Genomic DNA, 71,804 nt, shown 5'->3' with positions numbered 1-71,804 from the left:
AGAGCATTTTCCCTAACTTTCCATGCCAGGACAATAAATATTGCAGTCCGGGAGTATGACTACAACATGCAATCAAACCCGGCTCCTTTTTTTTTTTTTTTTTACATCGATCAGGACAAAAAGCAAAGGGGAAAAAAAGGATGATACAGTTGGTCCTCGACTTACAACCATTCATTTAGCAACCTTTCAATGTTCCAAATGGCACTGGAAAAAAAAAAGGGAGTTACAGCCAATCCTCCCATTGATGACTGTCATCGCATCTCTACTATTGTGCAATCAAATTCAGGTGCCTGGCAACTTGTATGTATTTATGCCTGTGGTAACATGGCTAGGATCAGGCGATCCCTCCCCATTTGCAACCTTCCCAGTCGCCTTCCAGCGAGCAAAATCAACGGAGAAGCTGGATTCACTTGACGACTATGTGATTCGCTTAACAACCACAGGGAAAAAAGAGGTCATAAAATCAAGCACGGTTTATTTAACAGCCACCTTGCTTAGCAATGGAAGGGCCAGAACCATTGCAGTCCTAAGCCGAGGACTACCTATAACAGTGATGCCTAACCTTTTTGCCATCACGTGCCAAAAGCAGGGGAAGAGCGGGGGGGGGGTGTCACGCGTGAGCGTGCCCACACCCATAATTATATATGCCACACACCCTGCACATGCGCGCACGACCAAGTCCATGCTCCCCCCACTTTTGGCACACAATGGTACAGTGGAAGTTGGCAAACGGGCTGTTTCCAGCCTCCGGAGGGCCTCCAGGGGTGATGGGGAACTCCGTTTTTGCCCTCCCCAGACTCCTAGAGAGGCTCTGGAGCCTGAGGAGAGCAAAAAACAGGCCTTCCAGTCCCACCGGAAGTTGGCAAACGGGCCGTTTCCAGCCTTTGGAGGGCCTCCTGGGGGCTGGGGAAGGCTATTTTCGCCCTCCCCAGGCTCCTAGGGAGGCTCTAGAGCCTGGGGAGAGCAAAAAACAGGCCTCCCCCCCCCCTCCTAGGCCCTCCGGAGGCAGGATACAGTCTGTTTCCTCCTGGGTCCAGAAGGCCCGAAAATCAGCTGAGCTCACGTGCCCACCGATATGGTTCCGTGTGCCACCTGTGGCATGCGTGCCATAGGTTCGCCATCACAGACCTATAATGTATGTTCATTAATGGCACATCTTTTATTCCATGCATTATGAAGATGCAACAGCAAGGAAAGGACTTGGCTGTTTCTGGGCATTACCATTTCCACGACGAGAGGAATACCCCCAAACAATGAAGCTCTTCTCTTTTTGGCAGCAAATTAGAAAACTTCCTCTTCACCATTGTCTTCAAAAATGGCTCTTTTCAGACTGTTATAAAATCCTTTTTTTTTTTTTAAAGCAGCTTGGAATATCCGCAAGAGTCTAGCAGCAGCCGAAGGAAAGTCCCTTCAGGTGTCCGGCTACGAGGATGCTATATGCATCCTTCTTAAGTTTCTTTTTCCTTGCAGCCTGAGAGCAGAAGTAGCAAAGTGCAAATGATACACAAAACAACCGACACCTACCTTTAAAGAAAACCCCTAAAAAGTCAGCGGGCCTGGTAGACAGAACAAGCCACATCATCACCCAATATGTAATTTATGGTTTCTGTCTTGGAATTTCGACCAGCCATTTATCCTTAAATGGCTGGTCTAACTTTAAGTTGGTTGGAAAAGTTAGCCTGGCCTAACTTTTCCCTTTTAACTTTTTAAATTGTAAATTTTAAATTTGTCTTAAGTATTGGAGGTGTTTTAATTTGTCCCGGGCCAAATTATTTGATGTGGTTTTATACTGCCTTTTAAATTTTGTTATCTATGTGTTTTATTTTTGGGCTGTTCACCGCCCTGAGTCCTTCGGGAGTAGGGCGGTATATAAATTTAATAAAATAAAATAAAATAAAATAAAATAAAATAAATAAATAAATAAATAAATAAATAAATAAATAAATAAATATCCTTGAACTAAAGGTGGTCCTCAACTTACGACCACAACTGAGTCCAAAATGTCTCAAAAAGTGAGACATTTGTCAATAGCAATAGCACTTAAGACTTATATACCGCTTTAAAGTGCTTTTACAGCCCTCTCTAAGCGGTTTAGAGAGTCAGCCGATTGCTCCCAACAATCTGGGTCCTCATTTTACCCACCTCGGAAGGATGGAAGGCTGAATCAACCTTGAGCCAGTCAGGATCGAACTGTTGGCAGTGGGCAGAGTCAGCCCGCAATATTGCATTCTAACCACGGCGTCACCAGGAAGGAGAATGAGAAGGGAATTAAGAGAAAGAAGAAAGAAGGAAGGAAGGGAGGGAGGGAAGGAGGGAGGGAGGGAAGGAGGGAGGGAGGGATGGAGAGACGGAGGGACGGAGGGACGGAGGGAGGGTGGGAGGAAGAGCAATAGCACTTAGACTTATATATCACTTCACAGTGCTTTTACAGCCCTCTCTAAGCAGTTTACAGAGTCAGCCTCTTGCCCCCAACAATCTGGGTCCTCATTTGACCCACCTCGGAAGGATGGAAGGCTGAGTCAACCTTGAGCCTAGTGAGATTTGAACGGCTAAATTGCAGGCAGCCGGCAGTCAGCAAAAGTAGCCTGCAGTACTGCACTCTAACCACTGCGCCACCGTGGCTCTTGTTAAGTGAGTTTTTGCCCCATTTTACGACCTTCCTTGCCACCATTGTTAAGTGAATCATTGCAGTTGATAAGCTAGTAAGACTTTTGTCAAGCGAATCTAGCTTCCCTGTGGATTTTGCTGGTCGGAAGGTCGCAAAAGGGGATTATGTGAGTTTGAGACACAGCAACGGTCATAAATAGGAACCAGTTGCCAAGCATCTGAAAATTTGATCGCATGATCCTGGAGATGCCGCAAAGGTCGTCCCTGTGAAAAACGGTCAGAAAAATCGAGGACTAGCTGTATTGAGATTATTTCCTATTGATGGCAAACTGGCCTGCTAAGATTGTACTGACCAATAGAGGGCAGCACATTCCTGTGTTGATGGTGGAGTGTTCCTCAATTCATTTCCTCTATTTGAAACAACTTGTTCTGTCTTATGACTACAACTGAGCCCAAAACATCCGTTGCTAAGCGAAATGGTTGCTAAATGAGTTTTGCCCCATCTTATGACACAGCGGTTAAACCACAAACTGACTTTTGACCCTGTAACCGTCATAAGTATGAAGAAGTTGCCAAGCAGCTAAATTTTGATCACCAGAACATGGGGAGGCTGCACCCGTCATAAGAGTGAAAAACGGTCATCAGTCACTTTTTCCGGTGCCGTTGTAACTTTGAACGGTCACTAAATGAATGGTTGTAAATTGAGGACCACCTGTGCAAGCGTTTCAGCACACATACTCCTTTGGTAATCTCCGCCACATTCACACCAGAGGTGGGTTTCAGCAGGTTCTGACCAATTCTGAAGAACCGGTAGCGGAAATTTTGAGTAGTTCAGAGAACCGGTAGTAAAAATTCTGACTGGCCCCGCCCCCATCTATTCTCTGCCTCCCGAGTCCCAGCTGATCAGGAGGAAATGGGGATTTTGCAGTAACCTCCCCTGGATTGGGGACGGAATGGAGATTTTACAGTATCCTTCTCCTGGAGTGGGGTGGGAATGGAGATTTTACAGTACCCTTCCTCTGTCATGCCCATCAAGCCACGCCCACCAAGCCACGCCCACCAAGCCACACCCACAGAACCGGTAGTAAAAAATTTTGAAACCCACCACTGATTCACACATGCCTAACACTTTGTGGCCTTCGCAAATGAATTTATTAAAAAAAATAAGATTGGCCTGTTGACTAACTAATTCTTCTGCATTAAAGTGCTCTTTTTAAAAAGTCTGACTCTTGACACAAACGTTGCGGGATTCTTACAATCTTAAGAGTCTGACTGGAAGCAATATAAAGGATGGAGCAGAAATAGCATAGCAATTTCCTTCCTTTCCTCTTTCGGAATGACATTCGAATAGTATCAGAATTAGAATAACAAGAGTTGGAAGGGGCCTTGGAGGTCTTCTAGTCCAACCCCCTGCTCAGGCAGGAATACCCTATACCAGTGATGGCGAACCTTTTCGTCACTGAGTGCCGAAAAGGGAGTGTGTGTCTGGGTCGGTATCTGGAAGAGGAGCTGCCCAGGGCACATGCGAGCGCCTGAAAATGAACTTCCGGTTTCTGGTGCTTGCATGCGCGCCAGCCAGCTAGTCCGGGTTTCTGGTACGCATGTGCTTGTGACAATCAGCTGGTCAGCGCACATGCTCACGCAAGAAAACAGAAGACCAGCTCTTCCCGTTTCCAGCACTGCCACATGCAAAAAGGCCAGCTAATTGTCGCGCGCGGATGCTGGGACTCCTTGACTTACAAACACTATTGGGACCACACTCTCTGTTGCTAAGCAAGACGGTCGTTAAATGACTTGAGCCTGATTTTATGACTTTTTTTTTTTTGCCATGGTTGATAAGGGAATCATTATGTCAACTCGCAAAGCAGCCCTGGCCTGCTCTCAATTTGCCATATGCAAGGGGGGGATGGGAAACCGACGAAACAGCACAGCAGCCAAAGACAGATGCACATTCCAGATTTATCTCTCTCAAGGTTGTCTCCCAGAGTTACCCACAGAGGACGGAGAGGAGTGGTCTCTACAACCCATGAAATTGCTCCGTTGGCAAATATGATTGATGACATACCCTGGGGGGAGGGGGGAAACAGGGTCACGATTGGGGCGTAAATTAGGTGGGGTCAGAGCTGGCTTCACTTGAGAATGTGCAGACATGAAGCTCCTAATAAATAACTGGATTTCTTTTGAAGCTTGGCTCGAGGCTCATGATTTATTTAGGGCATCCATCAGAACCCTGACACACTAAAGTTGTTAAGCGAATCATGCGGTCGTTAAATGAACCCAGCTTCCTCCATTGATTTTGCTTGTCGGAAGCCAGCTGTTAAGGTGACAAAGGGAGATTGTGTGACCCACATCCCACTGTCATAAATATTTGCCAGTTGCCAAGCAATTTGGACCCTGCGGAGGCTGTGAATCGTTGTAAATGTGAGGACCAAGTCGTAATTCAGCGCTATTGCAACTTCAAAAGGTCACTAAAGGAATGATTGTAAGTTGAGGACTACCTGTGTTTATTTAAAAAAAAATTAGACAAGAAAGAGAGAGCAGTTATGTAAGTGTCAGGTTTCGTTGCTATCTTAAATAAACTTCATTTTCAAACGCAAAGTCTCTAATGAATCTTTTTTTATTATTATTAATAGAGAACGACATTTCTGAACTCTTTTGCAGCCAAACTGGCCCCTCCTTCCAACACCCTTCCCTTCTGCTCTCCAACCCCAATGTCCCATTGGCCATCATGCAGATCCATCTCTTCGTCCCAGCACGTTCTTTCACAGGAATTTGCCCCCCTCCCTCCATCACCCAGGTAACACTATCAGCTGTCTGCAGAAAACTAGGTAAAAGTTCATCTCAGCAATAAATCAACGCTTCTTCTCTTTCATTCATTCCAATCATATCAGCGCTGGAAAAGAGCCTAATTTGGAACGCTGACAGTAAGCTTACGATGGTTAAGTGTTTATATTTACAGTAGTTTATCGCAAGAATTCAGACCTTTTAATTTCTATATTAACGTTTCCACAGAATTTGAAAAGGAGGAGTTTTTGCCTTTAACAACAGAGCGATTTCTTCCTTGTTTTCAGTTATCAGAGAACTGAAAAGGAAACTTTAGTGGGTTTTTTAAAAATTTTATTGATGCATTTTTCTTTAACATACATAAGTGCTTAGTGCAGTGTATTGTCTGGGTCAATTTACTTATAAATAATAATAATAGCAATAATAATACCTTTTACTTGTACATAGAGGTGTCCTTCCAACTTCTAATTTCTACTTCTATTGTCTAACCATTGGTAAAACAAATCCCATGTTAAAAATATTCTGTATCTACTTTATCCTTTATCTTTAATGTCAACCTATCCATTTCCGCACAGTCTAATATTTTTAAAAATATTACCAAGAGCCTTGGTAGCACAGTGGACTAATGCACTGTTATTAACATCTGCTGCTTGCAATTACTGCAAGTTCAAATCCCACCAGGCTCAAGGTTGACTCAGCCTTCCATCCTTTCAAAGGTAGGTAAAATGAGGACCCAGATTGTGGGGGCAATAAGCTGACTTTGTATAAATATACAAAAGTATGAAGGCTATTTCTTAATGCATTGTAAGCTGCCCTGAGTCTCCGGAGAAAGGCGGCATATAAATTAAAGCAAAAAAATAAAATTAAAATAAAATTAAAAAATTATATTTTCATCTGTAGGAATTTCCTCATTTTTCCAGTGTTGTGCAAATACAACTCTCGCTGCTGTCAAAACATGTAATATTAAATATATGTTTCCTTTGTCATATCTTTCTGGTAATATACCTAACAAAAATATTTCTGGCTTTAAATCTTTAAAGACTCGACAACTGTTATCTGAAATGGTATATAGAGTTTCCTGCTTGAGTGGAGGGTTGGACTAGAAGACCTCCAAGGTCCCTTCCAATTCTTCTATTCTATTCTATTCTATTCTATTCTATTCTATTCTATTCTATTCTATTCTATTCTATTCTATTCTATTCTATTCTATTCTTATTCTACTTAAAAACTATGGCAATAACAATCACAAAATGGAGCAAAACTCATTTAACCACTGTCTCGCTTAGTAACAAAAATTTGGGCCTCAGTTATGATCATACGCCGAGACAAAAATAGGACTATTTTTAACCACAATTTTTTTTTTTATTGATGTAACTCACACAGAAATACAAACTTTGTCATTCTCATGCACAACTCATATTCAGATTCCATCTTGCATGTTCACATTGCTTCCAGATTTCCAAAAGTCCAAACACTTTTTAACAATCATTTCAGGACGAATTAGACACAATCAGCATCACACAGCAGAAAAGCAAGAAGCTTCATATTTTGGGATCGATGGGGCACAGGTGCCTTGGATTTTCAAGGATCCTTCAAACTTCATTTCAAGGGGAACGTTGGCGTCCATTCCTGTAAGGGAAGAGAGAGAAGAGTACTATATAGTGATTTGCCATAAAAATTGAGCATCAACGAACTGGGTTGACAAATCCAGGTAGTCCTCGGCTTACGACCACAATCGAGCCCAACATTTCTGTTGCTAAGTGAGACAGTTGTTAATGAATTTTGTCTTTCTTGACACAGCTGTCAAGAATCAGTGTTGTTGCTAGGTGAATCCCAGTTAGTGACATAGTTGTTAAGTGAATCTGGCTTCCCCGTTGACTTTGCTTGTCAGACGGTCACAAAAGGGGACCACAGAATTAAAAAAATTACAGGTGATCTTTGATTTATGACCACAATTGAGCTCAACATTTCTGTCCCTAAATGAGACATTTATGAAGTGAGTTTTGACCCATGTTATGACCGTTCTTGCCACAGTTGTTAAGCGAATCGCTACAGTTAATAACATGGTTGTTAAGTGAATTTGGCTTCCCTGTTGACTTTGCTCAGCAGAAGGTCGCATGTCCCCAGGACAATGCAACCGTCATAAATATGAGTCAGTTGCCAAGTGTCTGAATTTGGATTACATATCCATGGGAATGCTGCAACGGTTGAAAAATGATCATAAGTCACTTTTTTTCAATGCTCTTGTAACATCGAATGGTCACTAAATGAATTGTTGTAAGCTGAGGACGTGGGAATTCTAGACCTGGGAATTCCAGAGCTATGGGCTAAAACGGTGAAGCTGAAAATATTTTCCAACATAAATCTTTTTTCCAGAAAAATAAAAAAATACTGCTTGGATGCCTCCAGCACCAGAAATCAAGCATCAATTTAAAGTGCTTTTTGATTTGACTTACACATTTTCCATCATGTTCAATAAATTGTTCACCCATTTGGCTTTGGGATCAACGCAGACTTTGTGCTTGTTCTTCAGTGTGATTCTGGAAAGCAAGCAAATTGGGAGAGGTGAGTTTTTCCCCAGAAAATAATAAACCTACCTGTGGAAGGGAATGAACTGGAGCTATACAAATTAAGAAGCTCATCCAGCATGTTAGCAACAAATCAGAGAAATCCCTGATTTAACTGCGGTGACAATTTTAACTTCAATCTGAAGGGAGCCAAACAAGAAAACCTACTAAAAACACATCTTTATCACTTTTATAATAGAAAAGGGGAAGTTTGATAAGGTGGCTATGATGTTGGATTTTAGCTATTTAAGCGCCCCAATCAAGATATCCAAAGGGATGAGTGTTTTAAAAAGTCACAATGTTTGCAATTGCACAATTGAAACTCTGATCCTTTTCAAATGCATTGCAACATACAGACACACCCAAAAAACCCCTTCAATTTAACTATGTTTAAAGCATCAACTTTTTGGACATCCCTCCCCAAAATGCCTCTGTCTGAACCCAACTTCAATGCCACGATCAGCTATGGCCTGCATTCCTAGACACATTTGTGGGTAACAATAGAATGGAATAGAATTCTTTATTGGCCAAGTGTGATTGGACACACAAGGAATTTGTCTTTGGTGCATAAGCTCTCTGTGTACATAAAAGCTATAAGTGATCAATCATGATCGTAGTCCAGTGGTGGGATTCAAATAATTTAACAACCGGTTCTCTACCCTAATGACCAGCTGGTAGGCGTGGCTTGGTGGTCATGTGACCGTGTGGGTGTGGCCAACTCAATGTCACTCACGTCGATGGGCGCTTTACCTTACTGTTACAATGTAATAAGGGTTAACCAGAGAGGCAGTTTCTATAAGCAGGGCAATAAAGATTAGGCTAGAAACACCACCAGAATGTTTCCTTCCTGCCTTCCTTACAGGATTAGCCCTGTAAAGTGGGAAAAAATAAGATTTCTTCCAAGAACCAGTTCTCCGAACTGCTTAGAAAGTTAACAACCGGTTCTCCCAAATAGGCGCGAACTGGCTGAATCCCACCACTGTCGTAGTCATCATAAAAATACCTTCATCATAAATCACAAGATACAACACTTGGTGCTAGTCATAGGATACTAAATAAGCAATCGAGATAACTCATACTAGGAAACTAAATAAAACGATATAAATCGTAAAGAGACAAGCAACAAAGTTATAGTCATAAGTAGAAAAGGAGATAGGTAACAGGAAAGATAAGAAGAATAATGCTAACTCAGCCTTACTAAATAGTTTGACAGTGTTCTCAAGGGGAACAATTACATTTTCTGATGGAATTTGACACAAAAGCCGCAGAACCTAGCAAGATGTCTGTTAGGAATATGACTATTACCTAACTTGTTGGGTTGGCAATATATAAACCATCAATAGTATGTTTGCATTATATTGTATTGTATTGTATAGCTTTAAGACTGCTGTATTGCATCAAACTGTGTATTGATTGGTTAGCTCTATTGCCCAATGTCCTTAAGAGGGAGCTAGAAACATGGCTTGTTCTCTTTGTTGTTCTCGCTCTCTGCTTTCTCTATCCGACTTACTGTCTTACTGTTTGCAACTCTAGAACTGTTTACTGTGTATGGTTAATACAACTGGTATGAAGACTTTGTTCATTGGACTGTGTAAACTATAATACGACTCAGTGTATCTGTGTGTTGACTGTGCTTGTTCATAACTACTCTCAACCGTTTTCATGTGCACACCCTTGCTACTCAAGGGTTATATAACAATGTCCAAGGTTTACCATCGCTGAGATACATCTAAGGGTCAGAGTGTCAGGTTTCGATGTCATCTCAAATAAATTGCACTCCCAAACAATTAATCTTTGCTGAAATATTCCATTTATTGAGTACGACAGATCTGGCCCCGACTTTGTCGTAGCCGATACTAACCCTCTGATCCCCAAACCCTTCCCTTTCCGTTCCCCAATTCTCATCTTCTCATTGGCCATCTTCCAACTCAGTCTCCCCAGCTTCTGACCTCAACCCACAGGAATGTCCCCCTCCCATCCCATCTCCTAGGGGATATTATCTACAGAGAAAATAAGTAGGTGAAAAGTCAAGCCTCATCTCCTCCTTTTTATGGCAACATCAGAATGCTGACACAGAGAATGAAGAAAATATCCAGGAACTAAACTCTGAGGGTAGACTACAAACATCTCAATTTTAAAATATTTCGCCAAGCAGTGACAAACCCAGAGGAATATTCTTGGCTGATCTCAAAAGCTACGCAAAAAAACCACACTTGGTTAAGTGGATGCATGTGACATTGTGGTCATTATTGTGTACATCGAAGTCAATCTTGACTCATGGCAACTTAAACTAAGTCCATGAACTACAACTAAGTCCATGAAGTCTTCAGGGCAACATTTTGGGGAAGTGGTTTGCCCTTGTCCTCTTTCCTCTTCCATGGGTTGGTTCAAGGCCATCCAGCTGGTTTGGTGTCTAAAGTGAGACCAGAACTCAGAGTCTTTCACTCTCAATAGAATAACAGAGTTGGAAGGGACCTTGGAGGTCTTCTAGTCCAACCCCCTGCTTAGGCAGGAAACCCTACACCACTTCAGACAAATGGTTAGCCAACATCTTCTTAAAAACTTCCAGTGTTGGAGCATTCACAACTTCTGGAGGCAAGTTGTTCCACTGATTAATTGTTCTCCCTGTCAGGAAATTTCTCCTTAGTTCTAGGTTGCTTCTCTCCTTGATTAGTTTCCACCCATTGCTTCTTGTCCTGCCCTCAGATGCTTCGGAGAATAGCTTGACGCCCTCTTCTTTGGGGCAGCCCCTGAGATATTGGAAGACTGCTATCATATCTCCCCTAGTCCTTCTTTTCATTAAGCTAGACATACCCAGTTCCTGCAACCGTTCTTAATATGTTTTAGCCTCCGGTCCCCTAATTGTCTTTGTTGCTCTTCTTTGCACTCTTTCTAGAGTCTCCACATCTTTTTTACATCGTGGCGACCAAAACTGGATGCAGTATTCCAAGTGTGGCCTTACCAAGGCATTATCAAGTGGTATTATTAACACTTTTTAAATCTGTTTTTAAATTATTGGGATGTTTTAAATTTGTCTCGGGCTAAATTGTTTAATCTGGTTTTATTTCTGCTTTTAAATTTTGTATTTATGTATTTTATTTTGTGCCTGTTCACTGCCCTGAGTCCTTCGGGAGTAGGACGGTATATAAATCTAATAAAAACAAAAAAAAAAAAAAACACAACTTCACGTGATCTTGATTCTATCCCTCTGTTTATGCAGCCTAGAACTGTATTGGCTTTTTTGGCAGCTGCTGCACACGGCTGGCTCATATTTAAATGGTTGTCCACTAGAACTCACAAGATCCCTCTCTGATCTGGTGTCTTTAATACTTTCTAAGATAATACCAGTCCTGCAGAACAGATTGTTGGGGGCCAATAGGCTGCCTCTGTTAGTAACATGGTTTTTAAGCGAATCGGTCTTCCCCGTTAACTTTGACAGGAGGTTGCAAGAGGAGGTCATGTGACCCTGGGATACCGCCGCTGTCATAAATATGAGTCAATGTCTGAATTTTGATCACATGAGCATGGCGATGCTGCAACAGTCATAAATGTTAACAATGGTCACACATCACTTTTTTTTAGTGCCGTCGTAACTTCCAATAGTCACTCAATGAAGGCAAATATATGTGTCCTAGGTAGGATACTATTGCAAGATACACTCTAAATGAACTGTAGTAAGCTGAAGACTTGCCTGCATCAATGAGATCAGTAAAATTTGTTTCATGCGCACTTTCCGCCGTGCTCTTAAGACCCTCCTATTCCAGCAAGCCGGCCTGGCCTAATTTTCTCCCCTGTTTTAAAATTCTTTTAAATCGAAATTTTAATTTGTTTTAAATTATTGGGATTTTTAATTGTCTTGGGCTAAATTATTTAATCTGGTTTTAATTATGTTTCTAACTTTTGTATCTATGTATTTTATTTTGTGCCTGTTCACCGCCCTGAGTCCTTCGGGAGTAGGGCGGTATATAAATTTAATAAAAAGAAAAAAAGAAAGAAAAAAAGAAAATCTCCTTTGAGTTCAACTTCTGGTGAAGCAATGGTTTCCTTGTTCCTTCTTTGAGGATATTTTCTTCTTAGTTCCCAGTCTGTCTACTGCCTGAGACTTCTTGCTGGGCTCCCTTCCAAGTAGTAATCGTATCTGACCGGGGTTAGCCTTTACAAGATCAACCAAGGTAAACTAAGGTCCATAGGCCTTCTACAGATGCTTCCATAAATTGCATGGGGCTTATTTTCGAATAAAGCTTGCAAAATTAGCTCCTCATCGTGGCAAAATTTCATCTGGTTCAACTGCATTTAGTTATCCCTCATTGGAAAGAGTCAGTATAGCAATAGCAATTTCACTTAGACTTATATGCCACTTCACACAGTGGTGGGTTTCAATTTTTTTTACTACCGGTTCTGTGGGTGTGGCTTGGTGGGCGTGGCATGGCTTGGTGGGCATGACAGGGGAAGGATACTGTAAAATCTCCATTCCCTCCCCAATCCAGGGGAAGGTTATTGCAAAATCCCCATTTCCTCCCAATCAGCTGGGACTTGGGAGGCAGAGAATAGATGGGGGTGGGGCCAGTTAGAATTTTTACTACCGGTTCTCCGAACTACTCAAAATTTCCACTACCGATTCTCCAGAACTGGTCAGAACTTGCTAAAACCCACCTCTGGCTTCACAGTGCTTTACAGCCTTCTCTAAGTGTTTACAGAGTCAACATATTGCCCCCAACAATCTGGGTCCTCATTTTAACCACCTCGGAAGGATGGAAGGCTGAGTCAACCTTGAGCCTGGTGAGATTCGAACTGCCAAATTGCAGGCAGCTGGCAGTCAGCAGAAGTAGACTGCAGTACTGCATTCTAACCACTGAGCCACCGTGGATCATGTATGACTTAAAACACCACTGCCTGGGGGATTCTGGGAGTTGATCCACATATCTTCAAATTGCCAAGGCTAAGAAACACTGATTTACATAGAAGATAGAGAAGGACTAGCTGTATACTAGAAGACAGGGAGCAAATGCCCAGAATAAAAATGTCAGAATCTAAATTTCGCATAAACCCAAATAAACTTACATGATTTCCATGTTTCTGCAGGCAACTCCAGGTGGAAAGAGCTCAACTCTTGCATATTTTGCGGGACGAATGAAGGTGCTCGTGACTCTGGCACATTTGCAGCTTAAATTCAGTGTGTCAAAGATAGCTGTGTAATTTCAGAAAAGATTATAGTTCGTTTTAGATGCAACACGAGAGTATTCAAAATGCTATTCAACGGTTTCATGGCACTTGCAGCTTGCAGTACCTTCTCTATAACATGGCTCAAAACCTAAACTTTGTTTTTTTTTTTAAAAAAAGAGCTGAGTGCATGCAGCTACATTTTCTGATTTCTAGCATCAAGTTCCTTCCAGAATGTTTCTAGAAGAATAGAATAGAATAGAATAGAATAGAATAGAATAGAATAGAATAGAATAGAATAGAATAGAATAGAATAGAATAGAATAGAAAATATGGAATGGAAGAGAAGAAAAGAGAAGAGAAGAGAAGAGAAGAGAAGAGAAGAGAAGAGAAGAGAGGAGAGGAGAGGAGAGGAGAGGAGAAGAGAAGAGAAGAGAAGAGAAGAGAAGAGAAGAGAAGAGAAGAGAAGAGAAGAGAAGAGAAGAGAAGAGAAGAGTTGGAAGGGACCTTGGAGGTCTTCTAGTCCAACCCCCTGCTTAGGCAGGAAACCCTACATCACTTCAGACAAATGGTTATCCAACATCTTCTTAAAAACTTCCAGTGTTGGAGCATTCACAACTTCTGGAGGCAAGTTGTTCCACTGATTCATTGTTCTAACAGTCAGGAAATTTTTCCTTAGTTCTAAATTGCTTCTCTCCTTGATTAGTTTCCACCCATTGCTTCTTCTCCTGCCCTCAGGTGCTTTGAGAATAGCTTGACTCCCTCTTCTTTGGGGCAGCCCCTGAGATATTGGAACACTTCTATCATGTCTCCCCTAGTCCTTCTTTTCATTAAACTAGACATATCCAGTTCCTGCAACCGTTCTTCATATGTTTTAGCCTCTAGTCTAGTCCCCTTATCATCTTTGTGGCTTTGTTGCTTCTAGTTTTGTTAAAACTAGAAAAAAAACCTGGTGTTTCATGACAGCTGACAATAGGATTACTGGAATGAACTTCCCTGAGATTTTTTGTTTTTTTAAAAAGTCCCAGTTTAGGGAGTTACTTTTAGTGATCATGCAGAGGAAGTCTGCTCACTTCAGTGTCCAGCTGAAGTTCACTGCCTTTCCTTCTTGTGCAAAAGGAAGGAGATTTAAACACATCCATTTCCCAGTTTTTGCCAGCAAGAAATAACGATGATCTCTTGGGCACATCTTAACTCCTCTGACCTATCCTACACAGGGTTTGTCAGGCTAAGAGGCTGTGCTGAGCTTCCAAAGGAAGAGAACAGATTAACTGAGATGGAAGGGACCTTGTAGGTCATCTAGTCCAACCCCTCCGGAGACCCTACACCATTTCTGACAGATGGCAGTCCAGTCTCTTCTTGAAAGCTTCCAGGGATGAAGCTCCCACAACTTCCGAAGGCAGCTTCTGTTCCATTGGTGGATTGCTCTCAACTGTCAGAAAATTTCTCCTTATTTCTAGGTTGAATCTCTCCTTGGTCAGTTTCCCTCCGTTATTCCTTGTCTAGCCTTCACGTGCTTTGGAAAAGAGGTTGACCCACTCCCTTAAATTTACAAATCAGTTTAAATGTCACTCATACCAAGCATTCCACATAGATTACCAAGGTGCCTATAAATTAATATGTAAAATTCTGAACTTATTTAAAATTCTAAAACCACCAATGCTGTTATCAGGATGGATTTATTTATTTTATTAAGCCCATGGCACAAACGCTAAAAAAGCACATCACCACTGCGTCCTCAATGAGCAAATATGACACTACACTATTTGCGCATTCAAAGGCAGACTATTTATGCAGTCGGTACATGATGGAGAGTGAAGCAAAAGAGGAGGAAGAGAACAGCTCAGGAGGATACTACTTACTTGCACCAGTGAGGTGGCAGGCAATAAGCAAAACAGAAAGTCCAAGGAAGACACGGATACTCATTCTGGTTGTAGAAGAAGAGTCACACTTCTGTCTCAAAGCTCACTCAGATGGATTTGTGGTGCCCAGCCACCTCCAATTTATTTCCTAGATCCCTCACTACACGTCACCAGCAAAGGGCTATTTTGGGAAAACATGCAAAATTGCATCACACTCCGTTTCCCACACATTTCCCTCAGAATTTGCAACGCTGAGGTTTGCAATTTGATAACCGAACCAATTGAATAGGAATTGAAGAAGCAGCACTGAAAGAATAAAGAAACTATTCTTTAATTCGAAAGGTAAATATAAAGTCTGTTAAATAAAATAAAAAACCCCCAACAATCCAGAATTGAAACTTAATATTTACCTACAGTATCACAAGTAGTCCTGAGTTTACAGTAGTGGCCACAATTGTGAAAACCATTTGGGAAAAGTGTATTTTCTAAAACTAGCTAATAACACCATTTTTGGGGGAGTAGTACCCTAAAATTATATATCAATGGAAAGATAATTTAATCAAGAATGTAATGCAATAACTTTTATGAAGGATTTACTATTAGAATAGCGGTTACAGTATAACAAAGAAAAGTGAAACACCTAGAAAAAACGAGATGTATAAAAATTATCACCATAGAAAAAACGAGATATACAAAAATTATCACCATGCCAGCTAATAGTTGGGTAACCTTTAGCATGAATTATGGCCTTACAACGTCTTCCCATGGAGTGAACCAAGTCTTTTAGTTCTGCAGCTGTTATCATGTGAAACCAAGATGGAATGATTGCTTCTATTAACTGGGTTTTATTGCTGGGTCGCTTCTGACTAACAAGTTTCTTTAGTTCTTTACTCCATAGATTTTCAATTGAGTTAAGGTCTGGGCTATTCCCACGCCATTCCAGCAGTGGAATAGGATTCTCTTGAAACTTCAAAAAAAAAAAAGTGGTGTTATTAGTCACCAAACCTCAAAAATACACTTTTCCCAAAAGGTTTCCACAATTTTGGCCACTACTGTACAACACTTCGTTTAGTGACCGTTTCAACATGATCAAAATTTGGACTCTTGGACGCTTTGTAGAGGTCATCCTCGACTTACAACCTTCCCTTTAGTGACCATTCGAAGTTTCAATGGGACTGAAAAAAAGAGACTGACGACTGTTCTTCACGCTTATGCAGTTGTTAAGTGAGTCACACAGTTGTTCAGTGAATCCAGCTTCCTCTTTGCTCATCAGAAGGTCGCAAAAGGGGATCACATGACCCCAGGACACTGCGACGGTCATAAATAGGAGTCAGTTGACAAGCATCTAAATTTTGATCACCTGACCAAAATGTTGCAATGGTCGTAAGTGTGAAAAATGGTCATAAGTCACTTTTTTCAGTGCCGTTGTAACTTTGGTCAGTAAATGAACTCTTGTATGTTGAGGATTTAGCTGTACAAAGCGGCAAAAACAGAATTACAGTGGGAACATGAAGGCTAAAAAATGTGAATGTGGGAAGCTCAGTGTAGTGAGCAAAGAAATAAATCAGCTACCCAGTTCCATCTTAGCTTTAGCAAAATGGACTGGAATTGGTCCCTTTTACTCAGAAGATCCCACCAGTTGTCTGAAGTGATGTAGGGTTTCCTGCCTAGGCAGGGGGTTGGACTAGAAGACCTCCAAGGTCCCTTCCAACTCTCTGTTATTCTGGTTGCTACTCAGAAAATAAAAATAGCCAAGAAGGCTTAAGCAAGGACAATGTTTGGATCAATGCAATCAGTGACTGACTTTGAGGACATCCCTTAAGGTGACGATTTAAATCATCAGATTATCCGAGTTTACACTTCAACCACCAAGGCAGAAGGAAGAGGAGGTGGACAGGTCAAATAGTCAAGTTCAATCTGAAATGGACAGTTCACGCTAAGGACACTGCAGTGCTCTGAGAACTGAAAATGAAAATAGTTTGTGATTTCAAGAGTAAGGAAGCTTATCTGTAAGACTAGGGGTGAAATCCAGCAGGTTCTGACAGATTCTGGAGAACCGGTAGCGGAAATTTTGAGTAGTTCGGAGAACCAGCAAATACCACCTCTGACTGGCCCCAGAGTGGGGAGGGAATGGAAATTTTGCAATATCCTTCCCCCAGGATTGGGGAGGGAATGGAGATTTTGCAATATCCTTCCCTGGAGTGGAGTGGGACTGGATATTTTGCAGTCTCCTTCCCCTGCCACGCCCACCAAGCCACACCATGCCTACCAAGCCATGCCCACAGAACCGGTAATAAAAAAAAATTGGATTTCACCACTGTGTAAGACCACGATTAATGATCAAAAGATGACCAGAAGGTTTGGAGGTACAATCACTTGATGAACGGATAAAGGGAACTGGGTTTCTTTAGCTTAATGAAGAAAAAGCTGGGGGGTGGGGGAGACATGATAATATCTTCCCAACTTGAAGGGGGGAGGGGCTGTCACAGGGAAGACGGTGTCCATTTATTCTCCAAACCACCTGAACCCAGGACTAGAAGCAATGGGTGGAATCTCGTCAGAGGGAAATCCAAATCCAAAATGAAATTCAACGGTGAAAAAAGGAAGGTTCTACATTTAGGCAAGAAAAACCAAATGCACAGGTGTAGTATAGGTGGTACCTTGCTCAATAGCAGTAACTGCGAGAGGGATCTTGGAGTCCTAGTGGACAACCATTTAGATATGAGCCAGCCATGTGCAGCAGCTGCCAAAAAAGCCAACACAGTTCTAGGAATGCATCAACAGAGGGATAGAATCAAGATCACATGAAGTGTTAATAATACCACTTTATAATGCCTTGGGAAGGCCACGCTTGGAATACTGCATTCAGTTTTGGTCACCATGAGGTAAAAAAGATGTGGAGACTCTAGAAAGAGTGCAGAGAAGAGCAACAAAGACAATTAGGAGACCGGCGAATAAAACATATGAAGAACAGTTGCAGGAACTGGGTGTGTCTAGTTTAATGAAAAAACAAGGACTATGGGAGACTTGATAGCAGTGTTCCAATATCTCAGGGGCTGCCACAAAGAAGAGGGAGTCAAGCTATTCTCCAAAGCACCTGAGGGCAGGACAAGAAACAACGGATGACAACTAATCAAGGAGAGAAGCAACTTGGAACTAAGGAGAAATTTCCTGACAGTTAGAACAGTGAATCAGTGGAACAACTTGCCTCCAGAAGTTGTGAATGCTCCAACATTGGAAGTTTTTAAGAAGATGTTGGGTAACCATTTGTCTGAAGTGGTGTGGGGTTTCCTGCCAAAGAAGGGGGTTGGACTAGAAGACCTCCAAGGACCCTTCCACCTCTGTTATTCTATTCTATTCTATTCAAACCCAGAACTGAGGAGAAATTTCCTGCCATTGAGAACAATTAGTCAACGGAGTTGTGGTGCTCCATCGCTGGAGGTATTTAAGAAAAGATTGGACAACCAACTGTCCCGGATTGGTATAAGAAGTCCTGCCTTGGGCAGGGCGTTGGACTAGAAGATCTCCAAGGTCCCTTCCAGCCCTGTGCTTCTATGAAGTTTCCTCCATTTTGAAATAACAGCACGAAGGAAAATCTTCTCACAAATCCCCACAGATTTGATTTGAATTGAGATGAAGTGGAAAGGCCCTTGTTGCCAGTAAGATCGGAAAACTGAGCAAGCATTTTTGCCTCTGTTTCCCCTTCTGTTGTTCTCTTTGCATAGGGGAGCCATTCTTATCCATCTGGCTTCAATAAGAGACGGCCATCGACTTCCTCTTTGGATAAAAGCTTGTGTAGGAAGGTCCCTCTTTTTCATAACCTCTAAATTGCCTCTAAAGAGTGCAATTCCTTTTCTGATAGGGGATTTACAGCCACTGCTGAAGGAAGAAAAGATCAGCAGAAATGCCTTAACAGTACAAATGCGATGAGGGTACAAAAAAAGGCAAATTTAAGTGTCGTAGGATGACCTCTGGGACTGGATCATCAGGCTTTGGAGAAAATAATGGAGAAATTGACGGAACTGGCAGACATGGCTAAATTAACTGTTTCCCTCAAAGAAAAAAATACATCCAATTTTGTTTCCACTTGGAAAACGATTCTAGGTTTTGCACGCGAGACAGGGGGAAAAAAATGAAATTCTGACTTTGGGATTGGCAGATTAGAAACTTTTGTTGCTGTCGAAATGGATAATATTTAAAGGTAAAGGTTCCCCTTGCACATATGTGCTAGTCATTCCTGACTCTAGGGGGCGGTGCTCATTGTCGTTTCAAAGCCGAAGAGCCACCACTGTCTGATGACAATTCCATGGTCATGTGGCCAGCATGACTAAACACCAAAGGGGCACGGAACGCTGTTACCTTCCCACCAAAAGTGGTCCCAATTTTTCTACTTGCATTTTTTTACGTGCTTTCAAACTGCTAGGTTGGCAGAAGCTGGGACAGGTCACGGGAACTCACCCCACTACGCGGCACTAGGGATTCAAACCGCCGAACTGCTGACATTTTGATCGACAAGCTCAGTGTCTTAGCCACTGAGCCAGCACGTCCCTTACAGCTAGTATTTAGGCAAAAGTAAAAAGTTGAGGCTGTAATTTTATGATCTTTATTCTACTGAGATGAAAGAGTTGTTGGGTGGCCTAGGGCAGGGGTCTCTGACCCCCCCCCAGGACCACAGCCCACTACCAGATTGTGGCCTGTTCGAAACTGGGCCGAGGGACAGATGGGCAACTGTGCGCAAAGCTCCTCTCACGTGAGCGGAGGGCACTTGTGCTTCTGTGCAAAGCTGCATTTGCATGAACAGAGTTTTGTGCGTGAGCAAATGCGCCCCCCCGCCTCGCGCGAGTGGAGCTTTGTGCACAAGTGCAAGTTCCTGCCGCTCGTATGAGTGGAGCTTGTTAGGATATGGTTTGAGCCTAACAAGTTGTCCAGGCAATACATGTGTTCTGTAACTTTAATATGAATATGTATTGTGTGACTTTAAAGTTTTCCTGCTGATTCATTGTAATGCTGAGTTGTGCTGTAATTAGTTGTGAACGTATTTAAGAAAGGTACTGTAACGTATTCAGTTGATGATAAGCTATCATTGTGTGAGGAGTTGCTACCATTGTGCTATCATTGGTTGGATGGATCTGCTACCATCGTGGTTTGTGAACCAGAGTGAGTTTGTTATTCTAACCAACTATTGTTTGTGTCGTAAGAAGATCTATGTATCACTGGACTGATTTAACTGGCAAAGACTTGGATTGATTTAAAGACTATGAGATTGTTTTTTCACTATAAAGTAAACTTTTGATAAACCAGTTTGCACATCTCTTATTCATGCTCTCAGCAACGTTTCTCTGTGCTCTACACTCTGCTGGTTGGAAACACAACAACAATATCCTTAACAGAGCTCATGTGCAAAGCTCCCTTCACATGGGATGCGCACGCATGCGCAGCTCACACAAATGGAACTGTGCGAACGTGTGCCTGCCACTCACATGTGTCCCCCCCCCACCTTGCGCCGGGCTGGGCCAGCAAGCTGGGAAAGTTGGGGACCGTTGGCCTACTCAAAAGATTGAGAGTTCGATCCTAGGTAGCGGTAGATGTTTCTCTCTCTGGGCACAAAGAGAAAATATTTGCTGTGAACTCCAAGTAGGTGTCATCCAGCCAGTAAATTTTCAGCTCCATCCAATCACTCTGACTCTACCCCAAATTAAAGGATTACTACAGGATCATAAAAAGAGAGTTTTATTCTATTGAGCTGAAAATAATTGAAAGCCAATACTTTTTTCTTCTTTTTTTTTCACTTCACATTTCTCTCTTTCTTTTTCCCCCACTTCCCCACTATTTTTATTTTCCGTTGTATTTTATACATCTAAATAAAATTAAACATTTGAGTGAGATTTGGAGAAAATACAGTTTATTGTCTCAATTACATTAAAAAAAAAATCACGTAGTGTCTTCAGAGTTGGTATGAGTTTAAGTGAAGCAGACATTTGTCAATATCCTGCAGGATAGGAAGATGTAAGTCCTTAAATCAACAACAACTTTCAGGTGCATTCATTAATTAAAATAATTAAGGGGCGCTGTGGCTCAGGGGTTAAGACGATGAGCTTGTCGATCGAAAGGTCGGCAGTTCAGCGGTTCGAATCCCTAGTAACGGGGTGAGCTCCCGTTACTTGTCCCAGCTTCTGCCAACCTAGTAGTTCGAAAGCATGTAAAAGCTGCAAGTAGAAAAAATAAGGACCACCTTTGGTGGGAAGGTAACAGCGTTCCGTGCGCCTTTGGTGTTGAGTCATGCTGGCCACATGACCACGGAGATGTCTTCGGACAGCGCTGGCTCTTCTGCTTTGAAACGGAGATGAGCACTGCCCCCTAGAGTTGGGAACGACTAGCACGTATGTGCGAGGGGAACCTTTACCTTTACCTTAATTAATCATCATTCCCTTCTGCATTTCCTAAAAGCACTTCCTGAAGACCCCACTTGACACTGCCTGTAGCCTTTTCAGTTTCTTCCATGTTATTGTTGCATCACATATGTCAGTTCTGGACAATTGTTATTATTGCACCACCACTTCGTCATCGGTTCTTTCCAGCTTTTCTTGTGCATTCAGAGAAAGGGGGAGGGGGTGGAACGTTTTAGATTTGATTCAGAAGAGGTGACTCAGGAGCAGGCGGGAAGGTGAATAGGACGGGAGTGCAGGCCAGCGACTCATTAAAGCAAGGGCATCAAACTTAGGGCCCTGGGGCCGGATCTGGCTCATGAGGTACTTAGATCTGGCCTGTGGGGCCACCCTGGAAACAGTGAAGGACCGGCCCACGGTGCTTCTGCCAGCGAAAATAGGCTCCCGAGCTCTGTTTTCGGCTGCCACAGCCTCCTGCAACCCTCTGCCAGAGAAAATGGAGGTCGGGAGGGCCGTTTTCACTGACAGAGGGTTGCAGGAGGCCATAGCAGCCGAAAACAGAGCTCGGGAGCCCATTTTCACTGACAGAGCGCTCGGGCTGCCACAGGCGCCCCTGACAGGAATAATGTCAAGATGGACACGCCCACCATGGACACGCCCACCCACCCCTGGAGGTCAAATACAATCCTGATGCGGCCCTCAATGAAATCGACTTTGACACCTTGCATTAAAGTAACTACATCGTTTTGCTTGGTGGTTTGTCTGCTGTGGGAAGGCTAATATAGCTCCTTCAATAAACCATGTATATGGTATAATACACACACACACACACACACACACATACAGAGAGAGAGAGAGAGAGGTAGTCTTCAACTTACAACCATTCGCTTAGTGACTGAAGTTACAACAGCACTGAACAAAGGGATTTATGGCCCATTTTCACACTTACGATCGTTGCAGCATCCCCATGGTCACATGATGAAAATTAAGATACTTGGCCACTGGCATGTACTTATGACAGTTGCACTGTCCCAGGATCACGTGTTCACCCTTTGTAACCTTCACAGCTGGCTTCCGTCAATGGGGGAAGCCAGATTCGCTTAATGACTGCATGATTCACTGACCAATCAAAGGGATTTGCTCAACAACGGTAGCCGAAAAGATCATAAAGTGAGGCACAACTCACTGAACAATTGCCTTGTGTAGCAATGGGAATTTTGGGGCCAGTTGTGGCTGTAAGTCGAGGACTACACGTGTGTGTGTGTAATAAACTCTTTTGCCTGCATCATGGAAAAATGTGTTAATGTCATACCAAAAACTTCAATATATTTTAGATTATGTCTTATTCAACAAAATGTTGTGTTTTACATTTATTTGATTGCATTGAATTGAGGAGTGTCCACAGAGTTAGGGTTATGATTAATGTCCCTCATTGCAGATAGATGATAGATAGATAGATAGATAGATAGAGAGATAGATAGATAGAGAGATAGATAGATGATAGATAGATAGATAGATAGATAGATAGGCAGGCAGGCAGGCAGGCAGGCAGGCAGGCAGGCAGGCAGACAGGCAGATATATATATATGATAGAGAGAGATGATAGAGAGAGATAGAGAGAGATGATATAGATAGACATTAGAGAGAGAGAGAGATAGACAGACAGACAGATATGATAGATATTGATAGAGAGAGATGATATAGATAGACATGAGAGAGAGAGAGAGAGACAGACAGACAGATATGATAGAGAGATGAAAGAGAGAGATAGAGATTGATTGATCGATCGATCGATCGATCGATAGATAGATAGAGTAGATATAGATAGACAGACAGACAGATATGATAGAGAGATGATAGAGATAGAGCCATGATAAAGATAGATATGAGATAGATAGACAGACAGATAGCAATAGCAATAACACTTAGACTTATATACCGTTTCATAGTGCTTTCCAGCCCTTTCTAAGCAGTTTACAGAGTCAGCTTATTGCCCCCAACAATCTGGGTCCTCATTTTACACACCTTGGAAGGATGGAAGGCTGACTCAACCTTGAGCCTGGTGAGATTCGATCTGCCAAACTGCTGGCAGCCGGTGATCAGCAAAAGTAGCCTGCAGTACTGCACTCTAACCACTGCGCCACCACAGTTAGATAGATAGATAGATAGATAGATAGATAGATAGATAGATAGATGATGGATGGATAGATAGATAGATAGATAGATAGATAGATAGATAGATAGATAGATAGATAAATTCTACAGGGCGTCTGTGGTTAGACTTCAGGAGGAAGTTGGCCAGAAAAGTTGGAACTGTATAAAAGTTGTGGTTTACAATGTATAAGTTGCCAATGAGATGGAACAGGAGTTTCCTCTTGCAAATTTTCCTCTAACATTGCTAAACGAACTTCTGTGAATGGTGCGGGGGTTGGGTGGGGGCTTGGGCTTGATTAATTCTCCCCCACTGTTGGGAAACTCAGCTTAATGGTGGCATTCTTTGGGAAGAGGGGGGAAAGGTTCAAAATGTTCCTCTTGCAGAATTTTGTGTCTGAATTTATCCTTTTGTTGTTTTCACCCTTTTCCAGGTTCTCAACCCTTGGAGCAGTGGTGGGTTTCAGCAGGTTCTGACCAGTTCTGGAGAACCGGTAGCGGAAATTTTGAATAGTTCGGAGAACCGGTAGTAAAAATTCTGACTGGGCCCGCCCCCATCTATTCTCTGCCTCCCAAGTTCCAGCTGATCGGGAGGAAATGGGGATTTTGCAGTAACCTTCCCCTGGAGTGAGGTGGGAATGGAGATTTTATAGTATCCTTCCCCTGCCATGCCCACCAAGCCACACCCACAAAACCTGTAGTAAGAAATGTTGAAACCCACCACTGCCTTGGAGGTCTCCCTTTTCACAATCACAAATTGTGACCCCAGGCCTTTGACAATCCCTACTCCTTCCGTACACACCTGAAGATCTGTATTTTCTCATCTAGTAGCATTAAGGCTTGTAGAATGATGTTCCTTTGTTATGCAACATTTCCAACATTTTGGGAACCAGTCACAGGTAGAGCCAGTTTAACAGAATAACAGAGTTGGAAGGAACCTTGGAGGTCTTCTAGTCCAACCCCCTGCTCAAGCAGGAAACCTTGTCCCATTTCAGACAAATGTTTGTCCAGTCTCCTCTTAAAAACTTCCAGTGTTGGAGCATTCACAACTTCTGAAGGAAAGTCATTCCACTGATTAATTGTTCTTGCTGTCAGGAAATTCCTCCTTAGTTTTAGGTTGCTTCTCTCCTCTTCTCAACAATTTCCATTTGTTGCTTCATGTTCGGCCTTCTGGCGCTTTGGAGAATAGGTTGACCCCGTGTTCTTTGCGGTAGCCCCCTAGATATTGGAAGACTGCTATCATGTCACCCCTAGTCTTCGTTTTCACTAACCTAGACATATTCAGTTCCTGCAACTGTTCTTTATATGTTTTAGCTTCCAGAGCCAAAAGACTGATTTTAACAGGTGGCACATGGAGCCATATCTGTGGGTGGGAACGCGAACGTTGTCCTAGCTCAGCTCCAGTGCACATACACGCACCGGCCAACAGATTTTCGGGCCTACCGGGCCCACTGGAAGTTGGGAAACGGGCTGTTTCCGGCCTCCGGAAGGCCTCCGGAGGGGTGGGAAAGGCCATTTTCACCTTCCCCAGTCTCCTAGAAAGCCTTTGGAGCCTGGGGAGAGCGAAAATTGGGACTTCCAGTCCCACCAGAAGTCGGAAAACGGACTGTTTCCGGCCTCCAGAGGGCCCTCGGAGGGATGGGGAAGGCCGTTTTCATCCTCCCCAGGCTCCAAGAAAGCCTCTGGAGCCTGGGGAGTGTGAAAAATGGGCCTACTGGGCCCACGATGCCATCGCGTGCCAAAAGCTGGGGGAGCGTGGGGGATCGTGCGCGCATGTGCGGGGGTGGGGTGCATTGAATTATGGGTGTGGGCACGCACGTGTGTGACCCCTCCCAGCTCCGCTCCGCTTTTGGCACATGACGGTAAAAAGGTTAGCCATCATTGGTCCAGTGGGTAAGGCACCAGGCTAGAAACTGGGAGTTCTAGTCCCACCTTAACTATGGAAGCCAACTGGGTGACTTTATGCCAATCATCAGAAGCCTGTAAATTCTAATTCTACTTTAGACATGAAAGCCAGCTAGGTGACTTTGGGCAAATCACCAGGAGACTGTGAGTTCTAGTCCTGCCTTAAGCACGAAAGCCAGCTGAGTGACTTGGAGCCAGTCCTTCTCTCTCAGCCCAATTTACCTCACAAGGTTCTTGTAGTGGGGGAAACAGGAAAAAGGAGGTCTGTTGCAGTGGTGGAATTCAAATTTTTTTTACTACCGGTTCTGTGGGCGTGGCTTGGTGGGCGTGGCAGGGGAAGGATACTGCAAAATCCCCATTCCCACCCCACTCTGGGGCCAGCCAGAGGTGGTATTTGCCAGCTCTCTGAACTACTCAAAATTTCCACTACCGGTTCTCCAGAACCTGTCAGAACCTGCTGAATTTCACCTCTGGTCTATTGAACATGCTCGCCTTCTTGAATGATTTGTAAAAATAATAAAAGCAGGATACAAATTAAATAAAATATCTTTAATGGGGTGACGGATATAGTGTATATGGATGGCTGTCCATGTTTTTAGAATAGAATAGAACTGGAAGGGACCTTGGAGGTCTTCTAGTCCAGCCCCCTGCTCAAACAGGTGAACCTATACCATTTCAGACAAGTGACTGTCCAGTCTCTTCTTAAAAACCTCCAGTGATGGAGCGTCTACAATTTCTGGTGGCAAGCTGTTCCACTGGTTAATTTTCCTCACTGTTAGAAAGTTTCTCCTTCATTCCAGGTTGCTTCTCTCCTTGATTAGCTTCCATCCATTGTTTCTTATCTTGCCTTCTGGTGCTTTGGAGAATAATTTGACCCCCTCTTCTTTGTGGCAGCCCCTCAAGTACTGGAATGCTGCTACCCCTAATTCTTCTTTTCTTTAGAATAGCCAAACCTAAAACCTGCAACCGTTCTTCATATGTTTTAATCTCCAGGCCTTTGATCATCTTAGTTGCTCTTCTCTGAACTTTTTCCAAAGTCTCAACATCTTGTTTGTAGTATGGTGACCAAAATATTAATTTTCAATAGCCACACAGCTTAAATCTGAGTCCTGATAGATTCGTAAATGACAAATTATTGCTTCTCACAAAGTTGGACTATCTGGTCCTTGGGGAAACATTCATGGACACTTCAAATCAAGATGCTGGATGGTTTTGGATGGCAAGGAGAATGCCTGGCAACCCACATCATCAGTTCTGATAGGTAGCATTAATTGGGGGACACAATAGTTTGATGGAATTATGGGCATGCTACTGGAAAATATAATAAAAGGTATAAAATATATCTGGTTTTACATATACTAACCACAACTAGAATTGTATTTGCACAGCAATGGAAAAATGATGAGATTCCATCAGAGGAGAAGGTAATTAAGAAAATATTAGAATGCGCAGAAATGGATAGATTAACGTTCGCTATTAAGGATAAAGAAGAAACTGAATATTTTTTGATATGGAACGTATTTTATCAATGGCTAGACAATAGAAAAAGAAGTTAGAAAGGAAGAGACATAAAGAGAGGAAATGTTAATGTGGAGATTGTTAAAGAAGATGATGTTAAGTATTATTGTTATTATATTATTATATTATCAATATTATTGTGATGAATACTACAACAAATATGTGGATTAGGACTGTTTAAAAATAACTGTAGCCAGATCACACACGGTTTGATGGAAATTGAATGTTATATAAATAAAATAAATACAACATGGAAAAAAAATAGTTTGATGGGATTAAATACAAACGGATGCTATAATAAATACAGGTAGTCCTCGTTTTACAACAGTTCAGTTACTGACCGGTCAATGTTACAACAGCACTGAAAAAAGTGACTTTTGACTGTTTTTCACACGACTGTTACAGCATCCCCATGGTCACATGATTAAAATTCAGCCGCTTTCGGCAACTGGCTCATATTTATGACAGTTGCAGTATCCCAGGGTCATGTGATCTGCCTTTGCGACCTTCAGAATCTGGCATCAGAGAAGCCAGATTCACATCACAACCAAGTTACTAACTTAACAAGTGCAAATGATTCACTTAACAACCATGGCAAGAAAGGTTGTAAAATGGGGCAAAACTCACTTAAAAATTTGTTTCGTTGAACAACATAAATTTTCGGCTCAGTTGTGGTCGCAAGTCGACCTGTACTGAGAGCCTGATAATTTCATTCTAAGGAGAAATGAGGAGAATAAATTATTGCAATAACAAAAAAGGCCATAACAAACTAGCATGTATTCTGAAGAAGTTTCCAACGCATTTCATGAGAATTCAAAAGGGGAAGAAGTTTTTCATAACAATAAATTTGGGAATAAAGTCGAAGTCTTTCCCCATATCGTGCTTGCTGAGCGTGGGTGGGGGAAATACCCCACTAAATGTTGTGGGTGTGCATTCTCAGTGTTACTTTTGTCTCGTGACTAGCCCATTGTTAAGGCAGCCAAAAGCCATTCCGATGTACAAGTGGTGTTTTCCCTCATCTTTTTTCTAAAGTGGCAGAACGGAGCCGTGGTGGCGCAGTGGTTAGAACGCAGTATTGCAGGCTGACTCTGCCGACTGCCAGCAGTTCGATCCTGAGCGGCTCAAGCAGTGGTGGGTTGCCCCCCGGTTTGGACTGGTTCTATAGAACCGGTAGTAAAACCGGCGGGGGGCTCTGCCCATCGACCCCAACGTCATCAGATTAAAAATTAAAGATAAAGAAGACTCGAAATATTACAGGAGATGGAATACATTTTATGAATGGATAGAGACAAGAGGTAGAAATGAGAGGGAGGTTTATGAATGTCAGTACACCAAAGATGCATAAAACTATGGATATAATATGGAGAAATTTGTAAATAAGCTAATGTAAGTAGAAACTTAGTTGAAGTTTTCTTTTATTTCCTTTCCTTTTTGGGGGGGGGGTTGTATTGTTGCAATTACGGTTAACATAGCACAGTTATTATTATAGTTATTAGGATGTATGTTAAGATTTACCATTGATCTCTCTCTGGCTTTGCTTTATTTGCATTGTTATCCTCACATGGCAGTGTCTTTTCAATAAAATAAAATTAAATAAATAAATAAAAAGATATAAAGCCTTGGTGGCGCAGCAGACTAAAGCACTGTTAAGTAACACCAGCTGCCTGCAATTACTGCAAGTTCAAATCTCACCAGGCTCAAGGTTGACTCAGCCTTCCATCCTTTCGAGGTAGGTAAAATGAGGACCTGGTTTGTGGGGGCAATAAGCTGACTTTGTATAAAAAAAGAACACCGCTGGGGGGGGGACGAAAGCCCTACTAAGCAGGTATATACAAAAGTATGAAGGCTATTGCTTAACGCATTGTAAGCCGCCCTGAGTCTCCGGAAAACGGCGGCATATAAATAGAATAAATACAATAAACAAACAAACAAACAAACATTAAAAGCATTAAAATTTTAAAAAACCACAGTTCTTAATCATTCCAGGACTTTTGAGGCAAGTTAGTCCAAATATTTTCAGGACTTCTATCCAAGAAACAAACAATTGTTAACTCTATATTTGCACTGCCTTCTACTGACCTTGCTGTAAAATATGGGAAATTCATAGTGCTTACAATAGCATTGCTACGATGTATGCATTGAAAATTGAGTGAAGCTCCTTCTAGCTAAAATTCAGTATTTCAGTTGTAAAAAAAAAAAAGGAAAGTCTGAATGAGATGGTTGCTTTTCAGCGCACTACCGAATCTCTGGAAATTTGCTTGAAAGGTATGTTACGGATAGTCCTCGACTTACAACAGGTCATTTAGTGACCGTTTAAAGTTACAACAGTCACTGAAAAAAGTGACTTAGGACCGTTTTTCAGAGTTATGACCTTTGCAGCATCCCCATGGTCACAATTTGGATGCTTGACAACTCAATTTGGACGCTTTGACTTGACTCAAAATTCAGACGTTTGCCAAACTGGTTCATATTTATGACGCTTGCAGTGTCCTCTTTTGCGACCTTTGGACAAGCAAAGTCAATGGGAAGCCAGATTCACTTAACAACCGGGTTGCTAACGTAACAACTGCAGTGATTCACTTAGCAACTGCGGCAAGAAATGTCGTAAAATGGGGCAAAGCTCACTTAACAAAGGTCTCACTTAACAACAGGAATTTTGGGGCTCAATTGTGGTCGTACGTTGAGGACTACCTGTACTTTATGGATGGATAATTCTACTATAATGATTGGAAGACTCCAATGAGAAAAATAGGCTTGCAAATGAAAAAAAAATTGCGGAAAAGAATATGAAAATAGCACATTTTTAGAGCAACTATATTAATCAGAAAACAGAAATAATGGATTTTGAAGCTGAGGATACAGGTGGTATTATTCACTTACAACCAGAATTGAGCCCAAAATTTCTGTTGCTAAGCGAGACCTTTCTTAAGTTTGCCCCATTTTACCACCTTTCTTGCCAGAGTTGTTAAGTGGATCATTGCAGTTGTTAAATTAGGAACGCGGTTGTTAAGTGAATCTGGCTTCCCCATTGACTTTGCTTGTCAGAAGGTCGCAAAAGGGGATCACCTAAACCCAGGACGCTGCAATCGTCATAAATATGAGTCAGTCACATGTGAATTTTGATCACGTCACCAGGGGGATGGCGCACCATTTTTTCACTGCTGTTGTAACTTTGAAGGGTCACTAAATGAACTGTTGTAAATTGAGGACTACCTGCATTTGAAATGCACTCATGCTTTATAAGGACACTGCCAGAACTGAAAAGTGCTAAAAAAAAATAAAAAATAGTATGAATTTAAAATGTCTCCCAAGACACAACTGCCATCATTTCTAGCCATTACAAGCTTGCTTTAGATCAGTGATGGCTAACTTTTCTGCCATCGTGTGCCAAAAGTGCTGGGAGCGCAGGGGGGGGGTCACGTGTGCCCGTGCCCACACCCATAATTCAATGCCCCGCACCCCGCCTGCCGCGCATGAACGCGTGGACTCCCGTGCTCTCACTTTTGGCACATGATGGCAAAAAGGTTACTGGTGGGCCCAGTAGGCCCGTTTTTCGCCCTCCCCAGGCTCCAGAGCCTTTCTAGGAGCCTGGGGAGGGCGAAAACAGCCTCCCCCACCCCCCCAGAGGCCGGAAACGGCCCATTTCCCAACTTCCGGTGGGACCAGAAGGCCCGAAAATCAGCTGGCCAGCGTGCGCATGCGCACTGGAGCGCAGCTACAGCAATGCTCACGTGCCCACAAATATGGTTCCATGTGCCACCTGTGGCACGCGTGCCATAGGTTCGCCGTCACAGCTCTAGAGGTTTCTGGTTGTTGTTATTTTTGATTGTTGCAGAAAAAAAAAATGACAGCACAGCTGTTTGGTGAAATTTGTAACTCGTGCATTTTCTTCATTCTAATTCATGTATATTCTTGAGACATGAATTCATTGCAAATGATCACTTCTATGTAAGAATCCCAAGTTCATTTCCTTAAAATGTAACAGAAACTGGCAAAAAAAGAGAAAGAGGAACTTGGTGGGAGAAAATGATCAGAAAGTTTCTGTGTAGTATCTGTTTAAAATATTTAGAAACGTGCATGAGATGTTGACACGTGTTTTTTTTAAATGTATATTATTTTGAGTGAGATTATTGAATTAGAATGTGGAATCTTGTATCAAGCTGATCGATTGATCATCCCAAAGGAGCTTTTTCAAGAGGCCACCGGACTTTCTTTGTGTTTGCTTGAAGACATTTCGCTTCTCATCCAAGAAGCTTCTTCAGTTCTGAATGAATGGTGGAGAATGGAAGGATTTATATTCCTTGCAGTCATCTGGTTGTTAGTACTCTCTCTGAGAGTCATTGAGGCCATTTGGAGGTTTATCTGTGCCTTCAGATTAAAAACGGACGTTTCCACATCTTTCTTCTCACTTCTAGAGGAGTTCGACACCCATTTGCACTATTCAGGTGCAAATGGGTGCAAATGGCTGTGGAACCATCTGGGTTGAAAGGACTGTGTTGTAAACGGGAGATAGGCAGGGGTGGGCTGCTGGGGGTTCGCAGGGGTTCGGGAGAACCTCTAGCTAAGATTCTGTGCAGTTCGGAGAACCCCCAAATCCCACTCCTGGCTGGCCCCGCCCACCCAACCTGCCCCTCCCCTCCCAGGAGTCCCCACGTGGCCCATTTTGGATGGAGGTAAGTGCAGGGCGCATGTGGAGGCTTGGGGATGGCAAAAAACGGGCCTACCAAAAGGGAAGGCCGCGAACAGGCCCATTTCCGGCCTCCAGAGGGCCTCCGGAGCCTGGGGAGGCCATTTTTGCCCTCCCAGAGGCTCAAGGAAAGCCTCCAAAGCCCGGGGAGGGCAAAAATGCCCCCCCCGCCATGGTGGAGGAGGCTGACTAGGCCACGCCCACCATAGCCACGCCCCCCCAGCAACCAGGCAGAGAACCCTGGCTGGCCAGATTCACTTAACAACGGTATAACTAATTTAACTGCAGTGATTTACTTAACAACTGAGGCATAAAAGTGGTAAAATGGTAAAATGGTCAGGGGTGAAATCTAAAATTTTTCCCTACTGGTTCTGTGAGTGTGGCTTGGTGGGGGGGTGTGCCCTGTGACTGAGTGGGCAATTGCCAACTCGATGTCACTCACAGCCATGCCTACAGTCACAAGACACCCCCCACCCACCAAGCTATGCCCACAGAACCTGGTAGGAAAACTTTTTAAATTTCTATTTTGCCGCCTGCTTGCCACCCGCTCTTCCTTCGCCTTGGGTCGGGGGACAGGGCCCAGGGATGCACCATTCACCGAGGCCCCGGAGCCACCGCCTGCTCACCGCCTATCTCAATTGGGTCGGGGAACGCATCATTCCCCGACAAAAGCCTTGCCCTGGAGCCGCCCGCTCTCCCTTCGCCACGCAGCATGTCCTTACCTTTGTCCCACAGCTGGGTGCCAGGGAAGGTGCCTGATCCACGCGCCGGCTGCACAAGCACACACCCAACCTGCAGCTGATGAATGAATGAAATAAATGGGGTGCGCTTGTGCAGACAGCGCATGGACCAGAGCGGCAGTGGTGGTGGTACATTCAAGAAGGAAAGCGGCTCTGGTAACTTTCAGGCATCGCCTTCCCTGGCAGCCAGCTGTGGGATAAAAGTAAGGACACACCATGTGGTGAAGGGAGAGTGGGTGGCGGCTCCGGGGCAAGGCTAGTGTCGGGGAATAGTGCATTACCTGACCCGGTTGAGGCAGGCAACGAGCAGGCGGCGGCTCCAGGGCTTCGGTGAATGGCGCGTCCCTGGGTCCCGGCCCCCAACCCAAGGCAAAGGGCGAGTGGGCAGCGAGTGGATGGCGGCTCCGGGGAAGGCCGGAGTCTCTTTCTGGGCACATCGCTTCTGCCTTTTGGGCCACTTCCTGAAGCTGACAGCTCCGCAGCCAGCCGCTTTGCTTTTTCTCTCTTTTTCCTCGTGGGAGGCTTGTGTGGTGGCACCAGCAGAAGTGCTACGGGGAAGTGGCCCAACAAGCAGAAGCACTGCACCCAGAAAGAGCCAAAAAAGGGCCTGGTGGCTCAGCAGACTAAAAGCACTGTGATTAACACCAGCTGTCTGCAATTACTGCAAGTTCGAATCTCCCCAGGCTCAAGGTTGACTCAGCCTTCCATCCTTTCTAAGGTAGGTGAAATGAGGACCCGGTTTGTGGGGGTAATAAGCTGACTTTGTATAAATATACAAAAGTATGAAGGCTATTGCTTAACGCATTGTAAGCTGCCCTGAGTCTCCGGAGAAGGGCGGCATATAAACCAAATTAAAAAAAAAAAAAAGAGAAGGGCAAGAGGGGCCAGTGGGCTGCAGAGGTGAAGGCAAGCTCTGGGGCGGCAGTGGCGCTCCGGGAGAGAGGACGGATGTCCCAGGGCTGCACATGCAGTGCCGCCACCACCGTTTCTCTTGGCCCCTGCGCATGCGCAGAGGCTCAAAAAACCAGGTTACTTCCTGGTTAAAACCAGGAAGCAATGACTTCTGGGCGGGTGGGCGGAGCCACCAGCTGCCATCGCTACCGGTTCTCCAAACTACCAGCCATCATCGCTACCGGATCGGCCGATCCGGTCTGAGCCGGGAGGATTTCACCCCTGAAAACGGGGCACAATTCACTTAAAAATCGTCTTGCTTGGCAATGGAAATTTTGGATCCAACTGTGGTTGTAAATCAAGGACTACCTGTATACAAAGATTGAGAACAAAGAACTAAAAATCTGTTATTGCAAATTCACAAGAGGAGGACATCTGAAAAGATTGCACCAATTCTGGAAAGAACATCCAGAATCAGAAATAAGAAAACACGATGGCCAGTTTTGCAGAGATGGCGAAGATTTCAGCATATCTAAAAGACTGTTTACAAGAGACTTATGAATGGGAATGGAAAAAGTGGATAGATTATGTTCAGAACAAATACCAAACTAGGAAGTATCAAATAGCTTTCATTTGAAAATGATATATTAAGATAGAAATATGTTAATGTAATGAAGATAAAAAAGAAAATTATAAGGGGGAGGGAGGGGTTCAAGTTTTATATAAGTTTTATACAAAGGGGTGTTTTTTTTTACTTGATATGAGTATACTGTGTGGAAGTCCAGGGGGAGGGGAGGGTTAGGGAGGGCTAGGGAGGTTGGGATGGCTGGGGTGGGTTGAGGGGGGGGGGAAAGGGGTGAAAATGTAATTGTAAAACTTTTGCAATAAAAAAAAAAAGAAATAAGAAAACAGAAGCTAGCAGATCCACATTGATTTATAATACAAAACGAAATGTTCACAGAAGAGAGTTGGAAGAGCTACAGAAGTTTACCCAAGGAGAATAAATTGAAACCTTAGCAAAAGTAGTTCAGATTGTAGAGGGGAACCACAGGGAGTTGACAGTAAAGGAAGCCAGCACAATTATTGAATTGTTTTAATTCTCAAACCAGGCACCCTCTTCTTGGCTTTTTTCTCAGAAAGAACAAATCAATTTAACTGGAAAAGAAGAGGAACTGAAACGAAGAATAATTCCGTTATCTAGTATTCCACAAAAACAACAGAATAAGGTGACCTGCCTTGGAGTTTGTTCCAAAGAAACAGCTAGCACAAAGTATTAAAAGATATTAATGCTGTAATATCAAATATCAGCACCAGCTTATTGCAAGAAACAAGCCAACTCACATATAGCATGTATTGCAGTTATATACCTAATTATTAAATACCTTGGATGCATGGGTGAAATGCTCCCGGTTCGGACCGGATCGCCCGATCCGGTAGCAATGGAGGCAGGTGTTTCAGAGAACTGGTAGCGAAAATCCCTGCCCCCCCCAATGCCCAGCTGAGCCGCACGATCATCAGAGGCTTTTTTTTTTACTTTTAAAGCATTTTTTCTACAACCTCTTCGGCTGAAAAAATGCTTTTAAAAGTTAAAAAGAAAAAGCCTCTGATGATTGCCTGGCTCAGCTGGGATCGTCAGAGGCTTTTAAAAGCATTTTTTCTACATTTTTTCTGTAAAAAAAAATGCTTTTAAAAGAAAAAAAAAGCCTCTGTCGATCAGGCAACTCAGCTGGGATCGTCAGAGGTTGGGATCGGCCGAAGAGGTTGTAGAAAAATGCTTTTAAAAGCCTCTGACGATCCCAGCTGAGTCGGGCGATCATCAGAGGCTTTTAAAAAAACTTTTAAAAGCATTTTTTCTACAACCTCTTCGGCTGAAAAAATGCTTTTAAAAGTAAAAAAAAAAAAAGTTGGCCACGCCCACCTAGTCACATTACCCCACCACTACCAAGCCACGCCCACAGAACCGGTAATAACAAATTTTACATTTCACCACTGCTTGGGTGCAAAATCATCCAACAAGGAAAAAACCCAAACAGTGCACCACCAAAATGGAATATTGGGCTGAAAATTATGTTCAGCATACTAAGATCAGATGCAAGCAAGCCACAGCAGATGAAATAAAATAAATTGGAGAAGAAGAAGGCCAAAGAATACCTTAGCGGGAAGTTATCACCTAGAAACAAGAAAGATCAATGAAGCACCGAAAATAATACAACAGCAAACATAGCCAAGAAGATCAAGAGATACAAAGCTCGAACTAAACTATAGGCAGACTCTCCAATTTCAATCGAATGAGAAATATTTCCACCAACCCATCAATGGAGAGACTGCAGTGAATCAGTCAGCACTTGACAATGAAGGAGTAATGTAGTTCTAGACCAGGGCAGAGGTGCTATTCAGCAGGTTCTGACCAGTTCTGCAGAACCGGAAGCGGAAATTTTGAGTAGTTCGGAGAACCGGAAGTAAAAATTCTGATTGGCCCCGCCCTCATCTATTCTCTGCCTCCCAAGTCCAAGCTGATCGGGAGGAAATGGGGATTTTGCAGTAACCGTCCCCTGGAGTGGGGAGGGAATGGAGACTTTACAGTATCCTTCCCCTGGAATGGAGATTTTACAGTATCCTTCCCCTGCCACGCCCACCAAGCCACACCAACAGAACCGGTAGTAAAATTTTTTGAATCCCACCACTGGACCAGGGGTATCAAACTCAATTTCATTGAGGGCCGCATCAGGGCTGCGGTTGACCTCAGGGGGCGGGGTGGGTGGGGGTGGCCAACTGGGTGGGGGTAACCAGATTGACACCACTCACTGGGCGTGGCCAACTCTCCAAACTGCTGGCATGTTTCCTCTTCGCATTGGGTAGAGCAGGCCAAAGTGACGCGGGCCAACGCCTTACCTTTTCCAGGACGGCCCCGCAGGCCAGATCCGATCACATTGTGGGCCGGATCCAGCCAGCTGGCCTTGCAATTGACACAGGGGTAAAATGCTCCCGGTTCGGACCGGCTCGGGCGAGTAGGTAGCGGAGATTGAGGCTGGTTTGCCGAACGGGGAGCAATGGCTGGCTGGCCACGCCCCTGAACTGATCCATGGCCCGCAGTCCTGCCATGCTTGCACAATCATCAGAGGTTTTTTATTTTTAAGCATTTTTTCTACAACTTTGGCCGAAAAAATGCTTTTAAAAGTAAAAACAAAAAAGCCTCTGATGATCGCGCAGCTCGTCAAAGGCATTTAAAAGAAAAAAATCCTTGTTTTCTTTTAAATGCTCTGACGATCCCAGCTGAGTTCCCTAATCGGCAGGGGCTTTTTAAAAAAGCCTCTGCCGATCAGGGAACTCAGCTGGGATCCTCAGTGCCTTTTGAAAACATTTTTTTACAACCTCTTAGCCGAAGAGGTTGTAGAAAAAATGGTTTTAAAAGTTAAAAAAAAATTGGCCATGCCCACCCAGTCACATTACCCCCCACCAAGCCATGCCCACAGAACTGGTAGTAACAAATTTTAGATTTCACCCCTGGTTTGACACCCCTGTTCCAGGAGTGGGTTCTACTTACCTTTACTACCAGTTCGCAATGGGGCCGCGTTCCTGATGACGTCTAAGTCAGTGGGCGGAGCCTCCCGCCAGTTTTACTACCGGTTCTTGCGAACCGGTCCGAACCGGGGCCAACCCACCACTGTCCTGTTCCAGACATTACTAAGGAACAACCAAATACAACAAGGTTAAAGGAGGAGGATAAGAATAAACAAGAAGCTGAAATGAAAAAATTAATAATAACAGCAGGAATGGTTAAGATCAAGGATTGGCCAGCACCAGCTGAAGATGAATGGCGTGGTTTTTGGTTGAAACATTTGACTGGTCTACACTCACTCGTTGCCACGCAATTTAACAACACATTGCAAGGAGGTGAAATTGAAGAGTAGCGAATGAAAGATTCAGCAAAACTAGGCAACTACAGGCCAATTCCCTGCTTACCACCAAATTTCAAATTGCTAACTGGTGTGGCAGCTGATGCAGTCCAATAGCAGCATCTAGTCAGAAACAAGCTCTTTCCTAAATAAAAGTGTCCAAACAGCAGTGGAACAAAGCTGTTTTTAACTGTGATAAATGGTGGGTTATCTTAGCCATAATAAATATCAGATGGCATTTATTAAGATCAGATTAAACATCCTCCCGCCACAGATGCGGAAGGGTAGATTTGAAGCATCCACTCCAAGCAGGATTCTGTCCTTACAGATTTATTTATTTGTTTCCATTTCTATACCGCCCTTCTCCAATAGGACTCAGGGCGGTGAACAGCCAGAGTACAAAACAGAACATACAAAATTTAAAAACAATTTAAAATGATTAAATATTTTTGGCCGTAATTTAAAACAACCCAATTTAAAATCAATTTAAAATTTAACTCAAGCCAGCCCAGCTAGTTGAAATAAATAAGTTTTCAGGGCCCGACGAAAAATCCGGAGGTCTGTTATTGTACGTATCTCTGGGGGAGGTTGTTCCAGAGGGTGGGCGCCGCCACAGAGAAGGCTCTCCCCCTGGGGGTCGCCAGCCGACATTGTCTGGCGGACGGCACCCTGAGGAGGCCCACTCTGTGCGAGCGTACTGGCTGGTGGGAGGCTATTGGTGGCAGAAGGCGGTCTCGTAAATACCCTGGCCCTAAGCCATGGAGCGCTTTAAAGGTGGTCACCAACACCTTGAAGTGCACCCGGAAGTCCACCGGGAGCCAGTGCAGCTCGCGCAGGAGAGGTGTCACATGGGAGCGCCCCATCGCCCCCATAATCCCCTGCGCGGCCGCATTCTGGACCAGCTGGAGCCTCTGGGTGCACCCCAGGGGGAGCCCCATGTAGGGAGAATTGGTGGAACACATTCTCTGTTTTACAATGTTTATCTTTTTCAACATCTGATCTAACCTATGTTAGAATTTGTACCAGGGAGATCTAATTTTGAACACTGAGAGCCTATGCACCAAGACAAATTCCTTGTGTGTCCAATCACACTTGGCCAATAAAAAAATCTATTCTATTTATTTATTTTATTTATTTATTTATTTTTAAATTTGTATACTGCCCTTCTCCCTGAGGACTCAGGGCGGTGAACAGCCAAAGTAAAAACATAAACTACAAACATTAAAATACAATTAAAAAGATATATATAAATTTGGCCCCATGATTAAAAACAATAACAAACAATGAAAAACATTTTTAAAAGTGTTAGGCCAGCCCGGTTGCTGGAAAAAGAAGGTTTTAAGGGCACAGCGGAAGGCACCAAGGTCATGGATTCTCCTTATCTCAGGGGGCAGCTGATTCCAGAGGGTAGGAGCCCCCACAGAGAAGGCCCTCCCCCTGGGGGTCACCAGCCTACATTGTTTGGCTGATGGCACCCCGAGGAGGCCCTCTCTGTGGGAGCGCACAGATCGATGGGAGGCTGTCAGTAGCAGCAGGCGGTCTCGAAGATAACTAGGTCCTATGCCATGGAGCGCTTTAAAGGTGGTAACCCGTGACTACCCGCGCGGCCGCATTCTGGACCAGTTGGAGCCTCCGGGTGCTCTTCAAGGGGAGCCCCATGTAGAGAGCGTTGCAGTAGTCCAGGTGAGAGGTGACGAGGGCTTCTATTCTATTCTATTCTATTCTATTCTATTCTATTCTATTCTATTCTATTCTATTCTATTCTATTCTATTCAACAGAATAGAATAGAATAACAGAGATGGAAGGGACCTTGTAGGTCATCTAGTCCAACCCCCCGCCCAAGGAGGAGACCTATACTATTTCTGACGGATGGCACTCCAGTCTCTTCTTGAAAGCTTCCAGTAATGAAGCTCCCACAACTTCCAAAGGCAAGTTCTGTTCTGTTGGTTGATTGTTCTCACTGTCAGAACATTTCTCCTTATTTCTAGATTGAATTTCTCCTTGATCAGTTTCCATCCATTATTCCTTGTCTGGCTTTCAGGTGCTTTGGAGAATAGGTTGACCCCCTCCTCTCTGTGACTAAGACCACTTTTGGTCTAGGGGTTAAGGAATGAGACTAGAAAGTGGGAGACCATGAGTTCTATTGGCCTTCCGAAAAGCGGTGAAGACCTGGTTTCTCCGGCAGGCCTGGGGCTGTTGATCTCGCTGTTGCGATCTTGTGAGATCCGGCCATGAATGGTGTGAATGGGTTTTAATGTTTTAATTTTTAAATGTTTTTATAATGGTTTTTTAAAATGCATTGTAAGCCGCCCTGAGTCTTCAGAGAAAGGCGGCATATAAATTGAACTAATAAATAAATAAATAAATAGTCTCACCTTAAGACATGAAAACCAGCTGGGTGACTTTGAGCTAGTCATTCTCTCTCAGCTCAACCCATCCTCACAGGGTTGTCGCTGTGGGGAATAGAGAAGGAGGAAAGTGTGTTGGATATGTTCAGCCCCTTGAAGTATTTTTCAAAATAATAAATTTACAAATAAATAAGCAAATAATTTAGAAAGAAAGAAAGAAAGAAAGAAAGAAAGAAGAAAGAAAGAAAGGAAAGAAGAAAGAAAGAAAGAAAGAGAAAAAAGAAAGAAAGAAAGAAAGAAAGGAAAGAAGAAAGAAAGAGGAAAAAAGAAAGAAAGGAAGGAAGGAAGGAAGGAAGGAAGGAAGGAAGGAAGGAAGGATGGATCAAGTCTCACATTGAAAAGATATACGTTAACCCTCTTCTAGAGTAATGGACCATGATGGCATTTTCAGAATAATGTCAGTGAATACTGAACAAACCCCCAAATGCCAGGTTGTTGGTAGACGTAGGCCTACTTTTAATGCACCAGCGGAAAACCAACAGCTACTGAGATTGTACACTGTACAAGGGACATAATTTAGGTCCTAGCTACATGTCCTGGCTTAAGAAGACAGCGCCATCTAGGGGTCTTCAGTGCAACTGGTGTTTAAGCCAGTTGGTTTAAGTCCCAAAGGTGCTTTTTCGAGAGACAAAACTGGACTTTCTTGTTTTATTTTGAAGACGTTTCACTTCTCATCCCAGAAGCTTCTTCAGCTCTGACTGGATGGTGTGGAATTCCAGTCAGAGGTGAAGAAGCTTCTGGGATGAGAAGCGAAACATCTTCAAAGAAACAAACAAACAAACAGAAAGTCCAGTTGCCTCTTGAAAAAGCAATTTTGGGTGATTTGGATGACTGAGAATTTCCAGAAAAGTTGGCTTAAGTTTTAAGGTTTAAGCCAGCCTTTCCACCAGGTGTACTTCAAATGTCTTTGGACCAACATTTGTCAACAGATCGAAATTAGCTGTACGTAGGGTAGTAGATTAGGATAGCACTTAAGTTGCCAGCTGCCTGCAATTATTGCAAGTTGAAATCTCACCAGGCTCAAGGTTGACTCAGCCTTCCATCCTTTCGAGGTAGGTAAAATGAGGACCCGGTTTGTGGGGGCAATAAGCTGACTTTGTATAAAAAAGAACATCGCTGGGGTGGGGGTGAAAGCCCTACTAGTATAGCAGTATATACAAAAGTATGAAGGCTATTGCTTAACGCTGTCAGACTTCGATGCTATCTCAAAATAAATGAATTTCCAAACTGCCAATCTTTAAGGAAATATTTTCTTTAATTGAGCACAGCCACCGGATCATGACTCGATGCGGACAAGACTGACCTTTTGCCCCCCAATCCCTCCCTTTCCAATCCCCAAATCTCTGCTTCTCATTGGCTATCTTCCAAGTCATTCTTCAGACTTCTTGTCTCGTCATTTCCCAGGAATGTCTCCCCCCCTCATTTCCACGACAACCCGATTTCAAAGGGATTTAGCAGGCAAAAGTTCAGAGCTTATCTCTCTCTCTCCTCTGCTCTCCATGCCAGCATCGAAGCCCTGACAAACGCATTGTAAGCTGCCCTGAGTCTCCAGAGAAGGGCGGCATATACATCTAATTAATAAATAAATAAATAAATAAATAAATAAATAAATAAATAAGCAGAGCGGAGTTTAATGGGGAAAAAAATCATTTTTTTTAATATGGACTATTTCGCTAGTTTGTTATACAGATAGCCCTCGTGTCAGCACTTCAACCTCCATTTACTCTAGTGCTGACATAAGAAGGAGAAGAGGGGGCAGCTGGCAAGAGGATGCTTGACTTCTCACCTACTTATTTTCCCTGAAGATAATATCCCCTAGGACAGTGGTCCCCAACCTTTTTATCGCCGCGGACCAATCAGCGTTTGATAATTTTACCGTGGCCCGCTGAGCGCGCGCAGGGATGAGAGCTTTGGGCCACACGTGCGTACCTGCGCGGGGCTCTCTTCCCTGGAGCCTTTGCGCACGGCCCAGGAGCTTTTGCGCACAGCCCAGGAGCTTTTGCGCACGGCCCAGGAGCCTTTGCGCTGCAGCGTTCATGTCCCCCGGCCGCTGTGCGGCCCGGTGCCAGGTACTCCACGGCCCGGCACCGGTCCGCGGACCGGGGGTTGGGGACCACTGCCCTAGGAGATGAGATGGGAGTGGGGGGACATTCCTGGGAGCTGAAATACTAGATATGGGGAGAGTGATTTGGAAGATGGCCAATGAGACGCAGAGAATTGGGGAATGGAAAGGGAAGGTTTGGGGTCAGGAAGTCAGTGTTGGCTACGCCACAATCGGAGACAGATTGTCATGCTTAATAAAATGAAAGATTTCATCGAAGACTATTTGTTTGGAAATGCAATTTATTTTATTTGAGATGACATCGAAACCTGACACCTCAATTTTAATAACCAGTTGTTTTGTGACTGTTCAAAGTTATAACAGACCTCCCCAGAGTTACTTACAACTCATTTTAGAAGTTCTGATAGGTGCACTCTTCCACCTTTCTCTAGTCCTTGCATAATCTTATAGCAAATGCGAGCCGGTTGCCAAATGCTAAAAATCACAATTTTTAGCATTTTTTTTTTTGCTGGCTTCTAGTGTTTACTTCTAGTTTCCAGCAAACAAAGCCCATTGGGGAAACTGGGGGTTGCTTAATGGACTGCGGCATTCATTTCAACACCACCACCACAAGATCATAATGTTGGGTGCGGTCAGGTGGTAATCTGTTTAACAACCGCCATGACTAAACTGCAATTCTGTCAATTAGTGTCACAGTGCTGAGGACTGAAATTATTTTGTACTCAAGTCACCCAGAGGTGACGCACTGGGGGTAATATATGAATGGTATATAAAATACAGCCAAGCTTGATTTTGGAGGTACACATGCAATTATTTACTGTATTTTTCGGAGTAAAAGAAGCACCTTCCCGCCCCCCACAAAAGGATGTGAAAATTTAGGTGTGTCTTATACACTGAATGTAGCCCTGTCCACCCACTGGCCCCCACCCTTTGGCCTCTGCCTCCCAGCAATTTACTTCCTTGCAGCAAGCAGCAAGAAACAGCTTGTTCCAGCTTCAGCAAAGTCTAATTAGCACAAATTGATTGTTGGATTGGCCTCCTGACTCTCAGCTGTTTTGCTCTCAGCTGCTTTGTGCAGGGCTCTGCCGCTTGCTGCAAGGAGGTAAATTGCTGGGAGCAGATTTTTTTCCCCCTTGTGCTAATCAAGCTATGCTGAAAACAAAAATGAAAGTAAAGCAGGCTGTTTGCTGCAAGGAGGCAAAATTGCTGGGAGGCAGAGGCAGATTTCTTTGGTGCGTCTTACTCTCTGAAAAATATGGTACATTTGTGTATGAATTGTTAACATTCCAACGTAAGCCAAAATGCCAGCATCACACCAGGCTAAGGTCATTTCATGACCACAGAGCCTGAGCTTTTCCAGAACTTCCTCAACAGGGAGTCCTCTACTCACAACCGTTCCATTTAGTGACCCTTCAAAGTTACAACTACTGAAAAGGCAATTTAAGAGTTTTTCACACTTGCAACCATTGCAGCATCTCTACAATCCCAAAGGTGCTTTTTTTCAGGAGGCAACTGGACTTTCTTAGGTTTGTGGGTTTTTTTTTTTAAAACGTTTTGCTTCTCATCCAAGAAGCTTCTTCAGCTCTGACTGGATTAGTGGGGAATGAAAGGATCCAGTCAGAGCTGAAGAAGCTTCTTGGATGAGAAGCAAAACGTCTTCAAAAAGAAAAAAAAAGTCCAGTTGCTTCCTGAAAAAAGCACCTTCGGGACAACCACGACCTGGATGACTGAGACTCTCTAGTCGTGCCTACAATCCTATGATCGAAATTCAGATGCTTGTCAAACGACTCGTGTTTATGACGGTGGCAGTGTCCTGGAGTCGTGTGATTTCCTTTTGCAACCTTCTGACAAGCAAACTCAATGGGGAAGCCAGCTTCATTTAACAACTGCGTTACTAACTTAATAACCACAGTGATTCACTTAATGACTCTGGCAAGAAAGGTGGGAAAATGGGGCAAAACTCACATAAGAACTGTCTCGCTTAACAACAGAAATGTTGGGCTCAATTCTGGTTGCGAGGACTACTTGCGTAGACATACGTTAGCCAAGTTAGGATATGGATTTGATTGGCTATCTGATCTGAAATTCAGCCTGTAATCACTCTCGTTCACTTTATTTTCCACCAGGTTATATTTTTTTTTAAAAAATGCATCTAGTCTGGTTATATGTCCTGCAGGATATCAATATCAAGGATGGTATTGAAAATCTCTCCAAGAAATCGAGGATAAGCTCATCACAATTTTCTTGTAATTTTTTTCTTCATTTCACAAAATCCCATCCTCGTTATAATTAAGGTTCCGTTAGTTAGAAGTTAACCACTTCTTTAAAAATATGTTCTGGTTTCTGATTTTGTCCTGTTATATATACCAAAATGACCACAGACTCAGATAGAGAAAAAAAAAGCATTTGGTTTTATTGAACAGAAGCAGAGAGATAATCTTGAGTTATTTTTTTGAGCAAAAATAGCTTTCAAAAAAACATTCTGACACAATCTGGTCGTACCAACCAACCCTCCCCACCCCGCCTTCCATATACATTATTTATATCATATACAAGGTATAATAAATTAATATCTACATGCAACATATAGAAAGGAACATACACTGTAAAAAATACAATATTTTTCAGCTTATTTTGTTTTTTAAGTTTTTTTTTTTACAGGTTTTAATTTACATTTTTTACACTTTTTTGTAAACTTTTTTTTCTTTATAAAAATCAGATCACACCACACGCTATCCAAAACATTCACCTCTGCCTACACGAGAAAAAAACACACAAAGCAAGGATCCTAACTTTATTGCCGCTTCGTTTCAACCACAGCATTGCCTTCACATTATTAATACAGACTAAATGACTTCTTTTGCTTACTTTGCATATATTTGAAGGAACTAAAGTAAAGCAACCATAAAGTCTGTGCTTTAAAGGGGCGGGGGGCGCAGGGGGAAGGAAAGGCAAGCAATTAAATGTAATGACAACCGTTTTTTATCAACTTCACATTTATCAAAACTTCTCCATTATCAACTGCCTTTCCACTAACCATTTTCACTTAAGCATGCAAAAGTTAATGATTATAAGATTTACTTAATAACAATGTAAAAGAAATAAGCTAATGGGAGGGACCGTGGACGTTACACTGAAATCCAGTACTTTCTAAATTTTAATAATATGTTTTTTTTAAAAAAAAAAAAACAGTAACACTAAGGTTTCCTAAAAACATTTCGTTTCCTAATTTGAGGATTTGAAAGCTCATCTTTAGAAATCTTAACACTAAATATGTTCAGCACTTCGATGTGGATTGGTTTTGCGTTTTTTTTAAAAAAACAAAGCAGCTTATTTATTTCTACCCCCCCAAAAAAAACAAAGAAAAAAAAAAACAGCATTTGTGATTAAAACAAGTCTCCTGAAACGGTAGTATTTCTCCAGGAATACTTTCTTTAAAAGAATACGTAACAAACAAACAAAAACACATTATTTAAAACCTTTTCAGAAAAGAAATTCATATACGTTCTCTGCAATTTCCTCGAATCGGTCACTGCCAAGATTCAACCTATTTTTCAGCAGAGGATTCCAGGCCATGGCAAGCCCTCTTGCGATCTGGGTGGCAAATCTGTGCTCCTGTGATCGTTTCTCACCGAACAAAGGTTTGAAATGGTTCATTTGATCCCTCGTGCCACATCAGACTTACCATCATACAAAGGTAAAAAAAAGCACAATATGCATTTTGAGTAACTCCATGAGATCTTGTACCAAAAGTACAAGGAATGCTAAGATCATTTCCCAACCGGAGCACGTTCCGGCGGGCGTTGATTTCGACCCCCAGAATTCTCAGCTGCAACAACTGTGGTTGAGGGGGAAGGGAGGGGGCGGGGGTCTGGCGATTCTGGGGGTGGAAGCCAGCCCTTGGAAGGCACCCTAGTTGGGAGAGGGCTGGTTCAGATACTTATTGCCTAAAAATACTACGATGCGTTTTAAGAGCTCAGACTAGCACACGGAATCGAAGGAAAGAGCCTGCCACTTTGATTTTGGTTTGAGGTCAAAAAAGAAGGTGCCCCCTCCGTCGCTCAGAGGGGAACTGCTGAGGCTTTCTTCTCCGCAGCTCATGTCTTCACAAGAGTCCTCACTGCGAAAGGAAACGATGAAGGTCATTAGCAATCGCAAAGAAAGGTAGAAAAAAAGAGTAACCGAGTGTGTGGTACAGACGGTCGTCGACTTAAGAGCAGTTCGCTTTCAGTTACAATGGCACTGAAAAAAAGTGACTTATGACCATTTTGGTCATAAGTCACGATGAGTCGCGGTGGTGCAGTGGTTAGAGTGGTTAGGCTACTTCTGCTGACTGCTGGCTGCCTGCAATTTGACAGTTCAAATCTCACCAGGCTCAAAGTTGACTCAGCCTTCCATCCTTCCGAGGTGGGTCAAATGAGGACCCAGATTGTTGGGGGCAAGAAGCTGACTCTGTAAACTGCTTAGAGAGGGCTGTAAAGCACTGTGAAGTGGTATATAAGTCTAAATGCTATTGCTATTTTTCACATTTATGACTGTTGCCCCATGGTCACATAATTAACACTGGGATGCTTGACAACTGACTCATATTTATGATAATTTGCAGGGTCCCAGGGGCCATGTGATCACATTTCGCGACCTGAAAAGTGAAGTCAAGGGGGAAACCAGATTCACTTAACAATCATGCTACTTGTTTAACAACTGAAGTGATTCACTGAACAACTGTGGCAAGAAAGGTCATAAGATGGGGCAAAACTCACTTAAGAAATGTCTCACTTAGCAATAGAAATGTTGGGCTCCATTGTGGCCGTAAATTGAGGACTACCGGCATTCATCACATATTAATCTCTTCGGAGTCAGCCAAGTTGCTCTACCTTCTCTTCCTTACCAAAATATTTTTATTAAATATGCTCAATTTTCTAGCAAACTCTGCACCTAACCATATTGGTTAGGAATTGGCTTTGCAAGCTTCAGGATTTTAAGCGCAAAAGTAAAAACAGTTCTGATAACCAACCTTACATAAAAATCACAGGTTAGTTTCCCTTAATATTTTACTTATTTATATTTCATATTTTTAACCACCCATCTCCCTCGGATATTCAGTGAGATGCTGGTAAATCTAAAATCTCAAGGAACATTCTTTCCCCTTTGGTGGGAGCATGATAAATGTTTCTTGAGTTGGATTTGTTACATGCATTTTATGGCCCAAAACTTAAAATTGTAAATGGGGAAAAAAAAAACCACTGAGTTTCTACATCTAGCTGCCAAATTAGTTATTGCTAAACAACGGAACTCTTCAGATAGTATCTTAGCAGATAAGGAGGTAATGTTTAGCTTTGTATGAAAAAGCCTTTGATAAAATCCACTGTATGACATAGTGAATTGCTGTTTTACAAGGAATTGTGAGAGTTCATTATATATAGGAGATAAGCATCCAGGCAACAGCTTGTATCAAAAATTAGGTGCACTTTAAAATGTACCAGCCCTAGTCATCTTTTGAAATTAGGTAGACAGACAGGCAGACAAGCAAGAGCGAAATCATGGAAGAAGATAATTGCCAATGATTTCCATGCTTTGCCTAGAAAACAACACGGGCATCTTCATGTTGTAATCATCTGCACAATGCAAGGGAGACTTAATGTAAGTTTTGAAATAGGATGCTTTGAAATACCAGGTAATGTAATTTAAAGGATGGCTGTCCACTCCATTAGACTCTAGGCAGCTGACAACATTCTACTGCTATTAAGAAAGGGCCGTGAGAATTCAGCAGTGCTGATAATTATCTTATCCCACTTCAGTCTCATTAGCTCAACTGTGTACTTAACTACTCATCTCATTATCACTGACAAAAAGGAATCTCAGAAAGATGACTTCACTGGATAACAAGAGAAATCAGCTCCCCCTCGGCCAATCTGCATACCATCTTATTTTAAAGTATTGGGGGGGGGAGAGGAGGGGGAAATGAAAGACAGCATGTTAATCAATGATCCACGGAAGAACTAATTGCTGTGGTCTTGGAAAAACCAACTCACAATTAGCTACTCCTTGCAAACATGGGATTTAGCTCAAAGTACATACGCAGCGTTAAACAATCTGAGAAGTTTGTTAGAAGGATGGAAAAGCCATTCTATTCCAATGGGAATAAAAAGCTTCTCAAAATAAAACTGTTTATTCTACTTTACTCTATTAGGCCCTCTCTAAATATACTGTAAACCCCATCTTCTCCAGCAAGGTAGATGTAATCAAACTCTTCTCAGAGGCATCAAATGGAGGAAGGTTGGTTTATTCTGACCAATAACTGTTACCAAAAATGCCCATTGCTTATTTTTCCAATTGAGGGCTTTCTAAATGTGATTTTGTGAGTTCTGACGCTGAGTCATGGGTCTCTCTGTCCATGCCACAGAAACACAGACATAACCATCAAAACTGAGAGGTGACAAATTTATCCTTCACTCTTAAATACAGGTCATTTTATTTTTCTAAATGCCAGCACAGGGAATGCTAGTTGATGGGCCATCTATCTGTCCTTCCTGCATTTACATTATTGAAAAGAAGTTACATGTAGTTACTTGAAGCGACTACATACAGTTGGCCAATAACAAAGGAAGGCCCAAGAGCAGAGATCTTCAAACTTGGCAGCTTTAAGACTTGTGGACTTCAACTCCCAGAATTCTCCAGCCAGCATACCATAGCTGGCTGGCGAATTCTGGGAGTTGAAGTCCACAAGTCCTAAAGCTGCCAAGTTTGAAGACCTCTACCCAACAGCGTTTACCTACCTCTCGCTTTCGTCAAAGCATCCGGCCTCTGGGATTGTGGGCAACTCAGGAACACTATAGTAGCTGTTTTGAAGATTCTGGGCAGTGCGTCTTGAAACAATCCAGACTAGTTTCTTATGATCTGGCTTGCAACAGGCGGGGGAAGCATAATCTGCTAAGCATTTTGAGACCAGCTCTCTCCAATACAGTAAGTCACTGTCACTTATCTGGGGGAGGGAAAAAAAAGGTTCACATTTTTTTTTTAAAAAAAAAGTTCTTTCACAAAACAACTGCAGCTGCCATTCTATTCACATTAAGTTGATTATAAACCAAGCTGTACACATCCAGTATCGATCTATATCAAGGGTGTCAAACTCAAGGACGGTGGGCAAAATCTGGCCCGCGGGGCAGCCGTGGAAACGGTGAAGGACCAGACCGCAGTGCCTCTGCCAGCGAAAACACCCTACCCCCCCCACCCCTGGCTCCATTTTCGCTGGCAGAGGGCTTCAGGAGCTCACCCAGGCTGAAAACTGGGCTGGCAGAGGGCTTCAGGATGCCGAAGAGAGCAAGGAAGGAAAAAGAAGGAAAGAGGGGAAGGAAGAAGAAAGGAGAAGGAAGAAGAAAGGAGAAGGAAGAAGGAAAGTTCTGCCTTAGCACTTGGCTACCAGCAGACAGCAAGGCTCCTTTGGAGGACAAGGGTTTGGTGCTGTCCCTGGTTTAACCTTCCTCCATTGGGGACAATGGATCTTCCCAGCCCCGCCCGGACCACCACAGGTGCCCCCAACACAAGTGATGTGGAGCTGGCCATGCCCCCCCCCCCCAAGGTCAAACCCAACCCTGATGCGGTCTTCAATGAAATTGAGTTTGACACCCCTGATCTATATAGCTCAGCCTATAGACCAGCTGGTTCACATAACCACGGGTGCTCCATTGCTGGAGGTTTTCAAGATTGGACAACCATTTGGCTGGCCTGAATAGGTTTTATGGGTTAGTTTTTAATTGTATTGCTAGGGGTTTTAAATTGGGGCGGCCGTTTAATTTAATTTATTTTTAATTATTTTAACTTTTATATTGTATGTTATTTTAATTCTCGGCTGTTCACCGCCCTGAGTCCCTTCGGGGAGAAGGGCGGGATATAAATTTAATAAATAATAAATAAATAAATTTGTCTGAGGTACTAGAAGGACTCCTGCCTTAGGCAGGAGGTTGAACTAGAAGACTTCTAAGGTCCCTTCCAACTAAACGATTCTATGAACTCAAATCACATTTGTCCCAAGGAAATTCCCTGGCCTTGACAGAGCCCACATACAGGTAGTCCTCAACTTACAACAGTTCATTTAGTGACCATTCAAAGTCACAACGGCACTGAAAAAAAGTGACTGTTGACTGTTTTTCACATATAGACCATTGCAGCAGCCCCATGGTGACTATCAAAATTCAAACGTTGCATCTGGGTTGTGTTTGACCGCAGAGGTCAGAGGTGTGCGTGTGCGCGGCTGGGGTGGGCGTGGCCCTAACGGGCATGGCCCTGATGGGCATTTGACACAGGCTCAATATTTTCCAGGCAGAAAAGCTATGTACACTATTGTATTTTTATTATTCAACTAGTAATAAAATACAATAGCATAAATAACATGATAATACAAGATCTATTCCAGGATAGTAAATAGAAATTCGGCCAGCAGAGTGCTGCAGGAACATTCACTTTCCCAAGGTTATTGGGAAAAAGTTTATCTTCTATAAATAGATCAGGAATTATTTATACTCCAAGAAGAGGCCATTTCTTCCCAAATTATCCACATTTAAAATTATAGATTGTTGATTAAATGGACCTACAGTATGTAAAATCTAAACTGTAGTATTAACATAGGATGTTGCTTGTTTTCTATCCAGATCAGGCACTTACTTGAGGCCATATAATTGGAGTCCAGTCCAATCCAGTCCTCCTGAAGCACACTGCCAGCCAAAAACGGGCCATGCAGGGCCTCCACGCGGCCCGTTTTCGGCCAGCAGAGTGCTGCAGGAACATTCACTTTCCCAAGGAGAATGGGAAAAACTTTATCTTCTATAAATAGATCAGGAATTATTTAAACTCCGGGAAGATGCAATTTCTTCCCAATAATCCATGTTCAAAATGGGAGGGGTGTTTTCCCCTATACAGTTTAAAAAATAAACATTATTTTTGAATCAACTCTATTATTTTCGCCCCAAAAGGCCGTACACAGGATGGCTGGACCAAGGGTAAATGAATGCTACTCTCTTACCTTCGACTGCTTCTGAACATACAGAAGAATCTCAAACAACTCAATGGATTTCAGAGTCTGGACTTCCAGAGAGAGAAGGCACAGGGCCAAAATGGATGGCTGAAGGGACAAAAATACACATTCGGCTCAGGAATTTAGTCACTGACCCTCAACTTTCGTATTGTGAGCCGTTTATTTCAAACTTACTTTTGCTTTTGAAAAAACAAGTCGGCAGTTACAAGCTTTAAGTTGTGCTTCCAGTTTGTCGAGATTCAACAGCTCTTTCCTGTAAAGGGTCACAATAGCAAAATGTTACTGCTGGATACACAAGTTGCATTGTGATTGAGTTTGGATAACTCATTAAATCAGAAACTACTAAATCAAATTATGTCCTAGTAAATCTGAAAATGCATCCAGCAGTAGCAGCAATTTGTTCTCCAAATAAAACATGACAAGATGCCGAGGTACAACCATATTGATTTCTCTCATTGTACACGAAGCATACAGAAACTACAGCAAAGATTAGAAAGGAAGAAATCAAGAGTGTTAACAAGGATACAGGTAGTCCTCAACTTATAACCAGTCACTTAGTGACTGTTGTAAGTTACAACAGACCCTGAAAATGGGACTTATGAGCCAGATTCAAAGTTCTAATTTCAGCCTCCCCATGAGTCACGTGACTGTGTTCTGGGTGCTCGGCAACAGGCCCACATTTACAACAGTTTGTAGCACCCTATGGTCAAATGATCACTTTTCCCTGGAAACTGGCATTTACATCTGGCTAAAACCACTCCACAGTGAACAATGTGTTCACTTTGCAGCGTTCCCTTCATGGCCATGGTGTTTGCTTAACGACTGCTGCAAAAATGTTTGTAAAGTTGGGCGCCATTACAAGCTCAGCGCTGACCATGACAGTTTACGAGCAAAATTTCGGCTCAATTACAGTCATAAATCAAGGACTGTCTGTACTGCATGCTTTAATCTTTTTTTTTAAACTGGAAATGAAGGTATTAAACTGAGCCAACGGTACCTTTCTGAGGTATGGCAGAGTACAATAGTATGGTATAAGTGCAAAAAAGTTAAGGCAGTAGTTGCTTTGAAGTCAAAGTGCAGTTTTTCTGATATTATTTTTTCCATCCGCTTGAGATCAGAAACGGTGCATTTGCATTGGCTAATTCGGATGACATCATGCAGAGATGGGATGTTGCCTTCCTCCTCAACCTGTTGAGCAGCCAGCTGGAAACAACAGACTCCAATGCAGGATAAATGCTTAGGTTTCACCTAAGTCAAAGGAAAACAACCTTATGAATAACCAGCTACTCAACAATGTTAATTTAAAATGTTGCAAGTCTATTTATTTCCACAGACCACAAGACTGTTTCAATTTTACTTCTCAGAGTGATAAGATGTATTAAATGAGAAAGCCTGCGATACTCTTAAATCCACTCAACGTTCCACTAATAATGGATATTTCCCAGAATTTCAGCCACTGTTTATGTGGCCTTACTGGAGGCTCGTACATAAATATATAATTGGCACGATAAAAAAATGGCACATAATTGAGGTTCAGATTGAAGAAAAATTAGGAGACAAAGAAAAGGAAACTATGAAAATGCATTTTAAAGATGACATCCGTTTAATATATAACATATTCTGAATAGTTTATATGTTAGTCTAGAGATAAACTAGATAAGTAGCTTAAGGCCAGAACAAATAGTAAAGGCTGTTTATCTGTCTACTTAATATAAAACTCTGCAAAGTATGATACAGCATTTCCTTTCCCCCATATACCTTCATGAGTGCCAAAAACCTGTCAAGAATGTTGACAGCCAGGACAAAGGTTTCTGTGGCAAATCCAAAGAAGTTGACCAAACTCCAGAGATCTTCCACTTTTGCGTTCCTAAGTCTTGGGCATAAGGTATTTTCATTCTGTAACAAGACAAGCAACATCTTAATGCTAGTGGCAGAATTCTGCATCAAAGGTTTTCATTGGACGATCTATACATTTTGATGAACCAGCGACAGCCAATTACTTGCCAGCAGGATGAGAGAGACATAAAGTAAGATGGCAAACGGTCAAGTCAAAACCAATTCTATCTCAATACAGGTAATTCTCGACTTACGATCGCAATTGACCCCCAAATTTCTATTGCTAAGTTGTTAAGTGAGTTGCACCCCGTTTTATGACCTTTGCCAGAGTTGTTAAGCAAATCGCTGCAGTTGTCAAGTGAACCATGTAGTCATTAAGCAAATCTGGCTTCTCCCATTGACTTTGTCGGTAGCCGGCTGGGAAGGTTACAAATGGTGATCACATGACCCTGGGATAGTACAACCGCCATAAAGACATGCCAGTTGCCAAGTGACCAAACTTTGGTCATGTGACCATGGGGATGCCGCAATGGTTATAAGTGCGAAAAACGGTCCTAGGTCCCTTTTTTCAGTGCCGTTATAACTCTGAATGACTGCTAAATGAATGGTTATAAATCGAGGACTACCTGTAACTATAAATTATCTTTTCAAAGTAGATTTCCTGGGAAGAACCTATCATTGCTTCTTTCAGAAACAAGGACTGCTTCATTCAATAGCTTGGCTAGTCTTGTGAAGAGAAAAACCCATTTTTAATTGGGCTTTTAATTTGGCAGGTACCATTCTCTCAGACAAAGAATCATGATCTCTAACTATATCTGAACCAAGCAAAGAAACACTTGACAAATATGTAATTTCAGCTATATAAATATGTAATTTCAGCTATATAGTCTGATCACTGCCAGTTTTTCAGTAAAACTGTTGGGAAGCAATGCTCCAACAGCTTTAAAAATCAATGGTAACAACCTGCTTAAATATCTATTGTGAAAGGCGGGAAGTCAATATCCAGTACTTATACTAGTTGCATAAGCCATAGTTTATTATGATGAATTAGTACATTTGAATAGATCTATTTTATACAAAGCAAGCAAACTGCTCTAAACAAATTATTAACACTGACAGCTTCCTGCTCTGACTGCATTCTGGCCACTTCCTCCAGAAATAAGTCATATCAGCTGACGTTCTTCATCACACCCAATTGGCAAACTTCTATCTCCTCACCTCAATAGTGCACTCAATCAGACTCAGCCCCTTTTCCCTGGGTTGGTATTTCCATTCCTGATCCAAATGGAGTTTAAGCTGTTTGAAGAGCCAGCTGCTCATCTGTTCTTCAGCTTCAATGTTCTTCATCTAGGAAAAAGGAAAAAAGTTTTCAGGGTGGTGGGTACTAAATACACAGCCAACATTTTCTGAGGTGTCTATTTTTGGTCCATCTGTAGTGCCTCCCAAAGTCATTGTGGAATCAGGAGGTACAGTGGTGGGTTGCCCCCGGTTCGGACCGGTTCTATAGAACCGGTAGTAAAACCAGCGGGAGGCTCCGCCCACCAACCCCAACATCATCAAGGAACTTTTGCGCATGTGCAGAAGCGTGCATGGCCCCGTTGCGAACCGATAGTAAAGCTAAGTAGAACCCACCCCTGAGGAGGTGTTACAAATGCAAAAAATCAATCAAATGAATCTCCATATTGGTTGGAAGTCTGCTTTTGCTTCAACAAGACTTATTTTAGAGCACCAAAGCACAGAATAGAACTGCAATGCTAAATGCCAATGATAGATATAGGATTTCAAAGTCACTAGAATTCTTACCCCAAGGGAGCCAGGCAGTAAAAGACAGGGGTATTCCTTTAACACCCTGATTTAATCATTTCTCCGATCATCCCATCAGTCCAACTACTTTTTTTGAATAATAAAACCATCCAATGGGGAAAGAAGAGAAAGGGTAAGACACAAAACCGAATGTTCTCTCTTGCTTAAAGGACTAGGAAAAGCTTTTATTTTGCCCACAGTTCACCGCAGAGTTAACAAAGAGGATGTTGAGGGAGGGGGAAGCATAGGAGGGCTTTGTCACGTACACACCATGACAATAACTTCCAAGTAACTGTAGGGGGCGGCAAAAGAACACAGAGATTTCCCAGTCCTTGTACACTTATTTATACACCAAATAAAGAGAGCTCAGTTTTGAGCAGATAGACATCTTCTTCAGTTAGCATTTTAACAGCCTCTCCTAAGGTTTAAGGGTCCACATATTTCAGATTCTACCCACCTGACTTTTTACCGAGATATTGGACAAGTAGTCTGAAACATTTCCTGTGGTGTCTCAATCAGTCTCTTTCTCACACACAAAGGTAAACACAATTTTCAGTTGGAGTTATAAATGCAGTTTGTTTCCATTTTGCCCTAACAACAACCTTGAGCACAGATTCTGTATAAACGGAAAGAAAGGCCTACAATTCTTTTTTTTGTTTGAGGCCATCTCTCCCCTGGCACTGCCCTCAGGAACAGGACATAAAAGGATTTTAACTCAAAGCATAGGGGAGTCCACATATATGCTACCTACACAGTCGATCCTATTATATACAACAATGATCCTTAAATCGATACTCCTACAATCTCCTAATACAGAATTTCTTTGACTTTGCTTTCCCCTTTGAAATACCAAAACATACTTCCTTTGTATGAATGCTGACAGAACAATCTAATACTCTCTTTTCAATAAATACTTCAACTTTAGTTCTGGTTACCCCAAGCGACCAACTGTAACCCCTGTTTACATTTTCCTTTCCTTTTTCTCATTCTGAGACTCTCATCCCTAAATCCTCCCCAAACAGTCCTCCCCTCTCCATTTTAAGAACTGGAAAACCACTATGAAAGAGCTCCCAAATGTTATTTATTATTGTTGTGTTCACACCAATTCAAGTCTTCCTAATTACATACACAAATAAGCCTCTGCCATAGCTTTTTTTTTTTCTCTGCCTTCCTTACCTTGGATTCTCTCCAGGGCAGTGTCATTGCTTCTAATGCCTCCCCTTCCCTGCTACCCGAAATCAATGCAAAATTCAGATTACAAACCCCTCCCCCTTACAGCTAAACAATACCCCAAGAGCCATCTGGCAGTCTGGCTCTCTAGATCACCCTTTCCCAATCTCACACCCATCAGACAATGCCCCCACCTTATCTAACCAGCACAACCAATCACCAAGCTGGACAAAGATGGTCAATTCACATCCCACCAGGTTGGGAAAAGCAGCTTATTCTTTTAAATGGTAATGGTGGGCAGTAACAGGCCTTCAAAAACAAATTTAAAAGTTTTAAATTTGACATCTTAAGAGTCGTAAGGGGGGGGGAGGGAGAATCAGATTTAATACAGGTAGTCCTCGACTTACAACCATACCTGAGCCCAAAATTTCTGTTGCTAAGTGGAAACATTTGTTAAATGAGCTGGCCTCATTTTACGACCTTTCTTGGTGGCGCTATTAAGTGAATCACTGCAGTTAAATTAGTCACACGGTGGTTAACCGAATCTGGCTTCCCCATCAACTTTGCTTGTCAGAAGGCCACAAAAGGTGATCACATGATCTCAGGGCCCTGCAACCGTCATAAATACGAGTCGGTTGCCAAGCTTCTGAATTTTGATCATGTGACCTAGGGGTTGCTGCAACGGTTGTAAGTGTGAAAAACGGTCATAAGCCTCTTTTTTCAGTGCTGTTGTCACTTTGAACGCTCACTTAATGAACTCTTGTGTAAGTCGAGGACTACCTGCAATGTAAACTGGCCAGGATGTTTCCTCTTCCTTTTGTGTGTATGTGTGTGAGAGGAGGGGGGATTTGGTTTCTTTACATCCCCAGGTCGTCCCCAACTTCCATATACAGGTAGTCCTCGACTTATGACCACAATGGTGTCCAACATTCCTGTCGTTAAGTGAGACATTTGTTGGATTCCGGGCCCCCTCGCTTTACGAACCTTTCTTGCCACAGTCGTTAAGCGAGTCACTGCCAGCTGTTAAGTTCGTAACAAGGCTGTTAAGTGAATCCGGCTTCCCCCATCGACTCCGCTTGTCAAAAGGGGATCACATGACCCCGGGACACTGCAACTGTCATAAACGTGAGTCGGTTGCCAAGTGTCCTGAATTTGGATCACGTGTCCATGGGGTTGCTGCACTGGTCGCAAGTGTGGAAAACGGTCCTACGTCACTTTTTTCAGGGCCATCGTAACTTTGAACCGTCACTAAATGAACTGTTGTACATCGAGGACTACCTGCAATACAAACTGGCCAGGATGTTTCCTCTTCCCTTTTTTTCCCCTCTGTGTGTGTGTGATTATTCAGTCTACATCCAGATCCTCCCCAGCTTCCATACACTCCCTGCCTTGGAGGGGGGGGGGGAAATCCCCCCCCATCATTTTTAAAGGATCCCTGGTCAAAAGTAGTTTTTTTGGGGTGGGGGGGGGAGATCCACGGACGGATGCCTCCATCGCCATTAAACAAAGCTTTCCTAATTTCCACAGGGAGACACCCACCCACCCCTAGATCTAAAAAGGGGCTCCCTTCGAGGAGCCCCGCCTCCCTCGACAAAGGAGATTGCGCGCATGCGCAGAGAAACCCCCTTCCTTCCCCCCCCCCACCCTCAACCACAAATTGACAAGCGATTCGCAGCTTGACAGGCTCCCCTCCGGGGTTTATTTCTAACAGAGGACCGTTTTTAATCGACGTTGAGCGAGCGAGGGGAGAATACCGACCTGTCCTTTCAAAGATAATAATAATTATTTTTGGTCTCTCAAAAGACAAATCTCCCCGCCCCCCGGTGGGTTTTCCCTCAGGGTAGGTCGAATTTACCTCTCCGCGGCGGCGGCGGGTCTCCCTTCTCGGAGGTCGGAAGGGCCGGAGGAGGCAGATCGGGGGCTGAAGCGAAGGGAGGCGACCGCTCCACTCCGCCGCTGCCGCAGCAACGAGCACCAGAGCCGCAGCAGCGCCTCGTCGCTACCGACCCAGCGGCCCCGCATTCAGCCCCCGACGCCCTTTCGCCCTCCAGTCCCAGGTTCTTTCCCCCGCCGGGAGTCAGCGTACGAGCTCCACCATGGCTCTTCCTTCCTTCAGCCCCGGACGCCGTTCTGGGAGAGAACCAGGCAGAGGCGCCTCAGAGCCGCTTCAAAATGGAGTCCGCCCTCCCTCCCAGGTCCGGCGGCTCCGCCCCTTTCCGTCACGTGACCCGCCGCTTTTGTTTTGCTCGCCTTTCCTGTCTCCCTCTTTTTTTTTTTTTTTTTAAAGGCGGAGGGATCTACATCCCAGTGATAGGACTCTCTTACCTCCCTCCCCCTCAAAAAAAAAGGGAGGGAAATAAAAGATTTAAAAAAGAAAAGGGGTCTCTTTTTCTCCTTAGTTTCTGCAGTGGAAGATTTATTAGCGTTCTTTCGTGAATGACCCTTCCCCTCCCCCCCCAGGCGGTTTCTTTTGTAGCTTCTCCTGAGGAAAGAGAAGCGGAAGAACACCGTACTTGGTCGAATCACTCCTTTTAAAGGGACGAGATTAACCCAAACTACTTCGGTTTGAAAAGTCCGCCCAAATGCCTGCTCTATGATTGGCCAGCGGTGGGTGAGCGCGGATTGGATAAAAAAGCGGCCCTGTCTTTCCAGACATTCCTGGTCTCGGTTGTTTTGTTATTCAAAGCAGCGGGATGCTTATTGGCGGACGGTGACGCCAAAGCTCCGTTCTGGGCCAATGAGATTTGCCTCTTATTTCCCTTCTGTTATTTTTACAGCTGCGTCGAACGGGGCGGGGCTTCGCCGTCGGTTGCTCAACTGTCATTTCTGTGAGGGACGCAAAGGCGCCGTGGGGTTTTTTTTTTTTTTTTTGGCTCCTCGTTTTAATTTTAGCTTCATTATTAGCCTTTTAATAAAGGCGCTAGCGTTTTATTATGGCGTCCATATCTCCTTTGGAAGATTGGGAAACCAATTCTTCCTTTTAAACAAAGGCTTTTTTTTTTTATAGATAGAGCTAGTCTATTAATAAACTAAATATAGGTAGTCCTTGACTTAACAGTACTTCATTTAGTGACCGTTCAAAGTTAGAAGGGCGCTGAAACATGGGACTTTTGCTTTTCACAGTTGCAACCTTTGCAGCATCCCCGTGGTCACGTGATCAAAATTAGGAGGTTTGGCAACTGGTTCATACTTATTTATTTTTTTATTTTTTTTTATTTATATACTGCCCTTCTCCCGAAGGACTCAGGGCGGTGAACAGCCATAATAAAAACAATGTACAAAATAGAATATAAAAGCAGATTAAAATAATTAAATCATCGGCCGAATTTAAACTCTCATTTTAAAACCAATTTTAAAACCCCATTAAAACCAAATTAAAATCATTTATCCCATCAGAGTGGCTTGCTGGAATAATTTATGACCATTGCAGTGTCCCAGTGATCCCCTTTTGCGACCTTCTGGCAAGCAAAGTCCATAGGGAAGCCAGATTCACTTAACAACAGGGTTATTAACATAACCATTGCAATGATTCACTTAATGACTCTGGCGAGAAAGGTCATAAAATGGGGGAAAACTCACTTAACGAATGTCTCACTTAACAACAAAAATCGGGCTCAATGGAGGTCGTAAATCGAGGACTACCTGCAATAGGGAATATATTCTGGAAGTCTTGAGTACGCTTGCAGTAATTAAGAAAGATACAAACTCAACTGGGAAAAGGGCTGACATAATTCATAAGTTTTATACTTGGTGGAATCTGTATTGATTTCCACACAGGATGGATTTTATTTGTCCTCATTTTATGCCCATTAAGGTTGCTAGAAGTGATGGCTGTTGTGATATAGCCTTATTTAATGACTCCCATCCCCTGCTTTCCCTGATGTGGACGTTAAATGAATGTGGGTTGTTAAGTGGACCATGGGATGCTTCAGACAGGGGAGGCCTAGTGCGGACCCAGGCCTGCCTGCCCTGGTCTCCGTACAACTACAATAGGCAGTCCTTGACTTACAACCACAACTGAGTCCAAAATTTCTGTGGTTAAGTGAAACATTTGTTAAGTTGAGTTTTGCCCCGCTTTACGACTTTTCTCGCTACCGTTGTTAAGTGAAACACTGCAGTTGTTCAGTTAGCCACACGGTTGTGAAGTGAATCTGGCTTCCCCATTGACTTTGCTGGTCAGAAGGTCGCAAAATGGGATCATGTGACCCAGGGAATACTGCAACTGTCATAAATACGAGTCAGTTGCCAAGCGGCTGAATTTTGATCACATGACCATGGTGTTGCTGCAATAGTGTGAAAAACGGTCAAGTCACTTTTTTCAGGGGGATTGTAACTTGGAACGGTCACTAAATGAACTGTTGTAAGTCGACTACCTAACCCCATAGCCTTTGGACCTTCCTTCCTCATCCTCCACCCCAGATCCCTACAAGCTGTCCTTCTGCTAGCTTCCTTCAGGGCTTAGGCCTCCTTGCTACCCCCATCCTCTGTCGTCCAGCTACATTTTGAAGATCTCTAGTCTAAAGCTTTTCAGATGATTATGCAGAGAGCATTAGGGAAGCAGAACAGATTGCTTCGTTGCACAGCTGCATGGCACAAATCCAGAAGTAGCCATCATTTCCCAAGCAATCTCAGTTCAATGCAGCTACTCAGAAAATGGCATCTGGTTTGGGGGATTACACCATGTAGCTGCACAATGAAATGATCCATTCTGCTTCCCTAACCCAAGCTCTGGAGATCTTCAAAAGGAAAGCAAGGAGGAGGGTGTAGTTTCTGGTGGGATGGAAGCAAGTCCAAGGCCTGTGAGCAGAGGTGGGCTTCAGCTGGTTCGCACCGGTTCGGGCATACCAGTTGTTAACATTTTGCCCAGCTCAGAGAACTGGCTAATCCCACCTCTGGCTGCTCCCCCCCAACCCCTCTCCTCCCTGGAGTCCCCCCATGGCCCGTTTTGGCTTCCAGGGTGGTGTAGGAGGCCTACCAGGCCCAAAACGGGATGTGGGGGGGGGGGCATCGCGCAGCCCCACCGTGCCCCATTTTGACTGCCAGAATGCTGCAGGAGGCTGAGTGCTGTTCCACTCCTGGCCACACCTGGCCACGCCCACCCAGCCAGTCATTAGGGCAGAGAACAAGTTGTTAAATTATTTGAATCCCACCACTGCCTGTGGGGAATGGGGGGGAGATGGTTGAAGAGGTACTGTAGCGTCCTTGTGATCAGTTGTAAGGGTGTCTATGGAGATTCTCAGTCATCCAGGTCACGGTTGTCCCAAAGGTGCTTTTTCAAGAGGCAAGCAGACTTTCTGGTTTTTTTCTTTGAAGACATTTCGCTTCTCATCCAAGAAGCTTCTTCAGCTCTGACTGAATCATTCCCCACCATCCAGTCAGAGCTGAAGAAGGTTCTTGGATGAGAAGCGAAACGTCTTCAAAGGAAAAAAAAAGAAAACCAGAAAGTCCAGTTGCCTCTTGAAAAAGCACCTTTGGGACAAGTTGTAAGGGTGAATGATCCTGAGGGCCCTGCAACAGTCATAATGTGATAAGCAGACAGTAAGTAGCTTTAGGGGAATTTGTCATAACTTTGAATGGCCACTAAAGCGGCTACTAAAACTGGGTAAAATGATGCATTTACAGGGCAACGATTACCCAGTCTGGGTACCTAAAATGGACTAGTTTACAGAATGTATCCAAAATCCAGGACCAATTGTTACATGAAATTTTAGCATTTTAAAAAGTTGATAGTATCATTTTTACTATGGCAGTCTCCGCCTGTTTTCTAACTTCAGGAAAAGAAAAAATAAATTCTTAGCAAAAGTGTCAGGCATAAATGCCCTGCCCGTGCCAGGGATCAGCTATAGCGCGGTAGTGCAGGGGTTAACTCAGACTCCCACCTGGACAACTCCTCCCATAGACCCCTCCTTACCTGAATCTCCGCCCACAGGTATAAAAGGTGGGCACACTACTCCACGCTCCAGTTCCTGATGCATTCCAGTGATGATATGATGAACCTACGAATAAAAAGAGATATATTTTACCTGATGACTCAAGTCTCTTTATTGGGCCTGATCCACCATTCCTTGTAACAAAATGGTAGCAGAGGATGGTTGGTAAGGCCCAAAGATCCCAAGCCACAAGACAAGGACCCATACCTACCTGCAGAATGGCGACACCTCCGAAGCAACGGGAAAGCAACCCATCGGACTCGCCAGGGAAGGCAGGAACCTCAACCACCCCCAAAGCCACCGCGACAGAGGAAAGGGGGGAGATCGAAAAAGGGAAAAGGGCCCACCACCACGATCAAGAGGAAGAGAAGCTGCGACTCGACGTCCTACAGCTGCTGAAAGAACGAGCCGGCGACAAGAACCTCCTTGCCGACCTGCGGAGCTTCATAATCGACCGCGAGGTGGCAAGGAGCGAAGAGGGCTCGGACTCCGAACTCGAGGAGCTGGACTCGGTGAGTGGATCGCCCAAAAGGGCACCCCCAACGGCCACCGAGCCCCGAAGCCCCGCTCCAAATTTGAAACGGCGGCCATCTTTGTCCACGTGCTCGGACAAGATGGCCGACCCCCAACCAATCAACATACAGAATTCAAAATGGCCGGCGCGCGAAAAATGCCGGACCATAAACAAAGATGAAAGTGACCAGGGAGAGGGAACCGAATCCGATTCCGACCCCTGGTACACCCCCAGCGAGCGGCAAGTGGATAGGGCCATGAAGACCCTTGCCGCCGCCTTCGGCCCAGGCCTCAAAATTACCAAGGAGAGGCCGGAGAGGCCAAAACGGAAAGGAAGGCGAGGAGAGGGACAGCGGAGCACCCACCCGAGAGCCACCGACGCCCGCGACGATTCACCAGCCCACCTTCGCACCCCAGGGACACCGCGCCCCCGATCACCCAGGCCGCGCACCCCGGACCGCATGGATTGGGGCAGCTACTTACGACCGTCGCCGGATCCTCAGCACCGCCGAGATCTTCATTCCGGAGCTGCAGATGCTGAACAGCACCTTCCGGAACACACCTGGACCCCCAAGGCCGAGGCCGAGGCCTACCCGACCGGCAGAGGCCTCTACAGCGGAGCCGCGATGAACAGGTCCTTCCTCGGCGACGGCGGAGCTGAAATGGACTTCGCGCATGCGCTCTTCCGCCTAGAGGAAGAAAAAAGAAAAAAATTACAAAGCGGGACTTTTAAATTGCCGGCAAGCGTTCCCATGCCCTACTGCTGCTATAGAGACATAAGGAACCATGGACAGCAGCCAGCAGTAAGTAATTTTACCACTAGTGCTGGGAACTTACCTGTTGACTTTCCCAAGTTGAGGATGGATGGGGGCAATATCCTAGAGTGGTCACAGCAGCTCCAGGTGGTGTTTCTGAAAGAAAACATGTCTCATTTTATTAATGACCCCCCTGAGAAACCATGGACTTTAGAGCTGGATTGCATGCACCATAAGGCGTTCTACCTTTTAATTGCCAGTATTTCCCCCACAATTTACCACTGTATTGGCCATAACCTCACAGTATCCGAAATCATAGGGAAAATGTTTGGATTGTTTTATAGTGAGAGTGTGTCCACCACCACACAAATTTCCAAGGACTTCTTTTCCGCCAGACTTAAGCCAGGGACCCCCATGAGTGAGCACCTAGTGTCCTTAAGCGGTACCAGGGCAGAGCTACACCTTAGGGGAGAAGTTATTTCCGACCAAATAATGAAGAGTGTGATAATCAACTCTTTAGACCACTCATGGAATAACTTCCTGACCCAATTAGACACCGTTAGCCTAGGGATGCTGTCTGTGGAGAGGCTATCCAACAGGCTTATCGCAGAAGACAATCTGAGGAGGAGCCGCCCCGGCCCTCCCAGAGAACACAAGAGTGAGAAGAGGGTAGTCTTCCAAGAGAAGCAACACAACACACCCGAGTGCTACATCTGCGGGTCAAAGGGACACATCAAAAGGGACTGCCCCAAGAACTATAGGGAAAGAGGCAGGCCAGAGCATAAGTACAGGCATACAGAAAGGCACACATCCGATGAAAGATATAGGCGTAGAGACTCACCCATCCCCAGGGATAGGAAGGGAAACAGGGACAGCTCACGCGACAGCAGGACAGGGTCCCTATATGGGATAGGGGAACACACACACACCACACACCAAGACAAAGACACCAGCTCTTGGCTCCTAGACTCGGGGGCTTCCAACCACACCACATACAATCAGAAACTACTCTCATCATTCAAAAGAGAGGATTTTTCTATCAAAGTTGCTGATCAAAACCAGGTCAGAGTAACAGGCAAAGGGACAATCACATTACCAGGCGTAGGGAAAATAGAGGGGGTACTACTAGTCCCGGAAATACCCCACAACATCCTGGCCGCAGTAAAGCTCAGCAGGGAATCAGGGGTTGAGATGATATTCACGAAAGGCAATGTGAAGGTTAGCAAGAACAGGAAGGACATAGGGAGAGTAACCATTAACCAAGGGTTACCCTACATAACTTTCTATGAGGATTACGCCCACAGCATAAACACCAGTTCAGAGAACACAGAAGACACTGACCAAAGCAAGACTGGAGGTGAACAGATAGGCGGGAGAGAGGTAGATAACGATGACAACACGACACCAGAAACACAGCACAACAAACACACCCAAAAGAGACCCTCAATAGGCAAACCAATGCATGACAACTGTGCCCACCTGCTACATCGCAAGCTTGGACACGCCAGTTTTCCCGTGATACAAAAAATGGCAAATTGTACCGAGGGTGCCATAATAAAAAACTGTGAAAACTACCTCGAGTGCTCGGTGTGCAAGTGTTCAAAACTGAAAGTAAAACCCAGACCCAAGAAGTCGTTGCGTGCCGCCAAACAAATATTCGACTTAGTACACATGGACCTGGTGGGGCCCCTAAGGCCATCCATAAATTACAAAAAAAGGTACTTCCTCACCATAGTGGATGACCATAGTCGATATGGCTTCGTCTACACCTTAAGAAAAAAGGATGAAGCCTTCCAAAAATTCAAAGAGTTTTATAAAAGGGTAGAAACCCAAAACAACAAACAAATCAAACAGATCATGACCGACAGAGGGTCTGAGTTTTTATCTAAGGACTTCTCACATTGGCTCAGGTCCAAAGGCGTGATTCACTTTACGTCGTCCCCGTTTTCCGCCTTTCAGAACGGGGTCGCAGAACGACGGAACTCCACGCTGCAAACGATGGTCAGGTGCGCCCTAGAGGACGCGGGCATTGGCCAACACTTCTGGTCTGAAGCCCTGGTCTACTCTAACTATACATTAAATAGAACATGGTCCAGTGTGATAAACAAAACGCCCTACGAGGTCATGTATAACAAGAAGCCACAGATAGCACACCTACATGTGTTCGGTGTAACGGCTGACGTCCACATACCCAAGCAGCTACGCAGGAAAGGGGATAAGGTGTCCAGAAGGCTCAGGTTTATGGGATACGAGCCAGGAACCAAGGGCTTCAGGTTTGTGGACAGTAATAATAGGTTTGTGATCTCTAGAACAGCGGCATTTCATGAGCAAGCCAACTGGTCCAGATTGCACCTAAACGAGGTACCCACCGAGCGGGAGGATAGTCCCATCGAGCAAACTCAAATCAAAAACGAGACAGCAAATAGACAGGAAGGGAGCAAGCCCAAGCCCGACCTCCAAGGCATCAAGGTTGAGGGATGGAAAGAGAATCATCCCAAGATAAGCGTCGAATCACTGACACAAAGAGAGGCCAGATATCTGCATGACACTGAGCAGGCAGCAACCAGGCCTGTCAGGTCAACCAGAAACCAGCTGCCTAAAAGGTTGAATGATTACGTGATGCACGTGCACACAAACCACATTACGCCAAACTCCTACGAAGAGGTACTGAGACTACCCCAGGGGGAGAGGGCAAAGTGGGAGTTAGCCATGGCCAAAGAACTGGACAGCCTGAGGAAGCTGGAGGTATACACCCCCACCAAAGTCCCAGAGGGCAAGAACACGATAGGCACCCGGTGGATATTCAAAGTCAAGAACTTAGAGGGGGGCCAAAGCCTATACAAGGCAAGATTAGTTGCCCAGGGGTTTGCTCAAAGGTTTCCGGAGGACTACACAGACACCTATTCGCCCACCGTAAGAACAGAGAGCGTCAAAAGTGCCTTGGTCATTGCTTCCTTACTAGGGCTGAAGGTGCACCAGTTCGACGTGCAGACCGCCTACCTGCACGCCAAACTTGACAAAGAGATATACATCAGAGCCCCCCACAGCAAAGAAACCAACAGAGGGGACACCTGGTTACTTCATAAGAGCCTGTATGGACTAAAACAATCAGGCAAACGGTGGTACGAATGCCTGGTAGAGGCCCTGAAGTCTATGGGATTCACGGCGACCATAGCTGACAACTGTTTCTTCACCAGGAAAGAGGGGGACTCGCCAGAATACATCCTAGTTTACGTGGATGACATTCTATACATCAGCAAACACGAAGCCAACCGCAACACCTTCGCCAGCAGGCTGAGCGAGCATTTCACCCTAAAGTACCTTGGGAAGATAAACCGATACCTGGGGGTACAAGTCAACCAGACGCCAAAAGGTTTCCAACTGTCACAGAAAGAGAAAATAGAAGAGTTACTCCACAAGTGCAACATGGCAGACGCCAAAGGATGTGATTCACCCATGCAGACGGACTTCCTAAAAAACATGCATGATGAATCACCCGAATTTGGAGATAACACGCTGTACAGGTCAATCATAGGCTCCCTCCTGTATATCACTAACTGGACAAGACCGGACATTGCCCTATCCGTTAATTTACTATCCAGGCACGTGAGCAAACCCACCACATACCACTGGGACGCAGTGAAAAGGGTGCTAAGATACCTGAAACAGAGTGCCAATGCATGCTTAACCCTAGAGCCTGAGAAATCCGAAGAACCCATCCTCTCATGTTACGCTGATGCTGACTGGGCCGGAGACGCCAAAGGCCGCAAAAGCACATCTGGGTACATATTCTACTTAAATAACTGTCCGGTGCATTGGTACACAGGCAAACAAATCTTGGTGGCAACCTCGACTACTGAAGCTGAATATATATGCCTTTCCAAAGCCGCCAACAATCTCATCTGGTTCGACGACCTACTCGCCAGCGTGTGGAGAGAACCAGCTTACCCAATAAATATCTACGAAGATAACAAAGCCGCCATAGAGATATCCATGTCTGATGCTGTAGGGCAAAGGTCAAGGCACATAGACATAAAGTACAAACACGTTAGACAGCTCTCCAGAATTGGTTTCATAAAGGCCATACACTGCGACACAGAAGAACAGACCGCAGACATACTCACAAAACCACTACAGGGCAAGCAACACTCACACTTAGTTTCTAAGCTCAAGATCCACCCCAAGGTATCAACCAGTCAGTCAGGCCTACAGACACGGGTCAGGCATTTAGAGGGGGATTTGTCAGGCATAAATGCCCTGCCCGTGCCAGGGATCAGCTATAGCGCGGTAGTGCAGGGGTTAACTCAGACTCCCACCTGGACAACTCCTCCCATAGACCCCTCCTTACCTGAATCTCCGCCCACAGGTATAAAAGGTGGGCACACTACTCCACGCTCCAGTTCCTGATGCATTCCAGTGATGATATGATGAACCTACGAATAAAAAGAGATATATTTTACCTGATGACTCAAGTCTCTTTATTGGGCCTGATCCACCATTCCTTGTAACAAAAAGCCACTTCTTCCTGTGCGCAAGATCCTGCTTCTTTTTTGCACTAATCCACAGAGTCTGTATTCTGAGAGTCCTTGATTACACTTACATGTTTTAAGAAAAATACAAACCCATTTGGGAAAGAGTAATGTAACCTATATATTTGCCGTTTGTGCAATGTTACCTAGAATCAATGTTTTCTTTCTCTTTTTTTTAAAGACTCACATGTAATCAGTGTCCTTTATTGTTTCGATTGCTTGCTTTCCGATGTATCAAATATACCAAATGTATGTATCATTTGTTTCTGTACCCTATAAAAAGATTTTACTCTCCTCTAATAAATGTTTTATTAGAGGGGTTTGTTTGTTTTTTTGCTTTGTCTGAATTACTTGGTGGTTAGTGTTTTCAGATGGGCAAAGAAGCCTCTTTGCAAAGGTAAAAATGCCTCTCTCAAGTTCAGGGATCAAGTTCTTATCAGCTCCATGCCAAACAGAGTGGCTGAATTTTGAGGCAACACTATGACTTCTCAGAAAAGGAAATTTATGGCTGTTTCAGTGCTACCTGTTGCTGCTACACCTCTGCTGTGGTGACAGAATCTTCGTTTTCAACATTCTGTGATAGTTTCCCAGCCAGTCTTGCAATCCCTCACTCTTTCTGCCACCCAGCAACTACTGCTTGCCTGCTGGAAAGGGAAGGAAGATTTCTGATGCTCCTTCTTAGATCCCCACAAGAAAACTCAGTGGGGAAACTGGCTGAAAGTTGGAAGCCACTTCCTAGTCCCACTGCTTTTTTTAGTCCGCCCTTGGTCATTCTTTCCTCTGTTTAGGTAAGGAAATATCTCCAAAATGATGACGCAGCAGAGCATGGGTTATTTATTGTTATCTAGAATCAATGTTTTCTATTGTTCAAGTTTCACATGTGATCAGTGCCTTGTTGTTTGATCACTTGCTTTCTGACATACCACATACACTGTTAGTTTCTGTATCCTATTGTAGGAAGAAATATCCATCTGGTTCAGTTCCAAGCCGGGAGAAAGGCACTGGAGACAAAATGGAGGCTGGAGGCTGATTGGAAAGAGGGCCCATTTATTGATGAAGCAGAACTTGTGTGATTCTGGTGCAGCTGACCACATGGAGTTGAGAGTGGGCTTTGCACTTGAACTTCCTGTTCCTGTGCAAGAACATGTATTCTATTGGTTGTTGTCACTGTCCCACTGGGGCCATGTACAAATCCTAGGAGTTTCTCTGAGCTACGTTTGGTTGAAGTTTGAACTGCTGGGGCTGGTGCATCTGAGATGATGCAATGAAGGCGCTTTGGGCAATTCCTGTTTTGGGTGAGGGCTAATCCTTCCTTTGTTGGATCTTGGGTGACGTCCAGATCGGTGGCCGGAGCCTCCTGCAAACTGGTCCAAACCGGGGGCAACCCACCACTGGTATTTGCTTATGCATAGAGCTATCTATCTCTTTATTTCTTAAGTGCTGACATCTGCTATGGGCTATTAAGGAAGGTGGGGGCTGCTTTCCAAGAGCATGTTTCTCCATTTTCTCATCCAGGGAAATATAATATTCCGCCTTTTTAATATTCCTCAAAATATTCCATTCTTCTAGGAGAGGGATGGATGCTAACTTTCTACACTATTAAAAAGACTTCACTCCCCCTAATAAATGCTTTTTGCTTTGCTTGAATTACATCGCGATTTAGGCAAAAGTGTTTTTCTGGCCCAAATTCAGGGAATAGGTCTTCAGTTCCACTCAAACTTGGGATGTCTGAGTTTCAAGGCAACAGTGTTATAGCAGCTCTACCTGAAGGCCGAGAAGAGACCCAGCTCACCTGTTTTTAAGGATTCTGTCTTCAGTGTTTCCTGTTTTGAGGCAATAATTTTGACAGGCAAACATTGAGAAGGTTCATTAGTGTATTCCACCTTCAGGAGGAAAAAAATCCCCACCTTCATGGAATTTCTATTTTCCCCCCCCGCCTTTTCTGGGGCATAAGGATCTTGCTAGGAGGAAAATAAATAACTTCCTTAATCCGTTGCAGTAAACATTTAAAAAATGGATTAAACAGTAACAGGTTTATTCTACCTACTAAATCGTTCAGAAGTTTATTCTACTTCTTTCTGTAATAACTCTTCCAGAGCTTTAAAACTACCCAGACCTTTATCTCTCGGCCTTTGCTTACAAAAAAAAGGAACAACTCCAGGGTTTTTTTTTTTTACCCGATGAATTTGGGGTTTTCCAAGGAACTTGTTCCCCAGGTGATTCAAATATTGGTTTACTGTTTTCACTGTAATTGTTACTGAAATTTCCACCCTATTCTGCTCTGAACAGCTCAGAGCAATGTACAAAAAGAACATGAGGGTTACAAACAACGTAATGATACAAAATAATAATAATAAAAACCAGTCTAAATATCTGGCTGACTGCAAACAACCCTAATGTAACGTAAATACCCCTCCAAGGTCTCTTTCAGTTTATTATATAACCAAAGGAAGATGAAAATAATATGCCCTTCTCAGGAGGGCCATCTGCGCTTGCAATAAAGTTGGAAAAATACTAGCATTTTGCCAACTTAGTGCCACAATCTGTGTCTCTAATCTACCTCATGTTTGATGCGTTCATTCTTCATCGTCCTCTAGCCAGTAGTTCAATTTAGTTTGCTACCGGTTCGTTTGTGCATGCACAGAAGCATCCAGGCGGGTGGGCGGAGCCTCCCGCCGCCTGCAGTACTGGTTTGCCCAAACCTGGGCAAACCGGTAGCAACCCCCCACTACCTCTAGCAGTGCTCTGGACATTTCTTCAACCACTTCAACTCCCTCAGTTTCTCAGTAAAGCAAGGGGAGTTTCCGGATCCATCAGAAAAGAGGGGCCACATGGGTATAATCCAGAGATGGGTTTCACATAATTTTACCACCGGTTCGCCACGCACTGAAAATGTGAGCGCGTGCTACATTTTAACCCAGTATATTGTGCAAACATTGCTTGTATGGTTAGTTTTGTGATTTAGTGTATTGTTGATGCCCAGCGCATCTCTAGTATAAGCTAATGACCCTTTCTAATACCTCTAGCTGACACCTTCTGTGAAAAAAACTAATATATGAACATTAGGATATTCTGCTTAAACCATTTACCTATTCTGCAAAGCTGTATAATTTACTAAACACAAAGCAATGCCTTTTGGGCAAACAAAAGTAATATATTAACTTTAGGACATGCTGCTTTAAATCATTTACCTATTCTGAAATTTGAAGTATTTTCTTTAATATACCAGAGGTGGGTTTCAGCAGGTTCTGACCAGTTCTGGAGAACTGGAAGCGGAAATTTTGAGTAGTTTGGAGAATCGGTAGTAAAAATTCTGACTGGGCCCACTCCCATCTATTCTCTGCCTCCCGAGTCCCAGCTGATTGGGAGGAAATGAGGATTTTGCAGTAACCTTCCCCTGCCACGCCCACCAAGCCACACCCACCAAACCATGCCACACCCACAGAACCAGTAGTAAAAATTTTTGAAACTCACCACCGTAATATATGTATGATGGCTGGCTGAGAAGAAAACCGAGAAACTGATAGAAGAATCCTCTGAAATAGTCATCATTCAGCGAAACTTTGTGGTCCTAACCACAAAGTTCCCCAAATGTTGAAACAAGAAGCAAGACATCACAATGCCAATTCCAAACTTTCAGAGGTGTGCCATGTCACATGAAAGTACATAAGGGACAGAGTTTGTAAGCGTAAGCCACATTACATCTCTACTTCCTCTTTGCAAAGACATGGATGCCAACACATTCAGCTTTCCATGGCAACCTTCCCAACCTAACCCTTCCTGCTAAGTTGCAGGTATCAGTAGAAATTTTGAAAGCTGTGGTGGTCTTCCCCATATAGGGAGAAGGCATCAGGTTGCAGAAGGATTATTGGTTTGTTTTTCCACCTTTACTATTTTTACAAATAACTCAAGTGAGTTTACAAATAATTCAGCCACCCTGAGTCTTCGGAGAGGGGCGGCATATAAATTGAATTAATTAAATTAAATTAAATTAATTAAGTTATGACCTGGTGAGTTGGATTGGTCTAATCAAGGAGAGAAAGCAACCTACAACCCAGGAGAAATTTCCTGACAGCGAGAACAATTAACCAATGAAATGGCTTGCCTTCAGAAGTTTAGGAAAAATTACAATTGCTGTTCTACCCCAGCTCCGGATTTCCAAGGATATTGACACACACCAACGGTCCTTATCAAATTTATTAAGTAGCAAGAATAAACAAGACCGGCAAAGGTTGGCAACCAGCCCAGAAAACAAGATATGATAAACCAAAATACTCTGATAATAAAACGAGTTGTTTCCAGCAAGAACGCACTAGCTGCGTGCGACTTAAATAGGCTAAGGGAGTGGCCAATTATCCTCAAGCCCTACTCTCAAGTAGACCTCTTCCTGAGTAGCCACTCCTGCCTTTTGGCAGCCCTGCGTGCTCGAGCATTGAGGAGAGGCTCCTCCACTTCACTCTCTCCACTTGAAGGAGCCTCTGGAGGTTCTGAAGGCCCTGGCTGAGTCTCTGCCTCTGGCACCACATCCTCTTCAGCCTCCTCGCTGTCCGATGCGAGCGCCGGCTGTGCAGGCTGCTGGCACGACCCCACACCAGCCTCCTCTTCGTTGGGA

The 71,804-nt window shown here is 43.7% G+C and overlaps 2 protein-coding genes across 3 annotated transcripts; both read right to left on the bottom strand.

The window, feature by feature from the left end:
* Positions 1–6,737: 6,737 nt before the first annotated feature.
* LOC117673649 (interleukin-8-like) lies at positions 6,738–15,091 on the bottom strand. Its single transcript, XM_034431128.2, has 4 exons — positions 14,981–15,091; positions 13,020–13,146; positions 7,848–7,931; positions 6,738–7,020 (listed from the first exon to the last, which is right to left on the bottom strand). The coding sequence occupies exons 1-4, from the start codon at positions 15,042–15,044 to the stop codon at positions 6,996–6,998; spliced, it is 300 nt and encodes a 99-aa protein (XP_034287019.2). The 5' UTR covers positions 15,045–15,091; the 3' UTR covers positions 6,738–6,995.
* A 28,922-nt stretch (positions 15,092–44,013) lies between these two features.
* On the bottom strand, positions 44,014–57,698 carry CCNG2 (cyclin G2). 2 transcript variants are annotated; one of them, XM_034431221.3, is made up of 8 exons: positions 57,321–57,698; positions 53,711–53,839; positions 52,415–52,552; positions 51,654–51,904; positions 50,831–50,909; positions 50,645–50,743; positions 48,402–48,607; positions 44,014–45,745 (listed from the first exon to the last, which is right to left on the bottom strand). In XM_034431221.3, exons 2-8 carry the CDS (start codon positions 53,837–53,839, stop codon positions 45,607–45,609), a joined length of 1,041 nt encoding a protein of 346 aa, XP_034287112.1. In that variant the 5' UTR covers positions 57,321–57,698; the 3' UTR covers positions 44,014–45,606. The 2 variants fall into 2 exon arrangements, with proteins under 2 accessions (XP_034287112.1, XP_087730993.1); XM_087874867.1 differs by lacking the exon at positions 57,321–57,698 and adding an exon at positions 55,472–55,642.
* Between the last annotated feature and the right edge of the window lie 14,106 nt (positions 57,699–71,804).

Source organism: Pantherophis guttatus, chromosome 8 (assembly GCF_059756535.1).
Source record: "Pantherophis guttatus breed Tessera chromosome 8, ASM5975653v1, whole genome shotgun sequence".
In the NCBI taxonomy this organism is placed as follows: domain Eukaryota; kingdom Metazoa; phylum Chordata; class Lepidosauria; order Squamata; family Colubridae; genus Pantherophis; species Pantherophis guttatus.
Note: the sequence above shows the minus strand (reverse complement) of the source record. Positions and strands in the feature narration are given on the sequence as shown.

Coding starts and splice junctions, on each gene's coding strand:
- LOC117673649 (XM_034431128.2), bottom strand. CDS start 15,044: ATGAGTATCCGTGTCTTCCTTGGACTTTCTGTTTTGCTTATTGCCTGC. Junction 7,932..13,019: donor TGCAGAAACATGGAAATCAT/GTAAGTTTATTT, acceptor CTTGCTTTCCAG/AATCACACTGAAGAACAAGC. Junction 7,021..7,847: donor TTGAACATGATGGAAAATGT/GTAAGTCAAATC, acceptor CTTCCCTTACAG/GAATGGACGCCAACGTTCCC.
- CCNG2 (XM_087874867.1), bottom strand. CDS start 55,498: ATGACACTGCCCTGGAGAGAATCCAAG. Junction 53,840..55,471: donor TGCCCTGGAGAGAATCCAAG/GTAAGGAAGGCA, acceptor CCTTTTTCCTAG/ATGAAGAACATTGAAGCTGA. Junction 51,905..52,414: donor GGTTTTTGGCACTCATGAAG/GTATATGGGGGA, acceptor CCTTTGACTTAG/GTGAAACCTAAGCATTTATC.